Below are 60,948 nucleotides of genomic sequence, written 5' to 3' on the forward strand. Positions count from 1 at the left end.
AACACTGAATACCCTTGAATATTCAACTCCCAAACCTGTTCTCCCTGTAACCACGTCTCAGTAATCACCACCAAATCATATCTATTTATCTTTATTTGAGCTGTTAACTCATTAGTTTTATTCTGAATGCTACATGCATTCAGATACAAAGCTTTGAAGTTTGCCCTATTGTCAATTTTCCCTACTCTTATATGATTCTTTGGTGCAATTTGGCATTCACACACTCTGTCCCTTCCTTTCACTTTTTGCTAACTATCAGCCTCGTCACTAACCTGCACTCTTACCCTCTCCTTAAACTTTGATTTTTTATATTTCCATGCAATCCCCACTATTTAGTTTAAAGCCCTATCTACAACCCTAGTTATGCGATTCGCCAGGACACTGATCCCAGCCTGATTCAAGTGCAGCCCATCCAAATGCAATAGCTCCCTCTTTCCCCAGTACTGGTGCCAATGTCCCATGAATTCGAACCCATTTCTCCCACACCAACCTTTGAGCCACACATTTCCCTCTTTAATCTTATTGACCCTGGGCTAATTAGTTTGTGGCTCAGGTAGTAATCAGGAGATTATTATCTTTTTGGTTCTCTTTTTTAATTTAGCCCCTAGCTGCTTGTATTTCTGAGTATCACAAATGTTCTACATCATGAAGATTAAAGACCCAACAAATGCAGGTTTACTGGCATGCCGTGACTTTGCCTAAGTGTCAATCCATGGAATCAGTCAGACCTCATAAGGCAGATCAACCTCAAAGTACTCCTATCACCTCAGTTCATGACCTAACATTGAAATATCCAAAATGTTTCGACAAAATTGGCAGTTTCAAGGGAGCTGCAACGTTACACTTGCAGGAGGAAGCAAGTCCATCAATTGATCCACCATGTAAGTGCAGCATCCATTTACAAGACAAATTAAAGGTCAAACTAGACAAAATTGAGAAAGGCAGTATCATAAGAAGAGCAGAAGAGCAGAAAGGTTGATGCAGCTCAATCACAAGAGTCACAAACAAAGGTGGCTCATCAAGAGTGTACCTTGAGCCATGACATGAACACAGCTTTGAAACGTTGTCCTTACAGAATACCCACATTAGAAGAGCTAAATCTGAGATTAGCAGGTACAAGATTCTTCTTGGAGTTCAATGTCAAGCATGGCTACTGGTCAGTACATTCTAGGGAGAAGTCCCAAGAGCTTACTATATTTCATACCCCATTTGGACAGTTTTCAATGACTTCCTTTCGGGCTGTTAGCCAGGATCTGTTTCAAGCTCACATGGACCGCATTACATGCACTGTGGCAGGTTGCATCTGAATCACCAGTGATATTGCCATTGTGGGAAGAACACAGCAAGAACATGACCATAACGTGCACTTATTGAAACAGGCAGCATGTAATGGAGGATTGGTGTTCAACAGTCTGAAATATGACATCAACGTGAAGCCAATCAATTTATTCAGTTCAATTCATTCCAATGCTGGAATACAAGTAAAATAGAGGACATTAAGGCCATGCCAACTCTTCAGGATACGGACAATATTTGAAGATGTCTAAGTCTTTTTAGTTCCTTGTATCCATAAATTCCCAATTTTGCTTAAAAATCTTCATCACTAAGGGAATTGCTGAGAAATGATGTGCCTTTCCAGTGGCATAAAGACCACCAATACCTCTTTGAAGCACTGAACCAATCATTATCAGAAGTATTGACATTGTAATTTTACGATCTTATGGAGACAACTACTCTGGAGATAGATGCCCCACAGAAAGGTCTTATTCTTTATTCATTCATGGGATGTGGGGTTAACCCTAATTGGCCTTGAGAAGGTGGTGGTGGGCTGCCTTCTTGAATCACTGTAGTCCATGTGGTGTAGGTACACTCACAGTGCTGTTAGGGAGGGAGTTCCAGGATTTTGACCCAGCGACAGTGAAGGAACGGCGATATATTTCCAAGTCAGGATGGTGAGTGGCTTGGTGGGGAACTTCCATGTGGTGGTGTTCCCTTGTCCTTCTAATTGGTAGCGATCGTGGGTTTGGAAATTGCTGTCAAAGGAGTATTGGTGGGTTTTTGTAGTGCATCTTGTAGATGGTACACACTGCTGCTACTGTGCGTCGGTGGTGGAGGGAGTGAATGTTTGTGGATGGGATACCAATCAAGTGGGCTGCTTTGTCCTGGATGGTGTCAAGCTTCTTGAATGTTGTTGGAGCTGCAGCTGTCCAGGCAAGTGGAGAGTATTCTATCACACACTCATGACCTGTGCCTTGTAGATGGTGGACAGGCTTTGGGGAGTCAGGAGGTGAGTTACTTGTCACAGGATTCCTAGCCTCTGACCTGCTCTTATAGCCACAGTATTTATATGGCTAGTCCAGATCAGTTTCTGGACAATGGTACCCCCCAGAATGGTGAAAGTGGGGGATTCAGTGATGGTAATGCCATTGAATGTCAAAGGGCGATGATTAGATTCTCTTTTGTTGGAGATGGTCATTGCCTGGCACTTGTGTGGTGCAAATGTTACTAGCCACGTTCCAGCCTGAGCCTGGATGTTGTCCAGGTCTTGCTGCATTTGGACATGGACTGCTTCAATATCTGAGGGGTCACAAATAATGCTGGACATTGTGCAATCATCAGCGACCATCCCCACTTCTGACCTTATGATGGAAGGACGGTAATTGATGAAGCAGCTGAAGATAGTTGGACCTAGGGCACAACCCTGAGGAACTCCTGCAGTGATGCTCTGGAACAGCGATGATTGACCTTCAACAACCACAACCATCTTCCTTTGTGTTAGGTATGACTCCAACCAGTGGAGAGTTTTCCCCCTGATTCCCATTGACTCCAGTTTTTCTAGGGCTCTCTGATGCCAAACTTGGTCAAATGCTGCCTTGATGTCAAGGGCAGTCACTCTCTACTCACCTCTGGAGTTCAGCTCTTTTGTCCATGTTTGAATCAAGGCTGTGATGAGGTCTAGGAGCATGCATACTACAAAAAGGTAAACCAATTGCAATTGCTTCAAAATGTCTGTCTGTAATGCAATCCAACTACTCCAACATTGAACGGGAAACAATAGCTTTGATATTTAAAATTGTGCGTGTTCATACCTATTTGGCAAAAGATTTGTGGTACTGACTGACCACAAGTCATTGGAGATGATTTGGAGAAAACTACTGACCAGTACACCACCAAGATTGCAAAGTGTCTTGATAAAAGTTCAAGGTTACGACTGTGACATTAGGTACAAGCCAGGTAACTTAATGGTCACATCAGATACAGTCAGCAGATTTGCCTAACCCAGTGAAAATGTAAGATATATCCTTGTATCCGCAAGTTGACTTCACTGACATCAAACAGGAAGATGTTCTCCATCTTGATCTGGTACATGTTACGCAAGAGGAAACAGCATAAGATTCTACACTACAGAAACTGCGGACAACCATATTGAAGGATGGCCTGATTCAATGCAGCATGTCCACGAACAGGTGAGACCATTTTGGCCTGACTGGGATGAGAAAGGCATCTCCCGGGGAGTCATTTTTAAAAACAGGCAGGTCATCATACCAGAACCTTTGCAACCTGGTATTCGTAAACAATTTCATCACTCACACGTGGTCAGAGGTCGGATGAGAAGACTCACAAGAGAGACAGTCTATTGGCCAGTTATGAACAATGACATTGAAGTCGTCACCAAAAAGTGTGAGGCATGCCAAGAGCATATGCCAAGTCAGCACAGGAACCTCTGATTGAACAACCCTGGTCCAAAATTGCATCTAACCTCTTTCATGTCCGTTGCACTGACTTCATCGTTGTCAACTACTTTACCAAGTATCCCATTATTTGACAGTTGCACAATACGTCAAGCATAACTGTCGCGCATACTCAAAGTGCTATTTTCAGTTTATTTGGTGCACCTAGAGAGATCATTACAGATAACGGTCTGCAATTTATTGGTAAGCTATTTCAGGATATGTGTGAGAAGTGGAATATCGATCACACTACTTCTTCTCCTTGTTACCCTAGATCTAACAGCCTGGCTGAATGAATGATTTGCACGGTGAAATTCTCAAATGTAGACAGACCAAGCAAGATCTACAAATTGCAATGTTACGTCTGAGAGCAACAACTTGAAGCGCAATTATTCCATTACCAGCAGGGCTCATCTTTGGCAGACCAGTGCATACCAATCTACCTACTCTTAACCATTCTAATCTCTCAGAAGCTAAAGAGCAACTTTTAAAACTGCAAGAGAAGATGACCAACATGCATGATAAAAATGCAGGCATAGAATTGTCAAGTTTACAGTTGTGGCAACATGTTTGCATCCCACAGAAGGTATGTGGCAACCAGCTGAGGTGACAAGGATTTGTTTGGAACCAAGGCCCTATGAAGTCATTACACATATAGACGCAATGGTGAGGCATAACCGAGGACAAATCAGATCCATTCCAACTCTGCAACCACTGTAGAGTCTTATTGCATCTAGGACTTGATTGCAAATGAAACCAGGAACAACATCCAAGAATGACAATCACACAGATCACTGTGAGCAATTAAAGAAACCTCCAGATAAGGTTACCATTATAAGATTTGGGCATACCAACAGATTACCTCTACAATTCAGAGACTCATAGATTCATCAGTTATGTAATGGCGTAACTAAACATGAACATGTACTGTAAATAGTTATACTTCTTGGAAGAGAGAAAATATCTTTAAAAACAAAGGGAGGATTTTGTAACATGCCTTTAAGGGATTGCAGCATGACATCACTAGAAGGGCAGCATGTCATGTGATCCTGTTTTCATTTCACTTTTACCTGTGAGCAGAACACAGCACAGACTTGATGTCTTCAAGCTTTCTACCTAGGTTTAAATGTTCCCATGAGCCGAGGATGTCCTGCATCATTGTTGTTTGCTGCATTCCACACAACCTAGCAGAAGGGAGATGTTTTACCACAAGGAGACATGGAGGAGCTAGACATCTCCTCGTATGAGGAGGACATTGAAGGGGATGAATCTGAAGAGGGCAAAGATTCAGACAAGCCAGGAGGAGGCAATTGCACAGGCATGATATGGAAGATATGCCTGTGACAACCTCTTGTAAATTCCAGGAGAAATAAGGTGAAGACCAGTTGTTATGAGCACAGTATCCTTCATGCTTCGCTGCAGGGGAGACAACACCTTTACTGTCATCTTCAACATGCCTCACAAGTTCATCAATCTCATAATGGTCACAGAGGAAACATAAGTCATCATCAACCCTAACGATGGGCTCATCCTTGGAAGGCACAGTAGCCTAGGGAACATGTGGGCATTTTGGAATGTGATCAGCACTCCACTAGCACACATCCTTAAGCAACTACACATAGTGCAGCTCTTCCTACCATGGCACAAGCAAGTCAGTGACCATGGCATCTTTTAAGAAGCTGAAACACTATTGCTCATATGGATGCACTCATACCAGTGTGACAGCTGCTTAGTAAGGCAGCTCTAAGAGGAACAACATTTGTCAGTGGTTAGCACTTGACCGTCTCAATAGGAAGCTACATCCAGACAGCACCATTTCTCCAAACACCAGCTCTCATGCATGATTAATGCAGAGGACGCATCTTGATACTGAGCTCCAAGATGCCATAGAACATCAGGACGCAATGATTTGTTACATGACAGTTGGATACAAAACTGCAAGTTATGTTAACATTGTCCTCACAGAGCATGGTTCAGCAGGACCATCATTTGATTATTGACAAGCATTCATTACCCTACATTCATTGGAAGACTGCCAAGTTTACCTCCTGCATTGCCTTGGTATCTGGGAGAGATGTGGCCCGGTCATCTTTGACACAGCAGTCAATGATAACTTATTCTCTTCATAGATACTGCTGAGCATTAAGGAGATGTGCTAGAGCATTGCTTTCATAGCATTACAGCCCTCGATATTGTCCATGTCACAAAGGCCAATCCTTTCTATGAACCCCAAGTCATTAAGTGCACAGTAATGCATAAATTCCATATTAATTGGCATTCTGTGACTTCACAGAGGGATTCCATGAAGAAACACAAGGCAGCTATTCAGGAGCAAAGTAAGATCCTCACAGGTAAGCAGGGGGCATCATCAGGATGTGCACACCCTCTGACATCACACTGTCATTCCCATCTAGCAGACGTTTCCAATGTCATCGAGTAGAACCAACTTCCATCACTCAGCATCATGCATAGGAAGAGTGGGAACTAATAAAGAAATAAAGTTCAACCTTAAAAGCGGAGATGAAATAATGCTGCAGGGAGGTATTAAAGGCTATGGTGCTCGCTGATGATTAATACTTTTACCAAAACCTCATAATCATAAATAAAGTCCAATGCAAAGTACTATTGAGTGAAAAGACTCCAACGTTAGTCACAACAAATACTTACAACTTCCACAAACTACAGACTTCTGTGTGACAGCATCAGGATATTCACTATTGCATTTATTAGTGACTGTCTTATATTTATGACCTCTTGTTTTGGACACCCCCACAAGTGGAATCATTTTCTGTACATCTACCCTTTTAAACCCTTTCATAGTCTTTAAGACTTTTATCAGGTCACCCCCCCCCCAACCTTCTCAGTCCCAGCCTGTTCAGCCTTTCACAATAAGTTCTCAGTTCTGTTGTCATCCTTTGTCAACCTTTTCTGCACCTTCTCCAATGCCTCTATATTTTTGTAATGTGGAGATCAGAGCTATTCACAGCACTTCACGAGTGGCCTAACCACGGTTAGATACAAATTTAACATTTTTCAACTCTGCCCCTCTAGAAATGAACCACTGTATTTAGTTTGGAGATTGTCTTGCGTGCTTGTGTGTGCTGATTTGATTAATGTTAATTCTTTCATACTCCCTTTTAGTTTCTCTTCTATATTTCTCAGTTTTCTCCGCATCATCCCTTTATATTTATTGTACAGGTCTCTTAAAACCTCACAAAAACTTCACTGTACCTTCACCTCACTAATCATCCGTGGAATCCCAGCCTTTCATTAACTTAAGGAGTGTGATCTACTCCTGCTCCTATTTCTTGTGTTACCCTGTTAAAATGGTAAGTGTGGCAGGAAAAAAAGCAAGAAACCAGATAGTTCAATATCAACCATGCATGGATGCACTGTGAATGGTTTTAAAAATGGAACTTATGTTGGATACTGATGGCTTGCAGAAAACAGCATTTATCATAGACAAGATCAAGATCGGGCGTCAGAGGTTTCATTTTGTTTATATAAACCCTCTACGTAATCTCAAATGACAGGTAATTCATCTTTAATCTGTGGCGAAAATCACAGACATCAAGGTAAATTTAGTTACTTGACTGGCTTGTCACTGTGATGGACTGGCGTCCTGCCCTGGGTGTACCCTGAGTGCCCATTAGCTGTTGGGGTAGGTTCCGACTCCCCGTGACCCTGAATTGGATGAAGCAATTCTGGAAAAGTGAGTGAGTGACTGTCTTGTTTCCATAGCGCCTGGCAGATTGGGTGGCAATTCAGAGCGTCTCGGCATGGCCAGAGAAGAGAGACGAAACCAAAAGAATGATGGAATTTGTCGGCAAAGAGATAGAACGACTGGGTGGATCCGTGGAACTGGCTGATATTGGACAACAAACCGTGAGAGTTAATAGATCATTGATCAATTTTATAAGTATGTCTCTTCCAAATTTTCTTTTCCTTTTCTCTTTTCTCCTCTTCAAAATGTTGAATCTTGGGACATGGTTGCCTGGGGCTTGACAGCTCATTTCACACCTTTTAGAAATTTGATAGTTTTATTCATGTAATCAGTTCTTTGGAATTGCACATCTGAAATTATACAGAACACTCTCTGCAATAAAGTTTTACAATCTTCTTTAAATCATAAATTTCATCATATGCAATGTACTATATTTAATTTTAAATTAGCTGCCTGATGGATCAAAGATTCCTCTTCCACCAATCCTATTGGCCACACTAGGCAATGATCCAAAAAAGAAGACTCTATGTATCTATGGTCATCTGGATGTTCAACCTGCCCAAATTGAGGATGGATGAGACACTGAGCCCTTCACATTGGTAGAAAAAGATGGTAAGAAGGTTTTTTTTTGTCTTTTATAGTTAATAGAATTCTATTTCTAGCTTGAGTTCTGGAACAGACTTGAAGAGTGGGGAGAAGAAGAACAGAAGGCAGTAATCACCATCTAGAAGACAGAAGGGCCAAAAAAAAGTGCAGGAAGCAGCAAGAATTTGGGAAACACAGTGACCAGCGGAGAGAGTTTAGAGGGCAGAGAGACCAGTGGCGAGAGTTCAGAGAGCAGATGGACCAGCAGCAAGAGTTCAGAGAGCAGATGGACCAGCGGCGAGAGTTCAGAGAGCAGATGGACCAGCAGCAAGAGTTCAGAGAGCAGATGGACCAGCAGCAAGAGTTCAGAGAGCAGATGGACCAGCGGCAAGAGTTCCGGGAGCAGAGGGACCAACAAAGAGAGTTCAGAGGGACCAGAGCGAGAGTTCAGGGAGCAGAGGGACCAATGGCCAGAGTTCAGGGAGCAGAGGGACCAGCGGAGAGAGTTCAAAGAAGAGAGGGACTAGAGGAGAGAGTTCACAGAGCAGAGGGACCAGCGGTAAGAGCTCTGGGAGCAGACAGACCAGCAGCGAGAATTCAGAGAGCAAAGGGACCAGCGGCAAGAGTTCTGGGAGCAGAGGGACCAGTGGCAAGAGTTCAGAGAGCAGAGGGACCAGCAGCGAGGGCTCTGGGAGCAGACGGACCAGCAGCGAGAGTTTTGAGAGCAGAGAGATCAGCAGCAAGAGCTCTGGGAGCAGACGGACCAGCAGCGAGAGTTCAGAGAGCAGACAGACCAGCAGCGAGAGCTCTGGGAGCAGACGGACCAACAGCGAGAGTTCAGATAGCAGACAGACCAGCAGCGAGAGTTCAGAAAGCAGACGGACCAGCAGCGAGAACTCTGGGAGCAGACGGACCAGCAGCGAGAGTTCAGAGAGCAGACAGACCAGCAGCGAGAATCCAGAGAGCAGACGGACCAGCAGCAAGAGTTCAGAGAGCAGACAGACCAGCAGCGAGAATTCAGAGAGCAGACGGACCAGCAGCGAGAATTCAGAGAGCAGACGGACCAGCAGCGAGAATTCAGAGAGCAGACGGACCAGCAGCGAGAATTCAGAGAGCAGACGGACCAGCAGTGAGAATTCAGAGAGCAGAGGGACCAGCAGTGAGAGCTCTGGGAGCAGACGGACCAGCAGCGAGAGTTCAGATAGCAGACAGACCAGCAGCAAGAGCTCTGGGAGCAGACGGACCAGCAGCGAGAGTTCAGAGAGCAGACGGACCAGCAGCGAGAGCTCTGGGAGCAGACGGACCAACAGCGAGAGCTCTGGGAGCAGATGGACCAACAGCGAGAGTTCAGATAGCAGACAGACCAGCAGTGAGAGCTCTGGGAGCAGATGGACCAGCAGTGACGGCTCTGGGAGCAGACGGACCAGCAGTGAGAGCTCTGGGAGCAGACGGACCAGCAGCGAGAGTTCAGAGAGCAGAGGGACCAGAGCGAGAGTTCAGAGAGCAGAGGGACCAGAGCGAGAGTTCAGAGAGCAGAGGGACCAGAGCGAGAGTTCAGAGAGCAGAGGGACCAGAGCGAGAGTTCAGAGAGCAGAGGGACCAGAGCGACAGTTCAGAGAGCAGAGGGGCCAGAGCGAGAGTTCAGAGAGCAGAGGGGCCAGAGCGAGAGTTCAGAGAGCAGAGGGGCCAGAGCGAGAGTTCAGAGAGCAGAGGGACAAGCAGTGAGAGTTCAGCGAGCAGACCGAATGTCCACTGAGAAGAGTCAGAGCCACATTAAGAAACAGAAATCAAGGTGTGACATCAGAGGAAACTCATGAGTTGATTGGATGGTGAATATTGCTACTTAGGGACTGAGTATCAGCAACTGGAAGTTTAAAAATTATTTAAAAAAATATTAAGTAATAAGAAGAAGTAAGTGAGTAGTCAATGAGTATTTTCTTATCCTTTTTTTTAAGTAAGGTTTGTTACATCTAGTAACGTGTGTTAATTATTAGCAGTATTGTCAGCACTAATAAGATGTAGTAGTACCTGTAAGGTTTTGTAGCAGAAGTAAGGTTAACTAATAAATAAAGGAATGGCAGGGCTGCTCCACCTTGAGAGTGCAAATCGTGTGCAATTTGGGAAGTCCAGGACACCTCCCATGTTCTGGACAGCCACTTGTGCAGGAAGTGTCGTCAGTTGCCGCAGCTTGAGTTCCGGATTTCAGAACTTGAGCAGCATCTGGTGTCACTGCGATGTATCCATGTGGCTGAGAGGTACATGGAGAACATGTTTATAGATGTGGTCACCCCATAGTTCTTCACCCTTGCCGCCCTCAGTGCTTCCTCCAAGTGGTGTTCAACATGGAGGAACACTGATTCATCAGCTGAGGGAGGGTGATACATGGTAATCAACAGGAGGTTCCTTTGCCCATGTTTGATCTGATGCCATGAGACTTCATGGGATCCGGTGTCGATGTTGAGGACTCCCAGGGCAACTCCATCTTGACTCTATACCACTGTGCCACCACCTCTGCTGGGCCTGTCCTGCCGGTGGGACAGGACATGCCCAGGAATGGTGATGGTGGTGTCTAGGACATTATCTGTAAGGTATGATTCCATGAGGATGACTATATCAGGCTGTAGTTGACTAGTCTGTGAGTCAGCTCTCCCAATTTTGGCACTAGCCCCCAGATGTTAGTAAAGAGGACTTTGCAGGCTCGACAGGGCTGAGATTGCGGTGCTTAGGTCTTTGCCAGGAGGTCCGTCTGGTTTCATACCTTTTTAGAGACTTTGTAGCAGTTTGATACAACTGAGTGGCTTGCTGTGCCATTTCAGAGGGCATTTAAGAGTCAACCACATTGCTGTGGGTCTGTCAATTCAATGAATGGGACTGTGCGATGAAAGGACCAGCACCGGGTTAGCTTAGTCGGAAAAGGAGAATGACCAGGGTGTGGGCCAGATCGATATTGAGAAATGGAGAGTCAACCAAAAAAAAACAAACAAAACCGTTGTTAAAATCGGACCAGAGAAGTTTGCGATTATATTAAGTTTGAGAAGAACTGTGGAAAAGCAGCTACAGCGACACTCATCTCGGGTGCTATAGGAGAAGAAACGTCAAAAGGAACTTGTGAAAATGTCCACAAAATTCCCCATTTTATGAACATGTTAGGATTGATAGCAGAAAAGCTAATGGATCCCTTAAAGATATGGATCACATTGGAAGGCCAGTTCAGAATCAAGTTAAACTTCCGTATTCATCGGATAGAGTTCATGTCAATTCGACAGCAGTCTGCAGAATCTATAGACTACTTTGAAGGCAGATGCAGAGAAAAGTGTAAGTACTGTGATTTCTTTTAAACAGAGAGCTAGCAGACAGAATTGTTGAGTTGGTCATCACATCCGCTCTCATGGAAGAATTCCAGAAAGCTCTACTAGACAAGCCCAAAGAGCTGCTCAAGGATGGATGTAAGTACAAAGCAATCCTTGCAGGTTCACAAAGCTTACAGGTCCTAAGTACAACCCCCAATTGTTGACACACTTACTTGTATGCCTAAACTTAGCAAGAGGTGTGGAAGGTGTGGCCTTCTACATGCACCAAGGAAATGTCCATCTTCCCAGAAATTCTGCGAGGCATGTGCTAGAAAGAGAAATTGGCAGTGGCAGTGCACTAGAGCAAAGGCTGATGCAACTACTAAGAGCCGTGCACTGATCTGAACAGACTGTACCCAACGGGTACCATCAAGTAATAAGAACAAACATCCGGTGTCCCAACAGAAACATATACATGAGGTGATTGACAAACCAGAAAATGACGATGATGTGCACGAGATGAAGAGCGGTGAACACGTTTCACACTGTCATTCTCGTGGAAAACATGGATGCCGTCTCACCATCCAAAGTGCTTGCCAAGATTCAAATTATCTTCCCTAAGAAAGTTGGCAACTATTTGTTATTGGCCAAGATTGACACATGAGCAAGCGCCAACATCCTATCCCATGACTTCACAGACATGGATGGCCATGGTGGAATCTACTGCTGTGAAAATGTCAGCGTACAACGGTTCACTAATTCCACGCACAAGATTCATAATCCTGGAGTTCACGGGCAATCAGTCCTCTTGGGTGGCACGGATGTTCTACGTCAGTGATGGTCAACCTAGGCTAGTGACTGGGCTGCATGAGTGGCCTTCCTTCACCTCAGTGGGCTGCAAGATTGAAATCAGGTATGTGCACTAACCATGACCCCATGAATAAAATTAAATACATTTAATACATGCCGAATAATTCATAATGGGTTACAGAAAATGCTTAATCATTCATATATTGATAGAACTGTCACCACATAGTAAACACAAAACAAATATTTGCGCTTGCCTTACCTATATTATACTCAGTGCAACTTCTGGTTGGATCTGTCCTCCACAAGCTTTCAATAGATCAAGACTCAGGGATGTGCAGACACTTTGCAATTCAGCACTGAGGTTTCCATCTGTTAGCCTGTTGAGCTTTTTGCATTTGATATGTCCCATAGCAGGAAAAGTCTGCTCGCATGTGTATGTTGATCCAAAAAAATACATCAGCTTTGCAATGCAACGCCAGAGAACTGGACCAGGATATTCAACCAAGGTTCTTGTATACCTTTCCTCTTTAGCTGGTTAATTTCATCTTCATCCAGTGCATGAACCATAGCAGGCCAACCCTATGCATGGGTAACAGTTGACAAAATGTCTTGTGGGCCACACTCAGAATCCTGATGGGCCGCATACAGCCCACTGACCGTAGGTTGACCACCACTGTTCTACATTGTGGAGGCAAAAGGCCCAGCAATTGCAGACCTACCAGCCCTGAACCTAATCACCTGAAACTAATAACAAGACATGGAATTATTCAAACTTTGCAAGGTAGATCAACCTCACAAACAACTCCTATCACCTTAGTTCATGATTTAACATAGAAATACCCAGAGCTTTTCAAGAAAACTGACAGTTTCAAGGGAGCTGCAACATTAAAATTGCAGGAGAATGCAAATCGGTCAATGGACCTGGTAGCAAGTACCAGAAGCTCTAAGACGAAACTTCAAAAATTTATACCATATAGAAACTGTGGAAAACCATTATTGAAGGATGGCCTGATTTAATTCAAAATGTCCAGAAACGCATGAGACCATTTTAGCCTTACCAGGATGAACTTAGCATCTCTTGAGTTGTCATTTTTAAAGGCAGGCAGGTCATCATGTTGGAATTGATGTGACCTAATATTCATCAACAACTTCATCACTGGCAACGGGCATAGATCAAATGAGAAGGCTCACTAGAGGGACAGTCTATTGGCCGGTTACGAACAATGACATTGTGGTCGTCGTCAAGAAGGCATGTCAGTGCATATGCCAAGTCAGCATAAGGAACCATTGATTCCACATGAAATTCCTATCCATCCTTTATCCAAAATCACAACCAACTATTTCCATGTCCATGGCACTGAATTCATTGTTATCGTCGACTATTTTACCAATTATCCCATTATTCGACAATTGCACAATATGCCAAGCAGCACTGTCATGCGCACTCTAAGTGCTATTTTGTGTTTCCCGAGAGATCATTACGGATAATGGTCCACAATTAATTGGTAAACCATTTCAGGATCTGTGTGCAAAGTGGAATATCAATTGCACAACTTCTTCTCCTCATTATCCTAGATCTAGTGGCCAGGCTGAACGAATGATTCACATGGTGAAATCCCTAATTCTCAAATGGAGCCAGACCAAGCAAAATCTACACATTGCTATGTTACATCTGACAGCGACACCTTAAAGTGCAACTTCACCGGCAGAGCTCATGTTTGGCAGACCAGGGCATACCAATTTACTTGCTCTTACCCATTCTACTCTCTCAGACACTAGAGAGCAACTTTTAAAACCGCAAGGGAAAATAACCAACAGGCAAGATAAAAAGGCAGGTGCAGAACTGCCAAGTTTAGAGTTGGGACAACAAGTTCACATCCAGGATTCCACACAAGGTACATGACAACCAGCCGAGGCGACAAGGATTTGTTCGGAACCAAGATCTTATAGAGTGATTACACAGATAGGTACAACAGTGAGGTATGACCGAGGATAAATCCAATCCATTCCACCTCCTCAACTAGTATCCAGTCCTATTGCATCTAGGACAAGACCCTGAATGAAAGCAGAAACAACATCTAAGAATGACAGTCCCACAGATCACTGTAAGAAGCCTCCAGACAAGGTTACCAACAAAAGATCTGGGCATACCAGAGATTATCTCTACACTTTAAAGACTCATACATTCATCAGTTCTATACACTTATGTAATGGTAACTAAACATGAAAATGTACTGTAAATAGTTATACCTCTTTGGAAGGGGGAAAAGTAACTTTAAAAGAAATAAGGATGCTGTAACATGCTTTTAAGGGGTTGCAGCATGACATCGCTAGAAAGGAAGTGTGTCGTGCCATCAAGTTTTAGTTTCATTTTTTCTTTCAACAGAGCACACACACACACAGTTCTGCAGCTCTGACATGTCTTCGAGCTTTATATCTTTGTATAGCTGTTCCCATTTGCCTAGTCTTAATAAATGAACCCACAATGTGTTACCAAATCTCTTATGAATGATTGGTGCTCTTATATCATTTTAAATCATGACATAGGGTTACGGGAAGAAGGCAGGAGAATGGCATTAGGTGAGGTGTTCATTTGGAAAGCTGGTGCAGACACGATTGGCTGACTGGCCTACTTCTGCACTGTAGCAATTCTGTGATTCATTGAATGCACTCCTGGTTTGATCACTTGGTCTCTGGTCTTTCACTTCATTTCTGGGCTATGAACTTTGCCAGTCTGGGGAACATTGACTGTTCCAAAAGAAAGTTCACTTGCTCAAGTTTGCATTGCTCCTGTTTGACAAACAAAAATGCAGTGTATTTCATGGGGAACACAACTGTCTTTCTCTCTTTCATTTCCTAATACATTGAGGTCAACCCTGAGCATTCAGCAAAATTATTAGCATTCATTAGTGGTTGGAACAGGTTTGCCTTTGAATGCTTTGACAAAGATGAAAGATAAATTATACTTCAGTGATTCAAATGGATCAGTTGGTAATTACATTGGACAGTGTAGTGTTGAGCCACACAGACCTGGAGAGTTTATACTCAAACCTTTCTGATCTGAACTGCAGCATCCCAGAAATATGTAGGTTTAAATTGGCTATAGTTTTGATCACTGTTCTTGTTGGAATTGCAAGGTAGTGAGCAAGGTTTTAATTGTAATGAACCTACTGGTTAACAGCCTGTTGCCAAGCATAAATGAAGATCAGTTACTTTAGTGAGGTGCCAGAGGCTTAGCTGCTGCTGTTTCCAACATGAACTGACATTTCAGGAATAAGAGTGGTTGGAATTTTTTTTCAGCTAACATTTTATTTAAAAAATGCAGGCACTCAATCACCTTGGCTCTGTTAGTCGTACTCACTGCTAAGTTTGGCTATACACCTTACTCCAAAGGTTTGAGCATATAATCCAGGCTAACATTTCAGAGCCTAAATTTCAGTTTAACTGAGGCTGTTTCTCCACTCTGAGGTGGATGTAAAAGATCCTACGGTACCATCTGAAGAACAAAGGAGTTCTCCTTGTGTTTTAGCCAAACTTTAAATCTGACCAACATCACTGAAAGCCAGTTATATCTGGTCATCTATCTCATTGCTATTTGTGGGATCATACTGTGTGCAAATTGGCTGCAGCGCTTGCCTACAAAAGAAGGGTGACTGCATTTTAAACGTAATTAATTTGTTTTCAGCGCTTTGGGACATCCTAAGGATGTGAAAGGCCTTATATCAATGCAAGTTTTCTCTACAAAAATGAAGTATCAGATGCTCGAAAGCAGAAAGTGCTGGAGATATTCAGAATGTCTGGCAGCATCTGTGGAGAGAGAAAAAGTTAACATCCCAGGCTGATGAAAGGTCGCAACATGAGTCGTTAACTATTTTGCTCTCCACAGATGCTGCCAGATCTGCTGAGTATTTGCAGCATTTCAAGATTCTTTTATTTGTTCTTCCAATGTAGGTGTCATTGGCAATGCAGTGTTTATTGCCCACCTCTGCCTGAGGGCACTAAATTCAAGCATAGAGTTAGGGACTGGAATCATGTATTGGATACTTTCCTGAAGCACATTGGTGAAACCAGTTGGAGTTTTCTGACAAAACTTGTATCTTTTATGGGCTAGCTCACAAATTAGTCTATTTACTGAACTCAATTTTACAACTTATAGCAAAATTTGCACTCTCGACTTTCAGATTGTGAGACCACAGGGCGTTGGTGAGACCACACTGTGTACACTTTTGGTCTCCTTACTTAAGAAAGAATATAAATACATTAGAAACCTGGGTTGTGGGGGGATGGGAGGTTATCTTATGAAGAAAGGTTGGACAATTACCTTTGGAGTTTAGAAGGTTGAGAGGTGATCTTATTGAAACATATCAGATCCTGAGGGGACTTGACGGAGTGGATGCTGAAAGGACGTTTCCAGTTGTGGGAGAGACTAGAACTAGGGGACACTGTTTAAAAATAAAAGTGTTATTTAAGACTGAAATAAGAAGAAATTTTTTATGAGGGTCGTGAATCTTTGGAACTCTCTTCTCCAGAGAGTGGTGGAGGCAGAGTCATTGAATATTTTTAAGGCAGAGGTAGATAGATTCTTGACTGACAAGGGAGTCAAAGGTTATTGGGGGATCGTTCTCTCTCCCACAGTCATGAAAGATTAATTAAAAGAGAGTGTATGTGATAATTGGTCTTTTCTGCTAACTCTTTCATATGCAGCAATATTCATTTCCCTAGTTGCCCTTGAAAGAGTAATTGTGACATTAGATTTTGATCTGAGAAAATGTTTTAATATTTTAACACCGGCCCACTTCCTTCTAATTTTGTATCCAGATCCTGTTCCCAATAATTATAATTTTTAAAAATCCTGTCAATAGTTTAAAAATATGAGAAAGAAAAATATGAAGTCATCTGGAACTGAAAACATTAAAATGTCATGTGAAGATTTGTCATTGGTGGGTTGTGGTTACTTGAAAAAAAATCAGCAAATTGTCAAAGAATGAGTTCAGCAAAGATCTGAAAAACTGTTAGTCACCAACTTTATCCCTGTTTCCTTTACATGAATTTCCTGAATCTTCTCTGCCCACATTTTTGTATGGTCTTATTACCCACCTTTTTGGATGATAGTAATACACCTGCCAATGTAGTATTTTCAGTTTTGAAGTAGGATATGCACCCAAAATGGTAAATTGTCTGTTCTTTCCACATATGTCTGATTGCTCAGTGTTTCTGTAATTTTCTGTTTTAGCTTCTATTGTTGGAATCTGTTCTTGCTTTTCAATTTCTGCCCCTATTAGACCCACCAACACAATTTCTACTGCTCTTGGAGGCAACCCTCTTGACTGTATTGGTCCAGGTCAGACAATGGAACAGTGCAGTTGGGAGATTTCCCTCATTATTTATTACAGGTCATCCTGGATAGAGAAGACATGTCAAATATAAAGAGGCTATTCAGATTACCATTCTAACTTCTGTCTAGGGCATCAGCCAAATAAATTGCTCTTCCCCTTCAGCCCAGAAAATGTGTTCATTGATATCGATATTGATGGACCTTTGCTTGGACTGGAAAATACAATTAATTAAAATTGAGATTTTCCTATTTAATTTTTGAGAAATCAGATAGTCAGATAATGCCTTTGACTTATCTGTGCACAGTTTTCCTAATTACTTCATAAGTGTCTTATTGTAGTGATTTGATTTATTTCTACTGATTTTGATTTTGACCCTGTGCTGTGTTCTTGACTGGATTAATCGATTATGCAACTAGAATAAATTGCATTGCTGGCAACAATCATGAAACAGTTCCTTCTAATTGAATATTACACACAAAGGAAAAAGGATGGTCAGAATACTAAAACTTTACTTCATGTATTATTTAGAGGGGGAGAGTTTAGTTGAAAGTTTATATATTTCTTTGCTTGTCCATCACGCAGATTTTTCTGGTGTCTGCCAATGTCACTCTCAAGTTAGCTGTAAGTAGGTAGTTCATGAGAACATAAGAAACAGCAGCAGTAGTAGGCCATTCAGCTCTTCGAACCATTCAATGAGGTCATGCCTGATCTTCTACTTCAACACCATTTTCCTGCACTATCCCTGTATCCCTTGATCTTTTTAATATGTAGAAATCTATTGATCTCAGTCTTGAACATACTCAACGACTGAGCATCCACAGCCCTCTGGGGCAGAGGATTCCAAAGGTTTACTACTCCCTGAGTGAAGAAATTTTTCCTTATCTCAATCCTAAATGGCCTGCCCCTTACCCAGAGACTGTGTCCCCTGGTTCCAGATGCCCCAGCCAGGGGGAATATCCTTCCTGCATCTACTCTGTCATGACCTGTAAGAATTTTCTATGTTTGAATGAGATCACCTCTCATACTTATAAATGCCAGAGAATAAAGGCCCAGTCTATTTAACCTTCCCTCATAGGACAATCCCTCTATTCCAGGAATTAGTTTGGTGAACCTTCATTGCACTCCCTCAAAGGCAAGTATATCTTTCCTTTGGTAAAGAGACCAAAATTGCACACAATACTCCAGGTATGGTCTCAACAAGGCTCTATATAATTGTAGTAAGACATCTTTACTCCTATACTCAAACCTTCTTCGAATAAAGGCCAACATTCCATTTGGCTTCTCAATTGCTTGCTTTACCTACAGGTTAGCTTTCTGTGACTCGTGAACAGGCCCGCAGGTCCTTTTGAAATTCAACACTTCCCAGCCTCTCACCATTTAAGAAATGCTCTGTATTTCTGTTCTTCCTACCAAAGTGGATAACCTCATATTTCTCCACATTGCATTCCACCTACCACATTTTTGACCACGCAGCCTCTCCAAATTTCCTTGAAGCATCTTTGCATCCTCCTCACAACTCACACTTCCATCTAGTTTTGTTTCATCTGCAAACTTGGAAATATTACATTTAATCCCAACATTCAAATCATTGACATAGATTGTGAGCTCAAGCACTGTTCCTTGCAGTACCCAACCCATCACAGCCTTCCAAGCTGAAATTGACCCATTATTCCTCCTCTCAGTTTTCTGTTCGTTAAACAGTTCTCCGTCCAAGCCACTATATTTCCCCCAATCCCATGTCCTCTAATTTTGTTAGCTAGCCTTTTCTATGGGAGCTTATCAAAAGCTTTCTGAAAATCTAACTATACCGCATCCATCTGTTCCACCTTATCTATTCTGCCAGTTACATCCTCCAAAAACTCCAACACATTTGTTAAACATGATTTCTGTTTCATAAATCCATGTTGACACTGCCCTTATTTTCTATGTATCCTGTTATCACATCCTTTATTATAGATTCTAGTACTTTCCCTATGACTGATGTTAGGCTAACAGGTCTATAGTTTCCCATTTTCTGTCTCCCTCCTTTCTTAAGTAGTGGAGTTACATTTTGCCACCTTTCAATCTGCAGGAACCATTCCAGAGTCAATAGAATTTTGAAAGATGACCACCAAATGCATCTACTATCTCTGCAGCCACCTCTTTCAATTCTCTGGGATGTAGATTATCAGGTTTTGGGGATTTATCTACTTTAAGTCCCATTAATTTCTCTAGTGCCATTTTTTATTAATATTAATATCTTACAGTTCCTCATTTACATTCGTCCCTTGATTCTCCATTACTTCTGAGAGGTTTTTAATATTTTCCTCCATGAAGATAGACACAATGTATGTGTTTAGTTTTTCTGCAATTTCCTTATTCCCCATTTCAAGCAGAGTCTGGGGAATTTATAATGCATACATATGTTTTTATTAATCTTTTCCTTTTTGCAAACCTATAGGAGCTTTTACAGGCCATTTTCTCCTCTTGCTAGTTTATTCTCATGTTCTATTTTCCCTTTCTTAATCTTTTTCTTCGTCCTCCTTTGCATAACTCTAGAATGCTCCAAATCCTGAGGCTTACTTTTTGACAACGTTATATGCTTCTTCCTTTGATCTAATACAATCCTTGATTCCTTTTGTTAGCCATGGTTGGAACGCTTTCCTTGCTAGGTTTTTGCCTGCACTGTAGTGCTACATTAGGCTGCATTAGAGTGCTTAAGTTGAAGTTTGGTGAGTGAAGGAGTTTTAAGGGTTAATTTCTATCTAAAGTCTAGTCTTTAATTTAGCAATTAACTACAAGTTGCTCTCTGGGTTGAGAGAAGTTGAGTTTTATTCCAGCTTTAAAACAGGAGCTATACAGGCACTCTGAGCAGCTGCAGCTAGTTAATTAGATAACTGGCTTAAACTGGCTTTCCGAAACTTGAATTAGGGAGCATAAAAACAGGCCATCTTCAGTGTTGTCTTGTCTACACTAGATTGCTGCTTAAGTTGGAGTTTGGTGAGCAAGGGAGTAAGTGATTGATCTCAATCACTTTTTCTGTCCTTCTTCAGCCTCCAGTAGTTGGCTCTAGCTTTGCTACAGGGAAATAAGCTGATTGGTGAGTAACTGGTAAGTTATTCTACTTATTCTAATTGTAATAATAGTTTTTAGAGTTATGGTATGGCAGGGTAGCTGGGCTGAGAGGGATGTGCATCCTGCACTATGTGGGAAGTCATGGACTCACCTAGATGAACACATCTGCAGGAAATATCACCAGCTGAAGAGGTTTGAGCTCTTGGTTTCAGAACTTGAGCAGTGGCTGGAGTCACTATTGTGCATCCATGAGGCAGAGAACTAACTTGGTAGCACATTTAGGGAGGTGGTCACATCACAAGTTAAGAGTGGGCAGGCAGAGAGGGAATGGGTGACTGCCAGGCAGTCTAAGAGATCCAGGCAGGTGGTTCAGGAGTCCCCTGAGTCTATTTAGCTTGCTAACTGGTTTCCCATTTTGGGTACCAGTGAGCATGATGGTTCCTCAGGAGAGTGCAGCCAGAGCCAAGTCCGTGGCACCATGGGTGGCTCAGCTGCACAGGAGGAGAGGAAGAAAAGTGGGAGATCAATAGTGATAGGGGATTCTGTAGTCAGTGGATCAGACAGGCATTTCTGCAGCATTAAACGTGACTCCAGGATGGTGTGTTCCCTCCTTGGTTCCAGGGTCAAGGATCTCACAGAATGGCTGCAGGACATCATTCTGGGGAAGGGTGAACAGCTGGAAGTCATGGTCCATGTTGGTACCAATGACATGGATAGGAAGAGGGATGAGGTTCTGAAAGCAGATTTTAGGGAATTAGGAAGAAAATTAAAAAGCAGGACCTCCAGTGCAGTAATTTCAGGATTACTCCCAGTGCCACATGCTAGTGAGCATAGGAATAAGAGGATTGAGCAATTGAACATGTGGCTGGAGAATTGGTTTAGGAGGGAGGGCATCTGATTTGAGGTATTGGGACCAGTTCTGGGTAAGGTGGGACCTGTACAAGATGGATAGATTACACTTAATGGGACCGGGACTAATATCCTCACAGGGAGATTTGTTAGTGCTATTGGGGGCAGTTTAAAGTAGCTTGTCAGGGAGGGTGTGGGTATGGAACCAGAGGTAGCTCAAATTGTAAGGAAGTAGGAGATGTTAATAGGCCACCAAACAGTAGTCGTAGTATGGGGCATGGTATTAATCAGTAGATTAGAGAAGCATGTAGCATGGGTAATACAGTAATCATGGGTGACTTCAATCAGCATATAGACTGGGTAAACCTAATAAGTAATAATGCTGTGGAAGACAAGTTTCAGGACGGTGTTAGGGATGTTTATCTAGAGCAGTATGTCGAGGAGCCAACTAGACAACAGGCCATTTTAGATCTAGTATCATGTAACAAAAAAAGGGCTAATTAATAACCTTGTTGTAAAAGAACCTTTAGGGGTGACTAGCCATAATATGATAAAATTTTCCATTATGTTTGAAAGCGAGGTAATTCAATCTGAAGCCAGGGTGTTAAATTTGAACAAAGTAAGTTTATGAAGGTATGAGGGGCAAATTGGTTGAGGTGGATTGGGAAAATACATTAAAAAATATGACTGTGCATATGCAATGGACAGTCTTTAAAGAATCGTTACATAGTTTACAGCAATTCTACAGTCCTTCGAGGCACAAAAACTCAAAGAAAAGTCAGTCAACTGTGGCTAACAAAGGAAGTTAAGGATTCTATAATATTAAAGGAAAAGGCCTATAAAGTTACCTGAAATATTTGTAAACCTGAGGATTGGGAGGATTTTACAATACAGCAAAGGAGGACCAACAAGAAAGGGAGAATAGAATATGAATGTGAATTAGCAAAGAACATAAAAGCTTCTATAGGTGCACTAAAAAGGAAATGTTTGGTTAAGTCAAATGTGGGTCCATTACAGGCAGAGTCAGGATAATTTATAATAGGTAATAGAGAATGGCAGAGAAGCTAAATAATCACTTTGTGTCTGTCTTCACTGAGGAAGATACAAGAAATCTCCCAGAATTTGAGATCCAAAGGACTAGGGAGAATGAGGAATTGAAAGAAATTTGTATTAGTAAGAAGGTTGTATTGGAGAAATTAATGGGACTGAAGGTTAATAAATCCCCAGGACCTAATGACCAACATCCCAGAATGTTGAAAGAAATAGTGAATGCATTCATGTTCATCTTCCAAAATCCTATAGATTCTGAAATGGTTCCAGAAGATTGGAAAGTAGCAAATGTTGCTCCACTATTTAAGAAAGGAGGGAGGGAAAACAGGGAGCTACAGACTTGGTAACCTTACATCAGTAGTAGGGAAAATGCTGGAATCTATTATAAATGGGTATGATATAATTGCCATTATGGAAACATGGTTGCATGGTGACCAAGACTGGGAACTGAATGTTCAAGGGTATTCGACATTTGGAAGTACAGACAAGAAGGGAAAGGAGGTGAAGTTGCGCTGATGATAAGGGATGGGATCAGTGCATTAGTAAGGGAGGATCTCAGATCGGAAGAACAATGTGTGGAATCAGTTTGGGTGGAGCTAAAACAGCAAAAGGCAGCAGACATTGGTTGGAGTTGTTTATAGGCCAGCAAATAATAATGGTAATGTGGGGCATGGTATTAGTCAGAAGATGAGAGAAGCATGTAGCATAGGCAATACAGTAATCATGGTGACTTCAATCTGCATATAGACTGGGTAAACCAATTGAGCACTATTGCTGTTGAAGCTGAGTTTCTGGACTGTGTTAAGGATGGTTTTCTAGAGCAGTATATTGAGGAGCCGACTAGAGGAAAGGCTATTTTAGATCTAGTATTATGTAATGAAAAAGGGCTAATTAATAAACTTGTTGTAAAAGAATCTTTAGGGATGAGTGACCACAATATGAAAGAACTTTACATTATGCTTGAGAGTGAGGGAGTTGTCTCTGTTAAAGTTGAATAAAGGAAATTATGAAGGCATGAGGAACAAATTGGCTGAGGTGGATTGGGAAGATACACTAAAAGGTATGACTGTACATAGACGATGGATAGTCTTCAAAGAACTATTACATAGCTTACAGCACCTATACATTCCTTCAAGGTGCAAAAAACCCCCAAAAAAGTCAGTCAACTGTGGCTGACAAAGGAAGTTAAGGATTGTATAAGATCAAAAGAAAAGGCTTTTAAAGTTGCCAGAAGTAGTAGAAAATCTGAAGATTGGAAGGTTTTTATAATACAGCAAAGGAAAACCAAGAAGCTGGTAAAGGAAAGGGAGAATGGAATTTGAATGCAAACAACAAAATACATATAAACAGACTGCTAAAGCTTCTATAGGTATGTGAAAAGGAAGCGTTTGGGTAAGACAAATGTGGGTCCATTACAGACAGAGTCAGGATTCATAATGGGGAACAGAGAAATGGCAGAGAAGCTAAATGATTACTTTGTGTCTGTTTTCACTCACGAAGATACAGGAAATCTCCCAGATTTAGAGATCCAAGGGACAAGGGAGAATGAGGAATAGAAGGAAATTAGTATAAGTAAGAAGGTTGTATTGGAGAAATTAAAGTTAAGTCCCTGGGACCTGATATTCTGCATCTGAGTGTTGAAAAAGGTTGCTATATAGTGGATGTATTGGTGATCATTTTCTGAAATTCCATAGATTCTGAAATGGTTCCTGAAGATTGGAAGGTTGCAAATGTCACCCTGCTATTTAAGAAGGGAGGGAGAAAGAAAACAGGAAACTACAAACCTGGTACTGTACCTCAGTAGCAGGAAAAATGCTAGAATTTATTATAAAGGATGTGATAAATGGATAATCATGATCTGATTGGGCAAAGTCAGCATGGATTCGCGAATGGGAAATCATGTTTGAAGAACTTGTTGGAGTTTTCTGAGGATGTTACTAACAAAATTAATAAAGGAGTCGATAGATGTAGTATACTTGGATTTTCAGAAGGCTTTTGATAAAGTCCCCACAGAAGGTTGATTAGCAAAATAAAAGCACATAGGATAAGAGGCAATATACTGGCATGGATTAAGGATTAGCTAACAGACAAAAAACTTGTTAAGATAAGATAAGACTATTTTAAAATGACTGTTTTAATAGTGGCACAGTAGCCTTTTATTGCGCTTTGTTTATTGTTTTAATATAAATTTATTTTTAAATTGCCCTTTTCCTGTTCCATCCAATTCCCACTATCATTTGCAGTTCTTTTGTGGTCCAGCATGGTCTTCAGCAAATTTAGTTTCAATCCGTGGCCCCCATTTGCTAACTCCTGCGTTCAAGATTCCTTTTGAGTGTTGGGTTCTATTGACTGGTATTCATAACAATCATTTGTGCTGTTGTTTGATGTTCAGGATTCAACTGCACAAGGTATGCCTGTCTTGCAAATGTCCATTATTAATACAGAATTGATATGTAATTAGATGTCTACCTGTTGGCCAGCTGATTGTTGGTTAGGTAGGAAGGCTGATGAAATGAAGCATAGTATCAGAATCTTTGTAGCGCAGAAGGAGGTCATTTGGCCCATCGAGTCTGCACTGGCTCTCTGAAAGAGTATTCTACCTAGTCTCATGTCCCTGCCTTATCCCTGTAACCTTGCACATTCTTTCTTTTCAGATGGCAATCCAATTTCTTTTTGAATACCTCAATCAAACCTGCCCCCACCACCCTCTCTGGAAGTTCATTCCAAACTCCAGCCACCCTCTGAGTGAAAACATTTTTTCTTACATCACTTTACACATTTTGCCAATTAATTTGAATCTGTACCGTCTAGTTCTTAATGCTATCTTGAGTGGGAACAGTTTCTCACTATTTACCCTGTCCATACCCCTTAGAATCTTGAATACCTCTATCAAGTCTCCTCTCAGCTTTCTTTTCTCTAAGGAAAACAGTCCCAACCTCTCCAATCTATCCTCACAGCTACAGTTCTTCATCATGGGAATCATTCTTGTGAATCTCCTCTGTACTCTCTCCAATGCCTTCACATCCTTCCTCAAGTATGACAACCAGAACTGGATGCAGTGCTCCAGATGAGGCCTAACTAGTAGCTGATACAAGTTCAACATGACCTCCTTATTCTTGTACTCAATGCCCCTATTAATAAAGCCTAAGATATTATATGCTTTATTGATTGCTTTCTCAACATTCTCTGCCATCTTCAGTGACTTATGTACATATACACTGAGGTCCTTCTGCTCCTGCACCTCCCTTGGAGTTTCTCCCTTTATTATATACTGTCGCTCCACATTCTTCCTGCCAAAATGATTCACTTCACACTTCCCTGCACTGAACATCTGCCACCACTCTGCCCAATCCACCAACAAGCCTATGTCTTTTTGTAGTTCAAGACTATCCTCATCACAGTTGACAACAGCCGGAATTCTCCCACCCCGCCCACAGCAGGTTTCGTGGTGGGTGGGAGTGGAAAATCCAGCGGCAGGCAAAAAGTCGCAAATTCACTACCATAAAAAGTCGCAATTTTCCCGAAAGTGTGTTCATGGTGGGTCGGTTATCCCATCAACTAGTGGCGCGAACACCATTTGCATTCATTAGCATGTCATGAATGCTCATTAAAACAGCTGCACACTGGAATCTTGCCATGCCTTCCAATCTTTAATCTTGCCAGCGGGAAATTACGCCGGCCTCAAATTCATTTATTAAAGAGTGAGGTGCACAAGTTGGACCCCAGTTCACTGGTAACTTCGAGGTGAGTGGAACATATCTGCCATGGCACTGCGCCGGTCTGTTGGGGCTGAAGGGTTGGACTGCTCCTTCTCTTTGCTTTCATTGCCCCGAGGGACACTGCTGTGCTGTGGTACTCATGCATGCCTCCACTTTCAGAGACTAGCACTTCAACCAGGGTGGGCTGTGAAGTGAGGGTCGGGTTGATGAACACGAGGGGGGCAACAGGGAGGAAAGGCTGTGGAATGGCAGTGGGGTAGAAGGGCAAGCACGATGGGAGCCTTTCTGGGGTCATCCACTAGCCTCTTGTTGCTACAGGAGTCTGCTTAGAAAAAAAGGCAGAATACCTCCTTGCAATGAAAGCTACTTAAAGCCAATGGCTTCATGAGCACTGTTAAAGGGCTACTCAGAACTCAGTGGCTTCACATCAGTCACTGCATCTCAAGAGTAACACATAGGAATGTAGAATTTGGGAATGTGGGCAATCGTGAAGGAAGCACAGCTGTATCATATATGGCATTCCATCAATGAAAGCCTGTCACATGTTTACCAGATGTGACACTCCTAATGAGACAAAGGGCATCCACTCATTGACCATGAGCAACTGATTGGTCATTAATATACCACATCAGAGATTGGGGCACGGAGCTAGGTTGGGTCACTCATCTCACTGAAACTTTAGCTTCCCACACAGGGCTCAAGATGTTACATATCTGTGATGCCACCTTGGTCACCTCTGTGTGCTAGTGTCTCAGGAGCAAGGCAGCGTCAGCCACCATGCAAGTAGGACAGGAAAAGCTATGGATCCTTAGTCTCCAAACATGTCATCTTCTGAGCTTTGCTTTCTTGCCCATTGAATCATTAATGTCTTCAATGTTTCTTGTCAGAGAGAAGGCAAAATCAGATATGGATCCAGGGCTCAATGCTGCTTTTGTCAGGGTCCTATTGCAATGGAAGAGGCAAAGGAGGGAGAGGTGATTCTGTGCACAGCTCCAGCAGGAGGGACATGATCAAATGGAGCCAGAGCATGAACAGGAGGGCCAGGAGGAGAGACCCAGACAACAGAGGCGACTTGCCAGACAAAGTTTATCATCCAAGAGTCTCCTATTTACAAATGAATGAGAGGCAATGCCATGCACCTCTGTTCTTATGCTGAGCTTTGGTACATCACATATGCCACATTCTTTGTGAAGGCCTGACCACATGGAGTTGGAGGGCATCCCCTGCCAGTGGCTTTGAAGGTGGCCGCAGCACTCAATTTCTTAGTCCCTGGTTCTTTCAAAGGAATAACAGGCGACCTGTGTGGCATCTCTCAGTCCACAACACATTGATGCATAAAGGAGGTCACAGGTGCCCTTTATAGGAAGGCCTGTTATTATGCCAGGTTTGCTCTGGAAGGAGATAGCCAGGCTGTGAGATTCACTGGTTTTGCCTGCCTCTCAGGCTTCCAAAGAATGGAGGATGCAATAGGCTGTGGGTGTACAGGCTCCATGGCAGCATGCCCTAAAGTTTATAAACTGCAAGGACTATCATTCCATCAATGTACAACTGGTGTGTGATCACTGGAAGCACATACTGCATGTTTGTGCACGGTACCCTGGGAGTTGCCATGACTCCTACATCCTGAGTTACTCCCAGGTACCTGAGATTTTTGAGGGGCTATTACACCTGCAGGGATGGCTGCTTGGGCAGCCACTGAAACACTGGCTGATGACACCAGTGAATCGTCCTCAGTCGTTCTGAGGAGAGGTACAACGATGCTCACATCTCCGCACGTTCCCCTATAGAGCAGACCATAGGGCTTCTGAAGATGCATTTCAGATGCTTGGACCGCTCAGGTGGCTCACTCCAATACACTCCCGATAGGGTTTCCCGCATCGTCACATCGGAGGATGAGGATCCAGAGGCCCAAGAATCTCAGGAGGCTGCTGAGTGCAATCATGCCATGGATAAGAGAGATGTGCCTGTGATACGTTAATTGCTGACAGTTTCCAGGAAGAGTAAAGTCAAGTGAAGGAATATGGCCACATCTCTCCTAGCCCTCAATGTCATTTTCTTTCAACTCAGGGGATGTCCACCCACTTGCAGCAAGAACGAGTCCCACATTCACACTTGCCTCATGAATCGCCAGGCCATGATGTTTGCTTTGGTCTGTGGGACCCTGTGAGTGAGCTCACTCTGGGAACTGAGGGCCCACTTAGGAACAAGAGCGATGCGAGGGAAGACTTGAAGCCTTTGCCACCATCTAATGATGCAAACACTGCTGCGACTGAGACGTGGACATTCCTAGGGATTTCCTCCTCCCGTGCATGTCTTTTCTTCTGCCGCTACCACTGAGGAGATACAAATGCTGCTAGATTATCAATGCTGATGAGCTGCCCTCACTCAATAGTATTCCTTGAGGAAGAAGGGTTGGAAACATTTATATCGCACGCTTGCAATAAAGATTTAAACACATCTCCCTGACATCACACAAGGGGTGCAGATACTAGTTCGATTGTGGTTGCCATCACAGGAATGTGAATCTCACAGTGAGATACTATCACCGAGTGGGAGGCATGCTAAACCTTGAAGTAAGAGGATTCCAAAGTACAAAATCACAACTTCAGCTGACAGGAACATTCAAATAACCATCAAATGTATTAACAAAAGTGCAATTTATTTACATGTCTAGCACACCTGTGACCCAAAGGTGACAACAATTTTTCTTAACTTTCCTAACTCTATTGCTACACCTGGGTGTAGCACCAATATCTGCAGCAGAGGTGGAGGCAGCCTGCTGACTGCCACATCCTGATGTCTGTGATGACCTTGGCAGGTCTCCTCTGGTGGCCTGGAGAGCCCAGGACTGATAACGGTCACCTGCTCACGGGCAGAAGTGCCCTCGGCAGCCTGAGAAGCTGGAGTGGATCGGGCCTCAGGCAAAGGAGGCTGTAGGTGTCTGCACACCCATGGAGTGTCCTGAGAGGAGGCCCCCAGGGCATCCGGCTGATGCTCAGCCTCCCTGTGGCTACCCGAGGGCCCCGTCCTGAATACTGCAGGAGATGGTGCACCTGATGGGGTCAAGGTGCCTCGTCCCCATGTCACCTACATCTTGGTGGTACCCATCAGGGTGCATGGCTATGTAGTGCAGGGCCAACCGCAAATCCAGCAAGACCTGCTGGACCCACGTCTCCATGGAGGTTGCAGCCTCCCCACGGTGACCTTGCATGTCGGAGCCATGACGTCAGTCAGAAAGCGGATGGACTTCTCCATTGTTCGCTCCAGTCTGCTGAGTGACTGCCGAATCTCTGCCTGATGTTCCGCCGCTTGTTGTTGCATCTCCAGCTTAGATTCGATGGTCATTTCCAGAGGCTCATCTGGCTCAGACAGAGTGAATGGCTGGTCTCCAGCAGCCCTCTGAGTGCTGGAACCTGGGTTGTCCTGGCCTGACTGCTGTGGAGATGTGCTATTGAGGTGTTCCCCAGAAAGTGAGCCCAAGCCTAGTCTACATCTGTGCCCCACCATGTGTCTCTCTGACCTGGTGGAGGGTGTGTGTGAGAACCGTGATGGTTGTCCTGGAGCTTCCTCCTCAGATGAAGTCTGGGAGCTCGCACTGGTGCTAGACTAGCTTGAGGGTCTTGATCTGCTGGTGCCTAGAAAATAGAGCTTCAGTTAATGAGCATGAGCTGTGTAAGACTGCACGTGACTCACTGTGATTGTCAGGATTTGATAAAGCGATGAAGCTGTGATCCGTACTGGGTTGGTGGGAGAGGCCGATCTCCCCTTCCCCACAGGACAGATCCCCATCCTCCCCAGCCAGTTTGGCTGCAGCCTCCTCAAACTCAGTGAGGGCAATGATGTTGGCCGTCCCTCGTCCGGTCTGTGGTCTCTTGTGGCTGTTGTGCACCAGCTTGGCCTGTATGAAGACGAAAGAAAGGCATGTGATGGGAAGGGATGGAGCAGAGGTTGGGTGAGGTGCATGTCCCCTGTGTGTGGTGAGCCCTCCCCAGAAAGGCCAGAGAATGGAGCGTGAGCAACATGAATATGGGATGGTGGTGATGTGAAAGTCTCAGTAAGAGAATGAATGTTGAGATGTGTCCCCTACTAATGGTTGTGTGAGATCACTGAAGAGAGTAGCCGTTTGAGCTCATGGTGCTCTGAATTGAGTTTGATATTGGAGGAAGTTGAAGGATGATTTACCCTGGCACAGCAAATGAGATAATTTATCCTCTCCCTGCACTGGGTTGCATTTCGGGCGGGGGTGCCAGCTGTGCTGACCTGCTCCCCAACAGCCTCCCAGGGCGGAGAAGTGAGGCTGCTGTGCCTGTGCGCCTGCACCGCTCTGATCAAGGCCTGGAGGGCCTGGTGCGTGAAGCGGGTGCTGCCTTGTTCTTCAGGCTCTCGGCCTTCCTCTTCTGGCTGCCAGACATCTCTGGTGGGCTGGAGACAGTGAGATTGTGTGTTGAACTGGCCTTTAAAAATGGCGCCCAGACCTGTGAACCCGCCAGCTGACGGCGGCCATGTTAACCAACTCCAGATCCACCAGGTGATTCGGACTGATACAAGCTTTTGCATAATTAATGAGGCTCCAAGCGCAGAATCGTGCATGAGTACCCGCCATTCCAGACAGCAGGGTGGGCACTGCCAAAACCACCCGCCACCACACTTAATCTCATTTATGGAAAATTCCTCTCAAAGATTCCAGTCATAGTATCATCTGCAAATTTTGAAATCATGCCCTGCACACCACAATCTACGTCATTAATATACATCAGGAAGAGCAAAGGTCCCAGCACTGACCCCTGGGGAACTTCACTACAAACCTTCCTCCAATCTGAAAAGCAGCCATTTATCACTGCTCTCTGTTCCCTGTCACTCAGCCAATTTCTTATCCAAGTGTCTACTTTCCCTCTTATTCCATGAGCTAGAATTTTGCTCGCAAGTCTGTTGTGTGGCACTGTGTCAAATACCTTTTGTAAACCCTTATACACCACATCAAAAGTGTTTCCCTTATCAACCTTCCCTGCTACTCCTCAAAACTCCAGCAAGTTAGTTAAATATGATTGTTCCTTAATGAATCCATGCTGTCTTTCCATAATTATCCTACACTTGTCTAAGTGACTACTAATTTTGTCTCGAAATATAGTTTCCAGAAGTTTCCCTACCATAGAAGTCAAACTGACTAGTCTGTAGTTGCCAACTTTATCCTTGCACCCCTTTTTGAACAAGAGTGCAACATTCGCAATCCTCCTGTTCTCTGGCACCTCCCCTTTGTCTAAGGAAGACCTGGAAGATTATCACTAGTGCCTCTGCAATTTCCACTCTCACTTCCCTCAGTACCCTTGGATGCATCTCATCCCGCCCTGGTATCTTATTTAAGTAAAGATAGCCTTTCTAACTCCTCCTCCTTCTCAATTGTAAATTCATCTAGTGAAGCAGCTATCTCCTCTTTCACCTCAGCCTGGGTAGTATCTTTTTCCTTTGTAAAGACAGAAAAAAAATATATTCGTTCAATATCTCTATTTCTCCTTCCTGCACATGCAAGTTCTCTTTTTATCCCTAATCAGCCCTACTCTTTCTTTTACTTTTTATTATTTATATGCTTAAAGAAGACCTTGGGATTTCCTTTTTATATTAGCTGCCAGTCTCTCCTCATGCTCTCTCCTTAACCTAAATCTTATGACACAATGGTCAGTGTCCTCCAAATGCGCTCCTCCTGATATTTGATCCACTTGGGTCAACTCATTTCCCAGAACCAGGTCCAGCAGCGCCTGCCCTCTCATTGGACCAAAAACATACTGCTGCAGAAAATTATCTTGACCATATTCCAGGAATTCTCACCCCTCTTGTCCCTTTGCACAATTCCTATCCCAGTTTATATTTGAATAATTGAAGTTCCCCATTTTAATTATTCTATAATTCTTGCATCTCTCTGTAATTTATTTGCAAATTTGTATCCCTCCATCCCTTCCACTAGTTGGTGGTCTATACACTACAACGATCAATGTTATTGGACCTTCTTCATTCCTTACCTCCAGCCAGAGAGATTCCATCCTTGATCAGTCTGGAACATCCTGTACTGTACTGCCATCTTTAATCAATACTGCCACTCCCCTCTCAGAACAATTTTATTTAATTTGCTTCTGAACCTTGCAAATTTCAGTAAAGCAATAGTTCTATATGTGAGTTTTGTTGAAAGTGTTTAGTGTCAGTCACATGGCTTCTAATTGTACTTATTTAAATAACATTATTTTTGGGAAATTTCCCCTCCCTGTTGTCTCAGACCACAAGCCATGGCAGTCGTCTGTGTATGTGTTTATTTTATCCCTCTTAATATCTCATCCCTCCCTTCTTAATTCCAACCTAGTCTTGGCACAAATGTTTAGAGCTTGAATGCAATAAGATTGCTCGAAAGTGATTAGGTAGTCAGTTTTTATGAAAGGGTCTCTCATTGTTAGACCAGTTGATTATTTATAGCAGTTTCTTCATAACTGGGTTATATTCAGACTTCTTTATGCATTAATTCTCTCCCCACAAAGTGCTCTTCAAATCTTTTGCTTTGTAATAATGAGAAATCATTGTTTATGCAATAAGACTTGAAAAATCAATGGATGTGGGTTGTAATTGTAGGGTTTTAAAATGTAGATACTGATGAGATTGTGTTTTTTTTCTATTCTGTTACTTGTTTTTATATCCCTTTGTCACTCTACTATTAGCACTAAGCCAGGACTTCAATGAAGAGTGCAGGAGAGCATGCCAAGAGCAACACCAGGCATACCTAAAATGAGGTGCCAATCTGGTGATGCTATAACACGGGACTACGTACATGCCAAACAGTGGCAAAAGAGCTAAGGGATCCCATAACCAATTAATCAGATTAAAGCTCTGCAGCCCTCCCCCATCCAGTTGTGGATGGTGGTGGACAATTAAATGATAAGGGGAGGAGAAGGCTGCATGAACAACTCCATCTTGAATGATGGCAGAGCCCAGCAGATCTGTGCAGGAGACAAGGTTGAAAGGTATGCAATTATCTTCAGCCAGAAATGTCAAGTGTATGATCAATCTCGACCCTGCTCCCGAGGTGCCCAGCATCACAGATGCCAGTCTTCAATAAAATTTACTCACTCCACGTGATATCAGTAAAGGCTATGTAACTTGCCAATGTCCAAGCTGTAGTGATGAAGGCATGTGTTCTTGAACTATACATGCCTCTAGCCAAGTTATTACATTATAGCAACTGTGGCATCAACTCAACAATGTGAAAAATTGCCCAGGTATGCTCTGTACATAAAAAACAAGACAAAACCAATCCAACCAATTCCTGCCCCATCAGCCTGTTGTCAATCATCAGCATTGAAGCAACCATTGACAGCGCTATCAAGCAGCACTTACCAATAACCTGCTCTGTTTGACTTCTTGGTTCCAGACCTCATTACAGCTGTCCAAACATCATGTTATTTAAATAACATGGACAAAAAAGCTGATTTCTTGAGGTAAGCTAAGAGTAAATGAGTATGGCATCAAGGAGCCCCAGTAAAATTTCTGTCAGTGACAATCAAGGGGAAAATTCTCCATTGGCTGGGATCATACCTAGCACAAAGTAAGATGGTTGTGGTTGTTGGAGGCCAATCATCTCAGCCCCAGGACATCACTTCAGGAGCTCCTCAGGGCAGTGACCTAGGGCCAACCATCTTCAGCTGCTTCATCAATGATCTTCCTTTCATCGTGGGTCAGAAGTGGCAATGTTTGCTGATGATTGCACAATTCATAACTCCTTACAGAATGAAGTGACCCACGGCTGCATGCAGCAAGACCTGAACAATGTTCAGATTTAGACTGATAAGTGGCAAGTAATATACACACCACACAAATTCCATTGAATGATCATGTGCGAAAAGAGAGTCTAACCGCCTCCCCTTGGCATTCAAGGAGATTACCATCATTGCATTCCCCCAGCATCAAAATCCAGGGGTTGCCACCACTTTCCCGAGGACAGTTAGGGATGGGCAATAAATGTCAACTTTGCCAATGTCCCCACATTCCTGTGAATAAATTTTTTTAAAAACTACCCCCTTGCTCTATAAAAAAAAATTCTAATGTTTAAAACTTTTGTAGGAAAACTATATGGGAGAGGTTCCACCGATGACAAAGGACCAGTACTGGCATGGCTGAACTGTATTGAAGCTCTTCAAAAACTAAAGGAGGTAATAAACTTTATCTTTAGTGCTAGATTTTTATCTCTGGAAGGCAAAGAACAGTTCAAAGATTTATGCTAACCACAGTCTTTATTTGTCAATTGTTAAACTTACATTCCTGAAATTGGTGCAAAATTTAATGATGGGTCTTTGACATCGCAATTGCTGTGCAGGCACACCTTGGAATATGAACTTTGAATGGGCATTTCATTACATAAGAAGTGTGACTTCTGTCCCTTTCTCAATGTTGCATTTTTGAGAGTTTGAGAGATTAAAATTGGTATTTTCATTGAATAAAGACTTGAACTATTTAAATATTTTACAGATTAAGGTGTGAGCATATATTCAGAATTAACTAAGCCTTGAAACATTGTTGGTCAGGAACATTTTCTGAAATACAAAAATGATCCCCTCCAGTTCAGTTTTGGAATGTGTGTTCAACTCTTAGATTCAGAGTACAAACAATGCAACACTTTTTTTTTCTCCCCTTTCCCCAAACCCTTCAATTTTCCTTGCTTCTTCCTCGAATCCTGCTGGGATGCGGTTTCACAGGACTTGCCTCGGGAGAAAGACCTGCATTCCAGCATTAGGGAACTAAGTTTAATCCTGCAGCAGCCAGTGTGCCTATGCTTCCAGTAGGAAGCCCCTTGAGAGCAGCCATGAACTGGAACACTGGCCAGCTTTCATTTCTCCCAGCCCACGGATATTGAAACTAACTGACAGCATCCCTAATGCTGTCCTGATGACACAGATAGGGCAACATAGACTGTAGCTGAAGCCTGGGAACTTTATAGTTTGTTTGAGGAATCCATGGTTTACAATGAAATAAATAAGATGAGGAAAGCTCCTGAAGAGGATTCAGTCTGGGTATGCTTGGTGCTACAACTCTGAATACAGAATGAATCTGGTGAAGATAACCCTGGGGATTCCACCACTGCTCCATAAACCTTCAATGAAGCCATATGGGTTATCAGCTATGTTGAAGAGTTCAATGTCCCAATTATGTTTTAACTTCTTAATGACAACAAAAATGATCCAAGTAATTTTTTTTTGCACCTTTCTGCAGCAGTAGAAGGCAGCTGGGTGAAAATGGTACGGTTACTGTACACTATATTAGTGCTTCAGCACATTGTGCGCTGGAGTCCAAAGCTCTGGCTAGTTTATTTATTTATTCAGTTATTTATAGTTATTTATTTATTAAGTTATTGATATATGGATCAATAAATCTTGCTGACCAATAAATTTTACCTACTAAATGCAAGTATTAGTGAACACAAAATACTGTGTGGTATTTAATTAAGCATGGTTGATCAGTCATGTTTGATTATATGAAACGTTTGTTTCTTTCGATATGTGAATTTAATAATTTTTGCTTTCTTTCTGTACCACTGGGCCAGTAAATAACCAATCCTAACAAATTCTGTGACAGTTTTTCTGGTGGTTCATATTTTTTTATTCATTCATGGGATGTGGATGTTGCTAGCTAAGCCAGCATTTATTGCCCATCCATAAGAAGGTGGCAGTGAGCTGCTTTCTTGAGCTGCTGCAGTCCATGTACTGTAGGTAAACCCACAGTGCTGTTCGGGAGGATGTTCCAGGATTTTGACCCAGTGGCGGTGAAGGAACAACAATATATTTCCAAGTCAGTATTGTGAGTGGCTTGGAGAGGAGCTTGCAGGTGGTGGTGTTCCCATCTATCTGCTGCCCTTGCCCTTCTAGATGGTAGTGGCCATGGGTTTGGAAGGTGCTGTCGAAGGAGGTTTGGTGAATTCCTGCAATGCATCTTGTAGATGGTACATACTGCTGCTACTGTGAGTCGGTGGTGGAGGGAGTGAATGTTTGTGGATGGGACAAGCGGGCTGCTCTATCCTGGATGGTGTCAAGTTTCTTGAGTGTTGTGGGAGCTGCACTCATCCAGGCAACTGGAGAGTATTCCGTCACACTCCTGACTTGTGCTTTGCAGATAGTGGACAGGATTTGGGGAGTTAGGGGTTGGGTTACTCGCCACAGGATTCCTAGCCTCTGACCTATTCTTGTAGCTACAGTATTTATATGGCTAGTCCAATTTAGTTTCTGGTCAATGGTAGTCTCCAGGATGTTGCTAGTGGGGGATTTATTGATGGTAATGCCATTAAATGTCAAGGAGTGATGGCTAGATTCTCTCTTGTTGGAAATGCCTGGCACTTGGGTGGCTCGAATGCTTTTTGCCACTTGTCAGCCCGAGCCTGGATATTGTCCAGGTCTTGTTGCATTTGGACATGGACTGCTTCAGTATCTGAGGAGCCGCAAATGGTGCTGAACATTGTGCAATCATCAGCGAATATCTGCACTTCTGACCTTATGATAGAAAGGAAGTCATTGATGAAGAGGTTGGGCCTAGGACATTATCCTGAGGAACTCCTGCAGCAATGTCCTGGAACTGAGATGATGAACCATCTTCCTTCGTGCTAGGTATGACTCCAACCAGCAGAGAGTTTTCCATCTGATTTCAATTAACTCCAGTTTTGCTAGGGCTCCTTGATGCCACACTCAGTCAAATGCTGCCTTGATGTCCAGGACAGCCACTCTTACCTCGCCTCTGGAGTTCAGCTCTTCTGTCCATGTTTGAACCAAGGCTGTAATGAGGGCAGGAGTTGAGAGGCCCTGGCAGAATCCAAACTGAGCGTCAATAAGTAGATTATTACTAAGAAAGTGTTGTTTAGCATTGTAGATGACACCTTCCATCACTTTACTGATGATTGAGAGTAGTGGCAGTAATGGGGCAGTAATTGGCCTGGTTGGATTTGTCCTGCTTTTTGTGTACAGGACATACCTGGGCAATTTTCCACGTTGCTGGGTAGATTCCAGTGTTGTAGCTGTACTAGAACAGCTTGGTTAGAGGCGCAGCAAGTTCTGGAGCACAAGTCTTCAGTACTATTGCCGGAATATTGTCAGGGCCCATAGCCTTTGCAGTATCCAGAGCCTTCAGCCACTTCTTTATATTACAGGAATTGAATTGGCTGAAGACTGGCATCTGTGATGCTGGGGTCCTCCTGTGGAGGCCAAGATGGATCATCCACTCGGCACTTCTGACTGAAGATTGTTGCAAATAATTCAGCCTTATCTTTTGCACTGATGTGCTTGGCTCCCCATTTATTGAAGATGGGGATATTTGTGGAGCCTCGTCCTCCAGTGAGTTGTTTAATTGTCGACCACCATTCACAAATGGCTGTGGCATGGCTGCAGAGCTTAGTTCTGATCTATTTGTTGTGGAATCGCTGAGCTCTATCGCTTGCTGCTTATGCTGGTTGGCACGCAAGTAGACCTGTGTTGTAGCTTCACCAGGTTGATACTTCATTTTTAGGTATGCCTGGTGCTGCTCCTGACATGCCCTCCTGGACTCTTCATTGAACCAGGGTTGATCCCCTGGCTTGGTGGGAATGGTAGATTGGGGGATACGCCAGGCCATGAGGTTACAGATTGTGGTTGAGTACAATTCTGCTGCTGCTGTTGGTCCACAGTGCCTCATGGCTGCCCAGACTTTAGTTGCTAGATCTGGTTGGAACCTATTCCACTTAGCACAGTGGTAGTGTCACACAATGTGATGGAGTATATCCTCAATGTGAAGGCGGGACTTCGTCCCCACAAGTACTGTGCAGTAGTCTACTCCTGCCGAAACTGTCATGGATAGATGCATCTGCAGCAGGCAGGTTGTTGAGGATGAGGTTAACTTAATTTTTCCCTCTTGTTGGTTCCCTCACCACCTGCCTCAGACCCAGACTAGCAGCTATATCCTTTAGGGCTCAGTCTGTAGCAGTACTACTGAGCCACTCTTGATGATGGACATTGAAGTCCCCCAACCAAAGTGCATTCTGTGCCCTTGCCACCCTCAGTGCTTCCTCCAAGTGGAGTTCAACATTGAGTCGTACTGATTTATCAGCTGAGGGAGGGCGGTACGTGGTAATCAGCAGGAGATTTCCTTGCCTATGTTTGACCTGATACCATGAGACTTCATGGGGTCCAGAGTTGATGTTGAGGACTCCCAGGGCAACTCCCTTCCAACTGTATACCACTGTGCCGCCATGTCTCCTGCTGGTAGGATGGTGCTGATGGTGGGGGACATTTTCTGTAAGGTATAGCTAGTCTGTGAGACAGCTCTCCCAATTTTAGCACTAGCCACGAGATGTTAAGTAAAGAGGACTTTGCTGGGTTGACAGGGCTGAATTTGCTGTTTCCAGTGCCTAAGATCATGCTGGGTCGTCCGTCTGGTTTCATTCCTTTTAGACTTTTTAGTTGCTTGTTACAACTGAGTGCCTTGCTAGGCCATTGCAGAGGGCAGTTAAGAGTCAACCACATTACCTTGGGTCTGGAGTCACGAGTAGGCCAGACCAAGTAAGGATGGCAGATTTCCTTCCATTGGTGAACCAGATGGGTTTTTACGATAATCGACAATAGTTTCATGGTCATCATTAGACTTTAAATCCCAGATTTTTATTGAGTTCAAATTCCACCACCTGCTGTAGTGGGGGATTCAAGCCTGGGTCCCCAGACATTACCCTGGATCTCTGGATTTCTAGTCCATTGACAGTACCACTACACCATCAGGTTTGTCCTGGATTTCCATTCAACACATTTTGTTAGGAACAATGCATAGCTTTAAGTTTAATTTATATTTTATGTTTTAGTTTTATTTAGAGGTTTTTGTGAGCTGGGTGCCCGGGAGACTGGGGTCCTGTTTGTACACATGCATTTTTAATGAGGTTTTACAACTTTTGAGGTGAGGAGAGATGTGCAACCAAGGGGTTAGTAGTTTAGTGAAGTTAAAAAGGAAAACATTGAACAGAAAAAACTGTGCTGTTGCCTAGCGAAAGATGTCCAGAGGCACACACAGAAACAGGGAAACAAAGAAGGACAGTTAGTGTGTATACCAGAGAATGCAGGCAGAAAGCCTAATCTCTCTAATAAGAAATCCTGCAAGCCTGCTGGGGAACTGAGTTTAGTGAACTCATGGGGAGAATTTTCGGCTCGGCGAGCGGGGGCAAGGTCCACTCACCAAGGCGTAAAATGGTGCAGGGTGTCGTCGGGCATTCGTCCTGACATCACCACACGTCATTTAGATTTTCAGTTCGGCAGGCGCGCAGCCGAGTCGACTGCACACCCGCCGAACTGTCAAAGGCCTGTTAAGGCCATTAATTAACTAATTAAGCCTATTGAGAAAGCTGAATTACCTGGAAAAACTCAGCAAGTCTGGCAGCATCGGCGGAGAAGAAATCAGTCAACGTTTCGAAAACGTTGACTGATTTCTTCTCCGCCGATGCTGCCAGACTTGCTGAGTTTTTCCAGGTAATTCTGTTTTTATTTTGTTTTGGATTTCCAGCATCCGCAGTAGCTTTTAGCTTTTTGTTTTTATCTATTGAGAAAGCTGCCCGTCGAACCTTAAGGTTGGCGGGCAGACGAAGAGCCCAGGCGGCCTTCGCATTTTTCATGGAACCTCATCCACAGGCGAGATGAGGTTTCATGAAGGGTTTATAAATTAAATACATTTTTTCATTGAAGTTCATTGACATGTCCCAGCTCATGTGACACATGCGCGAAAGAGCGCACTCCCAACTCAGGGAAGCCCCCCCACCGCACAGGGAGCACACAGCGCTTCCAGGCACGCGTCACGCTGGGTGGGCCTTAATTAGCCCGCCCATGTAAAATGGCGGTGTGGACCCAATCGGCGTTGCCTGCCCCCACGCAACTGCCCCGACGGGGGGAATATTCTCTCCCATGTGTTTGCTCTGAGACCACACCTGGAATTCTATGTGCAGTTTTGGTCTCCTTATCTGAGGAAGGATGCCTCTTGCTATAGAGGGAGTGCAGCGAAGGTTTACCAGACCGATTCCTGGGATGGCCAGACTGACATATGAGGAGAGATTGAGTCGGTTAGGATTTTATTTGCTGGAGTTCAGAAGAATGAGGGAGGATCTCATAGAAATCTATAAAATTCTAACAGGACTAGACAGGGTAGGTGCAGGAAGGATGTTCCCAATGGTGGGGGAGTCCAGAACCAGGGGTCACAGTCTGAGGATACGGGGTAGGCCATTTAGGACTGAGATGAGGAGAAATTTCTTCACCCAGAGAATGGTGAGCCTGTGGAATTCGCTGCCACAGAAAATAGTTGAGGCCAAAACATTGTATGTTTTCAAGAAGGAGTTAGATATAGCTCTTGGGGCGAAAGGGATCAAAGGATATGGGGAGAAAGTGGGAGCAGGCTATTGAGTTGGATGATCAGCCATGATCATAATGAATGATGGAGCAGGCTCGAAGGGCCGAATGGCCTACTCCTATCTTCTATGTTTCTATGTAAGTTGAAGTAATAGTGAGTTTAGATTGTGGTTTTTGGGTGTCTTAGGGAGAGATACCAGCAGAAGGAAAACATTTAGTGAATGTTCAGGAGTCCGCTGGAAGAAAACTATTTGAAACTGAGCTAACTCAAGCAAGAAGCCTTGGTGCTGAGACATTCATAAATCTTCACTGGGTTTTTATGTCTGTAAGTGTTGCTGGGATAAAAGGAATAATGAGAGTCTGAATCATTTTCTGGTATCTGTATTGAAATCTTTCCAACCCTTGGTCTAGTATAATATAGTTTTTTTTTGTTCAGTAGACGTTTTATTCTTTGTATAAACAGTGTACTGGCAGAGTGTTCTGAATGTGTTCAGGAGTTGACCTCTAAAGTTTCTAAAAAAAGACAAAGTTAGGATGTCCCAAGCCAGGTTTTACTCTGGGATCTGACTTATCCAGTATTAATATCAGTTGGGATTAGAACAATTTGAAGTGTCAGATTTTGTAAATAAAATCAGTAAATTCTAATGTTCGAGAGCTGTGACTGATTCCTTGTGGCCTTTTCTGTAGGATATCCCGGTTAATATCAAGTTCTGCTTTGAAGGAATGGAGGAGTCTGGATCAGAAGGTCTCGATGACCTAGTGTATGCTCGCAAAGACATCTTTTTCAAGGGTGTGGATCTTGTCTGCATTTCCTATAATTACTGGCTTGGCAAGAGGAGACCCTGTTTAACGTATGTTCTCCGAGGTATCTGCTACTTCTATGTGGAGGTACATCTTGTAGTTTCTTTTATTTTGCATTTTATATGGTCCTAGCGGCTTTCTTTCATTATTTAAATGTTTAAAGATGAATTGTATGCAGGTTAAATTCAGTGTTGCTTCATATACTTGCAATGTTTAAATACCAGGTTCAATATACAGTAGAGTCTTTGTTAAGTTTTAGAAACAGAAAATTCTGGAAATACTCAGCAGGTTCAGGTAGAATCTGTAGAGATAGAAACAAATAACATTTCAGATCAATGACCTTGCATCAGAACTGGAAGCTAGCAAGTTAACAGCTCCTAAGCAAGTACAGAGGCAGGAAGAAATAAGGTTATGGGAGGAAAGGACTAAAGGGTAGGGTGGAGGGCAGGATTGATTAAATGAAAAAAGTGATAATAGTGCAAGGCAAAAAGAAACTTGTGATGGAATAAGTAAAGAAACAAAAGTTGGGTCCAGAGAAGGTGTAAAAATGCGTTATTTCAGATTTCCTGCATTTGGAGTATTTTGCCTCATGTTTTTTGATTCTGGATCAGTGTGGTGAATGCTTTAGTGGGAGATCTCTGCTGGATGTAACTGCTTTAGTACACCTTGTACTCGAAGGACTGCATTGGAGCCTGATACACAATTGTGCTCCATTGCTGCAGTAACCCAACAGTAGGGAATGGAAATATGCTGTATAAATATGAAGTATCAAATGATAACAATTCATGGTTTCAATGTTCAGGTTGAATGCTCTGATAAGGATCTGCACTCTGGAGTCTTTGGCGGTACAATACATGAAGCAATGACAGACCTGATATATTTACTGGGTAAGAACTCATGAATTGCTGACGCCTGGATTAGTATAAGTGGGCTGACAGGAATCAACCCAGTTTTATAATTTGAAATTAAAGGGGCCTGTATATTCTAATGTTGAATAAAGAATTCATGACATGAGGGGAGAAAATGAAAAATGTATGGAATCCCGTCAACTGTGGGCCAAAGAGCTTATTTCCTGAAATACATTGGTCATTTGGAGACATATTCTCTTTATGTACCAGATCAGGTTTTTTAAAGTCCTTATTTATTCAGTTTTTACACACAAGTAGGATGTTGACATCCTTTCATTGTGAGGAAGGGAACATTAGGGACACTGTTCCTTTAAGAAATTGGTATGGTCAGCTTATATGCAAGACCTCATCCTGGGTTGTGTTTTCTTTTCCCCCTGACATTGGACACAGCACAGATCTGTTGCCAACAACAGGAAAGTTTGCAACACCATTTGTTGTTTTATTGCTTAATTTAAAAATATTTACATAGAAGAGAGTTTGCTGCACTTTTTAAAATTAAAATTATTGTGTGCTTCCATTTTCAGCACCGATCCATCGCAGTCTGCTGAGCAAATGCAATAAAAGTGTGGTTGGTTATAAGTAACTAGTTCTCTGTAGTGGTGTTTTCCGACAAAATTATACAACCTCTGAGTTGAGGCAAGGAACTTGTAAAAGCCCTCACAAGCTTGGCTCAGGTGGGGCCAAAGACATGGAACATTTCCCATTTTGCACTTCGTGCTGGTTTGCTGGCACTGCCACCTGTTGGAGAGAATTAGGATTGAAGTGTGGGCTTTAATTCATAGCAGTGACCAATAATAACATATTTCAGTCACAAACATGCATCCCACATTTACTGTGTGAATTACTTGGATCTAAAAAAAGTTTGTTTTTGGGTGTGAGAGACACCAGGAATTTTCCATATTTAAAATTTTCAAGAAAAGAATATATTTTTGTGGGAAATATAGATTCTCTGTTGTGCTCAAAGCCTAGTTACAGAGCAAGCCAGCTTTGTTATGAATTCCAAAGGATCTTCGGGCCCAGTTTTAGACCATTTGCTTACTTAACTTTGTGCTGATTTGCATGCTATTTGATGCAGAGGTACCAGCACTTGTAGGCATGTCACGCCAACTGTCTAACCAAAATTCCAATTTGACTAGGCAAGTTGGTGGACAGAAAGGGAAAAATTCTCATTCCTGGTGTCGATGAATCAGTGGCACCACTCACGGAGGAGGAATAGACATTGTATGATGAAATAGACTTCGATATAGAAGATTACTGTAAAGATGTAGGTGCCTGTAAGCTGCTGTATGACACTAAGGTACGTTTATATGTGATTAAACTTTGTGATCAGAGTTTTAATGTAGGTATAAAACACTTTTTCTGGCAATCTTTCTGAATTGCATATTTCTCTTCTTTTGAGTACACTTGATGTGAATTTGGAGAGCGGGAATCTGAAGGGAACTGAAACTGCAATCATTAAACAGTTGTACGTGTCTAAATTAGAATCATTAAAATTGTTCATACTGACCTGGATTTTTCAGTCAGTGGGAAATGAATGGCAGTCTCTATGGCACTTACACTTTTCCATAGAATTTCTGTGATCTTTTGCGCTGGAACTTACTATTTCATCATAACGCCCTCTACAGGAGACCTAGAACATTGTGAGAAGGGTTAGCAACTGAGTGTTTCCTTAACCAATCAGATTGAAGAACCCTTATTGAGGCATATAAAGTCTAAACAAGGAATTCAATGTAAAATCATGTACAGAAAGCAAATTACAGAGAAGGAAATGTTACAGACAAAGGAGAGAGGAAAACCAAACTCCTTTATTTTTCCTGCCATATGTCTGTAAGCAGAGGTGTTTTACTTTTTTGAAAAAGGCTGTGGCATGTTTCCCCAAACCCTATGTTTGTAAGGTCAATTTTTAAAGTGCCTCTCAGTAAACTCTCTTTAGGGTTGAATCAATAGCATAGTTTATTCACACATTCAAACCTGGGGAATGGTCACAACTCATACACACACATAAGCACACAATAAGAAGATAGGAAAGAGGAGTTTTTACAACTATGAATAACTTATTTAAAAGAAAAAGCACTACAAATATGGATATCAGTTTATGTGATTGACAGAGCCCAGAATATCAGAGTCCAGTGAGGGTTCCTTCATAGAGGAGCTGCAGTTCAGGAGGGTTCAACTAGATGAAGCAGAAATTTGTAGAGTTCTTTTAGAGTTGATGGTGATGCAGTGAGATGAGGTTGGTATACAGACACTTGGTGTGCTTGGCAACAATGGTAGGAATGTTCCAGAGGAAACAGACTCTGAGGACTTAGACTTGATGCAGGCTGTTGGTCAACCTGGAGTCCTGCCTTAATGTTTGCAGGATGGAGTGTGAACAGCAGACTGATTTGCAAATCTAGAAATGTAATATTAAAGCTTTCCAAAGGCCAGAAGATTAGGTCATGTGATGCTGCCCACTAATGAGTCAGTTGCAGCAGCTTCTATGCCAATGATCAAAATCCATTGTTCACCTCAAGAGATAGATTGTGACTTTTACTGCCTCTGCAGGTATAACAAGTTTCAATGGCTCTCTTTGTTATAGTCCAGGCTGGGAAGGCAAGATGTTTGCTGATCCCTGATTTCATTTCGATTATACTATGACCTCACAATGAGAGGTGTGAGATTCCACAAGGATGAGGGCTGAGCTTTTGTTTTGTAAATTTCCAACAGCAGTTACGGAAACTGTAGCCTACTTGTGAATCATTTGACATTTGTCAGCCCTCTTTTGGTTCAACAAGGTCCACTTATTAAGGAAAAAGATAAGGTTTGATTTAAGCAGTTTATGATCCCTTTCATGTCTTTGGGACATGACGGAAAGAAAAATGGGATTAAGCGAGAGATAGATAAGAAACAAACACAAGTAAAGATCAAGTTTATTTTAATTTTTTTTATATATAATACAATAATTAAAATCTTAAAGTAATGAAACTCCACATTTGAAATAGTAAATTTTCAGTGTCACAATGGTTCTTTGGCAGTAATTAAGTTTCAAAATTCCCTTACACTTCAATGGACAACTTTTTCTGGTACATTTAGTGGGTATATAATGTTTAAGCACTACAACTTGACAGCCTTCTCGACAAGGTGCCCATATAGCAAAACCTGTGGAGGAGAGTAACTGTGTCTGGGGGGGCACCAGAAGTTGCTGATTTATTCCTGAGTGATGGCGAGCACTGATAGCCTCACCATTACTCTTCCCAGTCCATTAATTTTTGACTCTTGCATCATGGAGATCTGTGTACTTACCAATTAGTAAGTGGAAGTGTTTAAGATGACATCAGCCCAGGTGATCCTCTTGGAGTAATAGTATATTCTTAACTACAGATACTTCCGAAAAAGTTTTAACATTCAGAAAGGTTGACTTTTTAAAAGTAAAGAAAACTATTTGCTGCATTTAAATTGATGCTGATATTGAGTTTAAAAATTGCTGTTACATGATATGTAATTCAGTAGAATTGTTTCCAAAGAGGTTAGCATGAACTCCTATCAGAACCACCTTAGACAGTATTGAAAATGGTTTGAGGCTGGAGATTATTGTGACTACTATCTTTGGGTTTAAACCTACAAAACAAAATGCTCATTTTAAAGATGTTGAAAATTAATGCTGAATTGTAAAAGTTACAATACTGGTTGATTTCTGACATTGGGTTTTGTTGGAAGCATTAAGAAGGTTTTTTGAATCCTTTGGAATGAAATCAGATGTTGCAACTTGGCACAACATCAAGATATGCTGAAATCCAGGACAAACATGCCATTTAATCTTAAATATGTCTGATCTGTTGACATCAATGTCCATGAGGGGTATTTTACACTTGTTGAACATCTTGTATGCTTTGCTGCTCACTTCTGTCTGATTATTGTTTACAGCAACAAATTCTGATGCACAGATGGAGATACCCTTCCTTATCTTTACATGGAATCGAGGGGGCTTTTGCTGGTTCAGGAGCTAAAATAGTCATTCCTAGGAAAGTTATCGGGAAGTTTTCTATTCGGTTGGTGCCGAACATGGATCCAGAGGTGGTTGGGAAGCAGGTAAGGAACTTTTACTGTGGAAACAAGAGCCATTTGTTTTAGTCTTCTCAGTCACCCTCCTTAGACCCTGTACACTTTGCAGAATCTCCCTTATTCATTTGTACATCCTGCTAAGACCCTGTGCGCCCTTACACAAAAGACCTGGTACTTTAAACCCTTGATCTGCTTGAATATATTTGATCAAGTTACCCAGTGATGAATGCAAGAGTGCGTAATTTTAGCATTTCTATCAGCTTGATCTCAATGTAAAATTAACTGCTCGGTAATGGGTGTATTACTGGAACCTGGGTGACCTGAAATGTGTTAGCAATATGTCCTTTGACCTCAGGTACCCTGGTTCAAAACCAACCAAGACTGATTAGGAGGGGGTTTGATCCAATTTAAATGAGGTTGTGTAGCCTGTACTTATTTCCAGATAGAAATGCGAAATATAATAATAAATAGTCAGCATGGATTTCAAAAGGAAAATCTGGCTTGACCAACCTTAATGAATCGTTTGAAGAGGTAGCAGAGAGAATAGACAATAGTCATGAAATTTATAGTAGATATAATTTATCTGGATTTTCAAAAGGCCTTTAATAAGGTGTCCCATAAAAGACTAATGAATAAGGTCAAAGAATGATGCATCAGGGGGCTAAGTGGCAGAATGAATTGCTATCTGGCTTCAAGGCAGAAGGACAGCAAGGACAGGTAATAAACCATCCTTTGCTGGAGAAATCACAAACAAGGGGGCATAATCTTATAATTGAGGCAGGCCATTTTGGAATTCAATCAAGAAGCATGTCTTTACGCACTGAGTAATGGTAATCTAGAACTATCTTCCCCAAATGGCTGCAGATGATGAATCAATTAAAATTTTCAAGACTAATGTCAATAGATTTTTATTAGGTTAGGTATCAAGGGATATGAATCAGCCATGATCTCATTGAATGGTGGAACAGACTGGAATGGATTAAGGGCCTACTCCTGTCTCTGTGTTCCCATATGGAGAGCAGGCAAGTAAATGGAGCTCAAGCACTGATCAGCCATGATCTACTTGAATAGAGCAACAAGTACTTGAATAGAGCAACAAGGGAATTAGGTGCTTGGGAACACCATCACCTCAGAGTTCCTCTCCCTCTAAGTCATTCACCATCCTCACTTGGACATATATGTGTCTTTCAGCATAGCTGGGTCAAAATTCTGGAACGCCCTCCACAAAAGCACTGTGGCAGTATCTGCACCATGTGCACCACATGAACAGTGTGCACCATCTATACCAGGCTTGTCCAATCATTTTCAAGCGGGGGACTACATTTCAATTTTTCTCACACTTGAGGGGGAGGGGGGGTGGGGGGTGGGAATGAGCAAATTTTGGAAAGATAAGGTTTGGCAAACATTAAGCATGAACTTCAAGATAAAGCTGATGTATGATGAGGAGCAAATTGCTGAGCAAAAAAGCTCTCAACAATAAATTAATAATTAAAAAATGAGTAATAAAGATGACCATTAGAGTGTGAAAGGGTGAGAGTGTGTGTCCAGCTCACTCCCAGACTCAGGTTGCTCACTCACTCATCCTCACCCACTGTGAGAGTGCCTGTTGGTATGTAGGGGTGAGGGTGAGTGAAAACCCTGAGACTGGGAGTGAGCCACACACTCCACACATGGACACGCTCAGCCTCTCTCACACGTGACCGTGCACGCACCCACCCACCTTCACACACACACACACACTCACTCTCATACCCTCATGCCTGCTCACTCACTCAGTCACTCACCCATCCTCATACCCCCACACACACACCCTCATGCCTGCGCACTCCATAAGACGCAGGAGCAGAAGTAGGCCCATCGAGCCTGCTCCGCCATTCAATGAGATCATGGCTGATCTAATAATCCTCAACTCCACCTTCCTGCCTTTTCCCCATAACCCTTGATTCCCTTACTGATTCCCTTATTCACTCACTCACCTACCCACCCATCCTCTCTCCCACTCACTCACTCCCCATTAACCTGCCCTCTCACTCACACACACCCTCACCCACCCATCCTCAGACCAGCTCATTCACTCACCCTCACACCCGCTCACCCACCCTCACACCCGCTCACCCACCCTCACACTCGCTCACCCGCCCTCGCACTCGCTCACCCGCCCTCGCACTCGCTCACCCGCCCTCACACTCGCTCACCCGCCCTCACACTCGCTCACCCGCCCTCACACTCGCTCACCCGCCCTCACACTCGCTCACCCGCCCTCACACTCGCTCACCCGCCCTCACACCCGCTCACCCGCCCTCACACCCGCTCACCCGCCCTCACACCCGCTCACCCGCCCTCACACCCGCTCACCCGCCCTCACACCCGCTCACCCACCCTCACTCGCTCACCCACCCTCACACTCGCTCACCCGCCCTCACACCCGCTCACCCGCCCTCGCACCCGCTCACCCGCCCTCACACCCGCTCACCCGCCCTCACACCCGCTCACCCGCCCTCACACCCGCTCACCCGCCCTCACACCCGCTCACCCGCCCTCACACCCGCTCACCCGCCCTCACACCCGCTCACCCGCCCTCACACCCTCTCACCCGCCCTCACACCCTCTCACCCGCCCTCACACTCGCTCACCCACCCTCACACTCGCTCACCCACCCTCACTCACTCACCCACCCTCACTCACTCACCCACCCTATTACCCACCATCACACCTGCTCACCCACCCTCACACTCGCTCACCCACCCTCACACTCGCTCACCCACCCTCACACCCACCCTCTCATCCGAAATTGGCTTGAGGATGAGCTGCGATGAGAGCTGGAGTGAGGCCTGAGGCCTAGCAGCACCCAAACACGGGTGCCCACTGAAGGGAGGGCCGGGAGCTGGGGGAATGCAGCCGGGGAAATGCAGCCGCGGCTGGGCCAGAACACTGGCAGCCGGGGAAAGTGGTTGCAGCTGGGAACTGCAACTGCAGCTGGGCCAGAGCACCAGAAGCCTGGGAAAGTGACCACAGCCTGGCCAGAGCACCGGCAGCCATGGGAATGCATGGTGAATGTGCGCCCCAGAACCCCTCTACCTTCAAATACACGCAGTTGCTGATGTTCGTTGCTCCTCCAATCATAGCCGGCTTCTCTTCCATGTTTGATGCTGATAGGCCCAATATTGAGCCTATCAGCAGGAAATGTGGGAGGAAAATGGGCTGTGATTGGAGGAACAGGTCCCTGAAGAAATCTTCAAACTCAATAATATGTCTTACCAGCGTTTTCAACTATCGTGCCGGGGGCCACATGGAGGGAATTTGCAGGCCATGGGCTGGACAAGCCTGATCTATACAATGTACTGCAGCAACTCACTAAGGCTCCTCCAACAGCACATTCCAAGCCCGTGACCTTTACCACCTAGAAGGACAAGGGCAGCAGATGCATGGGAACACCTCCAAACCACAGTGTCGTGATTTGGAAATACATCACCGTTCCTTCACTGTCACTGGGTCAAAAACCTGAAACTCCCTCCCTAACAGCACTGTGGGTGTACCTACACCACATGGACTGCAGCGGTTCAAGAAGGCAGCTCACCACCACCTTCTCAAAGACAATTAGGATGGGCAATAAAAATATTGGCCCAGTCAACGACACTCACGTCCTGTGAAAGAATGAAAAAAAAGGCAATTGGGGCTGGTTAATAAACGCCAACCTTGTCAGTGACATTTGCATGTCATGGACAAATAAAAGAAAACAATGTCCTAAATTACATTACAGCCAATTAATTACTTTTGAGCTGTGTCATTGTTTCTTGTAGGCAAATGAGAAAAACAATTTATGCACAGATATGTTACGCAAACAGTAGTGAGGTGAATGGCCTTTTCTTTTAATAGTGTATTTGTTGAAATATCTTTTGGCAGAAGTGTTGTTACATTGGTCATATGCTTTCCTCTTTCTCCCCTTGTTAAACCCATGCTGACTGATAATTTGTAATCCGGTTCCACTTTATTTTGGACCAAAAATCACAGAGCGATTGGATACTTTCTGTATAACATAAGAGATTGCAGATTTCCAGCTTTTTCTCCTCCTCCCATTTCCCCTCCCCCTTTTATTCATTTGATTTTTTTTTAATTTGTTATATAGGTAGTGGATTACATCAAAAAAATCTTTGCTGAATTTGGGAGTCCCAACACATTGAAGGTATACATGGGTTTTGGTTCAAAGGCCTGGCTAGCAGACTATATAACCATTCTCATTACAGAGCTGGCAGGAATGCAATGAAAACAGGTTGGTGAAGGAATCTGACTTGAATACTCATTCTGCATGCTGTAAAGCAACCTTAACATGTTAATACCTGCACAAGCATCCATATCCTATTGTTAAAGTTGTACTGAAAGTTCTTTTTCCTGGTATAGTGGGAGGAGCAGATCTAACAATTTGGGCAACTTGTATCTGAAAGATAAAAACAAAAAGCTAAAAGCTACTGCGGATGCTGGAAATCCAAAACAAAAACAGAATTACCTGGAAAAACTCAGCAGGTCTGGCAGCATCGGTGGAGAAGAAATCAGTTAACGTTTCGAGTCTTCATGACCCTTCGGCAGAACTGAGTATAGTTAGGAAAAAGGTGAAATAAAACCAAGACTCGAAACGTTAACTGATTTCTTCTCCACCGTTGCTGCCAGACCTGCTGAGTTTTTCCAGGTAATTCTGTTTTTGTTTCGTATCTGAAAGATGCAGTTTCAGGTTACAGTGTTAGTGCTTTTACATGAATACTTTCTTTGTGAGCCTGTGTGCATTGTAGTTGCATTGAATTACTGAAGTTCACAACCAAGTGTTACCTGCAAATAATTTTAAAAACAGCTTTAAGTTTTGCTAATCTGTGCTCCATCTATATGGATTGTTATCTTTACCATTTGCAATGTGAACGGAAAGGGTTACAAAACAACTCTGCATGCATTGGATCATCGTACTAACAGAAATGACTTGAAAGGAAACGAGTGTATTTTCTTATTCCGCATTAGCTCCAAAGTTTAAACAAATCTTTGGTGTGAATATAAGCCTATCCCTGACTTTGCTGCCAGATACCAGCTCCACAACTCAACTTCACTAATATCCCAGAAAAAAATTAACCAAAGTAATGCTACAAAACAATATGAAACCTGTGACAGTGCGGCTGACTTATTGTGATTAGCTGTATAACTGTAAAACTTCATATTCTAAAAAAACATGAAGTGCTCCAAGCCATGTGTTTAATTAGCTTCCCCTTAAATGTATCTGTGCTCTTTGCCTCATTATCTCTTGTCAAAGCGCATTGATCATTCTTATCACTCTTTAGATAAAGAAGTTCCTCCTGAATTTTCTTTTGAATTTGTTAATGATTATCTTATCTTTAGAGACTCTCGTTTTGACTGCCTCGATAAGTGGAAACATTTTCTCCACATCTACCCAATTAAACTTTTACAAGCGCTTTCATTATTTAAAAGCCTGGATAAAAAGCCCCAGCCTGTTCAGTCTTTCATAATGCTTATAACCTCTTATTCTGGTAACATTCTGGTGAATCTTTTTGGACCTTCTCCAATGCCTCTATGCCCCTCTATAATATAAACACTAGAACTCTGCATAGTACTCTGAAGTGTGGCCTGACCCAAAGTTCTTTACAAGTTTAACACACCTTCCCTACTTTTCCATCTGTTTCTCTGGAAATGAACTCCAATACTTGGTTTTGTTGTTGTGTTTTTTTTTGGTTTTATTAACATGCACCATTACTTTTAGTGATTTGTGAATCTGTGCCCCCAGATCACTTTGTTTTTCTACTCTATTTGGTCTCTTTTCCCAGGTGTATGCGACTTATTTTTCCTATCAAAATGCATCATCTCACACTTACATTAATTTTCTTTAGCCAATTAAACATCCATTCTTTAATTTTATTGATGTATTCCTGTATTTTGTCATATTCATCCTTTGTATTAATCACCACACCCCACCCACTCACCCTGCCCCACCCCAGGCAATTTGGTGTTGTCTACAAAATTAGAAATCGGACTTCTGATTCCCAAATCCAAATCATTGTAAATTGTGAACAACAGTGGTCCCAGCACCAATCGCTATGGAACATCACTTCCCACCTTTTGCCAGTCCGTGTAGCTAACCTTGACCCTGACTCTGTTTTCTGTTTTGTAACCTGTTTGCTAACCATTCTGCTATGTGTCCTGACTCCCAAGTTCTGACTTTAGTCATGAATCTAGTATGTTGTACCTTATGAAAGACCTTCTGAACATTCAAATATATTACTTTGACTACATTATCCTTGTCTTTTGCTCCAAACAACTCAATGAGGTTGGTAAAAATGACCTTTTTGTTTTGAACTCCATTCTGACTACTCTATTATATTTTCAGTTTCTCAATGGTTTTTCTGTTACATCTTTGAATAAAGATTCTATTTTTTTTATCGTCCTAGTGGCATTAAGATAACTGGTCTATAGTTTTCTGGACTTACCCTGTCTCCCTTTTTAAGTAACAGTTGCCTGTCAATCATCTGGCACTTCTCTCTTTCCTAATGAATTATGTATGCGTAATGGTGTCTCAGACACCGCTTCCCTAACATTTTTTAATAAGTGTGGATGAAATCCATTGGACCAGAGTTTTATCCTTTCGAATACCAAGAGCAAAATACTGTGGATGCTGAAAAACTGAAATACAAGCAGGAGGAAAAACTGCAAATATTCAGCAAGTCTGACAGCATCGATGGATAGAGAAAGAGTTAACATTTCTGGTTGTCGACCTTTCATCAGAACTAAGAAAAGCTAGAAATGTGATAGGTTTTAAGGAAAGTTGGGGGGGTGCGTTGGGGAAGGTGGAAAGGAGTCAGGGAAGCCAGAAAACCAGACACGACTGGCATAGTCGCGAGAGGAATTTTACCATGGGTGAGCCGATATACGTGAAAAACTTCAGGGAAGGACCAAAGTGGTTACCAGGTGAAATAAGTGCAGTGACTGGATCTGTATCTCACCACGTGGAGGTAGAAGGCCGGACCATCCATAAACATGTGGACCACTTAAGGAAATGAGACACAAATCACCAAGATTTGGTTCCACCAGTGATCATGACCGGGTCTGCATTTCCTGTTGAGGATATTCAACCCAGGACTGACATGTCTGATGTTCCTGTAAGAGTTGAGGATACAGAACTGCAAGTGCCCACCGAAGCACCTGATGTTCAGGCAACTCTGGAAAAGGAGGCACCTGACAAAGAATCTGAAGTTGTGGAGCTGCACTTTTCCACATGTGCCACGAAACCACCCGAAAGACTGAACTTGTAAATTCCTTACCCAGTGTAATTATTATGTTATCTTGAAAAATATGTACTTGTAAATATAATATGTAGAGCCGAGTAAAAGGGAAAGGAATGTCATAATTATGGTTTTATTTAGTGCATAAAGTATCTTTAAGAATAATACTTGTTAGGAAAGATCATATGATCTGTAGTAGCCAATAGGAGAGTAGCGCAGGCTACCTCAGCGGTCAGTGTAGAATAGGGTTGGGGCTGAATTTTCCCCCCGTTGGAGGGGTTGTGCGGGGGCGGGTGGGAGCGAGCGCGAGCCCAATTGGCGCCTTTTTACATGGGTGGGCCAATTAAGGCCTGCCCAGCATTACGCTCTCTTGAATGCGCTGAGCAGGTGGGGGGGGGATTCCCCGAGTCGAGAGTGCATGCACGTGAAAGAGCACAGAAATCTCTGAGATGCAGAGGTGCCTCAGGGAGATTTGTTTAAGTTTAAAATTTCTAAATAAAGTATTTGAAAACTTTTAAAACATGCCCCCTCATGTGACACATACAGTGTCACATGAGCTGGGACATATCAATGATTTTTTTTTTTTAAATTTTTATTGAATTTTTAAACAGTTCATGAAACCTCATCATCCTGCCCGTGGATGAGGTTCCATGAAAAATGCGAAGGCCGCCTGGGCTCTTCGCCAGCCCGCCAACCTTAATTGTTTAAATTAATTTTTAACAGGCCTTTGGCAGTTCAGCGGGCGCGCAGCTGACTCAGCTACACACTCACCGAACTGAAAATCTAAATGATGCGTGGTGACGTCAGGATGCCTGCCCACGTCATTTTACCCGTTAGCAAGCGGGCCCCATCCCCGCTCACCAACCAGAGAATTCAGCCCTTGGAGCTGAAAACACACGTGTAGTTGCTGCTGAGTATTTTGTAAATAAACTTAATGTTACCACTTAAGTGTCTGCAGATCAACTCTATTACTAACAGTAAAACTTGGCTGCCCTACAACAAAGAGGAAGCTAGCTAGAAATATAAAAATGGATAGCAAGAGTCTCTACAGGTATTTAAAAAGGAAAAGAATAGGTAAGGTGAGTGTTGAGCCTCTAGAGAGTGAGAATGGGGAGTTAATAGATTATAAGGAAGTGACGGATGAAATGAACAAATGTTTTGCCTCTGCCTTCACTATAGAGGATACAAAAACATTTTAGTAATAGCTGTAAACCAGGAGATGGAAGGGAGAGAGAAACTTTGGTGAAAGTACAATCACTAGGAAAGCGATATTGAGCAAACAGATGGAGTTGCAGGCTGCCAAGTCTCCGGGTCCTAATGGATGTCATCCTAGGGTCTTAAAAGAGGTGGCTAATGAGGTGGTAGATGTGTTGCTGTAAGCCCCTGCTGGGGTTCTTTTTCAATTGCCTATCTGAGCTGACCTGCATCTCCACCCACACACTGATAGCACTCGTACGCAGTATGCATGCCTGTCCAACGTGAGGCTCCTCTCACTTTTGATTTCAGAAGCATGGTCATTGTGTAAGGTTTGTTTTCAGGTCCCCCATCCTTTCCCCTCCCCCAGTCACCTATGTCCTTTCCCCCATCACTGTTGACCCCACTGGCATCACCTTCCAACCCCCACAGTCATCTACCAACCAGAACCCTTTTTCTTTCCAGGATATCAAGGTGAATGTGCACATTCCATAACTTCCCGATAATCCCACCCCCATCCACATTGATCTCCACAACCTGTTTCTTCCACCACCAGATTCTGTGTCTACCTCTGAGTCCCCACCAACCATCTTGCTGTCCCTTCTACCACTACCATTGGACCCAACGGTTCACTCTGCCCTCTCTCATACTCACCATTCCCTCCGACCATGCCCACCCTCAGTTTGCTCACCAGGAGGCAGTCATTGATTCCACAGACACTTTCTCTGCATGTTCACCTGGATGTCCCCCTCCCCTTACTCCCTCCTCCACCCCGGACTCCCTCCTTCCCCCCCACTCCCCCATCCAACCGGTCTCCTTCCACCCCCTGGACTCCTTGCCCCTTTGAACTCCTTCTCCACTTCGAGCTCCTTACCTTACACCTTCCTCCCCCCCCTTGCACCTATCTCCCCAGTTTCTGCACTTTCCCCCATCTATTCCTTCTCCCCATCGTATTTCCTCCCCACCCCTTCCAACCCCCACCTCGATCTCTTCGCTCCCCATTTCCCAACCTCACCCTCCCACCCCCGGTACATCTTCCTCTCCCAGTCAAACCTAGGCTTTCCCCTCCCACCCCACCACTCCAGTACACCATCCTCTTCCGCTCACAGCTGGATCTTCCTCTCCACCCCCTCGACGATCATCCATAGCAGCCTATGGCCAAGACCTTGATGTCCCATAACAGACCCAAGACATCAGTTGAGGCCTCCCACCTTCCGTGAGCTGCTTCGCAGTGGAGCCATGTCCATGATAATCCACTCAACATGCGATGTGTACTTTCCTGCAGGGTCTGTTGGCTGTAGGACTCCAGTATCTTCTGCTCCTTGGATGTCTGCAATGTGAGCAAGGGCCTAACATTAAGTCCCGACCTCTGCACGTCACACTTGTCAAGGTGTGTTCTGGGCCGCCGTGTTTTCCTGCCCATGTAATTGGTAAATTTGACATGGGGAGATAATTCTGGCGAGCAGGAATTATAATTAGATGCAGATGTATTAAAATGATGTCACTGTTGTGCAGCAGCGGGAAACACGGCCCACCATTGACAGGTGAAGTAGACAGTCGCAAACTGGTTTCGTGACGTCATGAAACCTATTTTTGGCCTTCTCGCCATGTTGTTCTCTCACACCTGCCATGACGCCCGACGCCAATGGGGATGTAAAATTCAAGCCATTGTATTCTGTACAATAAATAAATAAATAGAATAGAAAGCCTGCAAATTACTTCTAACTTTTTGTAGTAATGCACAGTCCTGCTGTGCACCGAGATTCCAGCAGCTAAGAGCAGTACCATCTGCACCGGAAAGCGCGAGGGAATCTTGATCTAAGGGAAGCTTCATTCCTCCCAATATGTTTTCTTTTCTTTATTCTTTCATGGGATGTGGGTAAGGCTAGCATTCATTGCCCATCCCTAATTGCCCTTGCTTGGCCATTTTAGAGGGCATTTAGGAGTCAACCACATAAAAGACAATCAACGATAGTTTCATGGTCACCATTATCGAGACTATATTCTAAATTTACTATAATAAAAAACAGAAAATGCTAGAAAAACTAGTTGGGTCTGACAGCATCTGTGGAGAGAGAAACAAAGTTAACATTTTAAATCCATATGACTCTTCTTCAGATGCTGCCAGACCTGCTGAGTTTTTCCAGCATTTTTTGTTTTTATTTCAGATTTCCAGCATCCGCAGCATTTTGCTTTCGTTCCAGATTTATTAACTGAATTCAAATTCCACCTGCTGCCATGGTGAAATTTGAACCCATATCACACAGACCATTAGCCTAGGGCCCTGGATTACTCATCCCAGCAACAGTACCACTACGCCACCATCTCCCCACGCACAGGTGGAATCCAATTGTTCAAAATCCCGTGTTAATCTGCCAGTTCTCACCAAGGCACAATAGCACAATTGCATCTTTTAAAATTGAGACTGTTTTGCCTCCACCCAATCTAGGTTAGCCCAATATATGGTGTAATGATATCACATGCCTCTTGCTCATATTTTTCCCTTTACACTCTGCTAACTTCAGTAACATTTTTTTATGAGCACCTGAGAAAACTGCATCTACAACAAAACGAGTGTAATTGGATTGAAAAGTGATCTTTTAAGCGGGGGCCTTGCAGATTCGTTCCCATCTGCCTACAAAAATCCCGCTGTACCATCTGAACGCTGCACCTATGCTCCTAGTGGGTGATGCTCTGCACCAGGAGGGGAAAGTACAAAATACATCCTTTAGTGTTTGCTGAAGACAAGCCGCTGCAAAATACAACTGAAGTTAGAAAAAGGTAGCAAATTAGACAAGTGCTGTAGGTTCTGATGAAAGGTCACAGACCTGAAATGTCAACTCTGTTTCTCTCTCCACAGTTGCTGCCATAACCTGCTCATCATTCCCTGTTTTTATTTCCGATTTCCACCATCTGCAGTATTCTACTTTTCGATTGCTGTAGGGTAATTGTGCAACAGTGGGCTTTTTATTTGCCATGATGGAGAAGGCTTCTAGGTGGATAATGGAAACTAACAGATGATCAGGAATGTAACATTTTTTGTATTGTAGCAACACAGAAATTGAGGGAGAGGACAAAACAAATATGTTGAATTTGCCTTTTTTTAGGCTTGAAGTTGGAGGTGTTGATCTGAGCAATGAAGCAACATCTCATGCAAAGCTTTATTCTAGTCAAATTTCAAGTAGATGATTGGAGCATGAATAATGGATGCTGCAGTTTGTATATATCACATTGTATTTTTAGTCTGGTTTTCAATGTAAAATGTATAAACTTTCCTTGTTTAGTATTTGGAGTTGAGTCAGATATGACCAGAGAAGGTGGAAGCATTCCAGTTACCCTGACATTCCAGGAAGCTACAGGAAAAAGTGTTATGTTACTGCCAATTGGAGCTTCAGATGATGGCGCACATTCACAGAATGAGAAAATCAACCGGTAAGAGACAAAATTCTGGTTAGACGTTGTCCTCATGAGTCTGTTGGTCAAGTAGTCCTGATAATGTGAATCGATATAATTACATTCCTGTGAAATAATTTTAAGTCCTACCTGCTCATAGTTTTCTTCCTAAAAGCACTCTCGTGTTGGACTGAGGTCCATGGGTTGTTACTACCCTCTTTTGGGAGGAGAGAACAGGAGGAAGCCTAACCCTGCCTTTATATGATGTTCCCATAGGCCTGCAGGATAAGTAGGAATCTTAGATGGGGTTTTGTATTCTTTTCTCTTAACACCCACACTCTGCCACCTCCCCACCCTGGCCACAACAGCCCAGGACACTGATGCAAATCACAGAGTTTGCATTGTTGCCCCATTAGTCCATTATCCTTTTAGTTATGCACATGCACACCATTCCCTTAATGTTTTTAATTCCCTCTCACCTCTCCTGATAATCCATCTACCATCACTGGGGGCATATAGACAGTTTCCCTCTTTTGAGGGATCAATTCACATTTTGCAGCTCTCTACATTGAGTGCACCTGTGACGCCTCTGCTGTACTCTGCAGACAGTCAAAATACTTAGTTAGAAGAGCTAAGTGAGTCCAGATGGATATCAGGCTGAAATCTCTGTCCTCAAAATGAGAATCCTGTGCTTTAAGCTGAAGCAGGGAATATATCTGTATACTAAAAGTATAACATAGAAATTACAGCACAAAAACAGGCCATTCAGCCCAACTGGTTAGTGCTGGTGTTTTTGCTCCTGAGCTTCCACCCATCCTTCTTCACCAAAACCTGTCAGTGTGCCCTTCCATTCCTTCCCCCATGTACTCATCTAGCTTCACCTTATAAACACAACAATGTAACCAAGCACAAACCATCAAAATGCAGCTTGATAAAATAACTATTGGTGTGTATTTGCATTTTATTCTATTTTTAAATGTGCCCATTCAGATTTTTTAACCTGTTCCAGCACGTCCACTGATATTTGGCATAATACTCGACAGTCATACAACAACCATTTAGATTTATGTAGCACCTTTTTAATGTGTAAAAATGTCACAGCATTTGACTAAGCAACAATCAAAAAGTGAGCACTGAGCCAAATTAGGGGTGACCAAAAGTTTGGTCAAAGAGGTTGGTTTTAAGGAAGAAGAGGGTCTTAAAGAGAGAATTGGAGCATGGGGGCTAGGCGCAGAAGGCACTGCTGCCAATGATGAGACACAGACAGGCAGAATCCATTAGAGGAACACAGCGTTTGAGGGGTGGTTTTCAAGCTGGAGAATATGACTAGGGATAGGGAGGAATGATGCCATGATGGAGACTTCAATTCATAGATTTTTTTTTAAAACTTATTGTTGTTTCTCCAGTAGGACCAACTATATTCAGGGAATCAAGGTGCTTGGTGCCTACTTCCATGAAATATCTTCTTTGAAGTGAAAATTGCACTGGATTGATAAAATTGCTGAAGTGATTTCTAAAACTGTACATCCCACTGAATTCCTTTAATTATCCAGTGATAATGTCTTCATACAGTATGTAATGTGTTCTGAAGTAGATACAGTATTGTGAAATCAAGGTCTAAATATTAGAGATCTTGGCTTGTTCTCTTTACTGCTTAACTGTAATTTTGAATGTGCTGAATAATCACTCGTCTTGCTCAAGTATTATGAATTATTATACCAGTTACATTTGGCTTCCATGCTGTAAATGCTGTGGTAAAATGGCTGCAGTTAAAAGCTTAAACCTCCAAATATGGAATTTCTGTTTGAAAATAATAGGTATGCAAGTTTTTGATCCATTAGATATAAATTTCTCAGCCTTTTATTAAAATACCTCAATTACAATGTTCTTAGTCCATACAGCTTTGCTGATATAGTCCGGTACTAAGCTTACAAGAACAACCAGTGGTTAATGACAAGCTGAATTTTATGATTTCACACCTGCCCCACTTCCTATGTGCAATACTTTGCATTTGTTTGCATTAGCCCACTCATTTTATTTGATCATATTCTGTAATTTCTGGACTACTTCCTTTAATAACTTTGTCCCATCTCAATATGGTATCAACTGCAAATCTAACCAATTTTGCATTGAGTTTCTAACTCCAAATTGTTAATGTGAATTAGAAGTAGTTGTGGTTCCAACACACGGGTACTGGAGCCAACTCAGTCTTAAGATGTGCACCACAGGAAGGATATTGAGGACATAGAGAGATACTCTTGCAGATCCACAAGGATGGTGCCTGGTATGAATTATAGAAATTTATGGCACAGAAGAAGACCATTTAGCCTATCATTTCTGTGCTGGCTGAGAAAGAGCAATACAGCCTACTCCCAGTTTCCAGCTCTTGGTTTGTAGCCCTGTAGAGTTCGGCACTTGAAGTGTCTTCCAAGTACTTTTAAATGTGGCGAGAGTTGCTGCCTACACCATTGTTTCAAACAGTGAGCTCTGGTCCCCAACTACCCTTTGGGAGAAAAGAAGTTCTCAACTCTCTAACCCTTTTACCAATCACTTTAAATTTATGCAAAATGATTATTGACATCTCTCAATTGACATTGACAGAAATAGGCCATTCCTATCCACTCTGCGTAAGCCCCTCATAATATATTACATCTAAATTACACCTCTTTTCCAAAAGAAAATAAGCCTCGCCTATCCAAATTTTTCTCAAAGTTAAAATTCTCCATTCCTGGAAGCATTCTAGTAAATCTCCTCTCTACCCTCTCTCGTGCAATCACATCTTTCCTGTAATATGGCGACCAGAACTGAATGCATTACTGGAGCTGC

The 60,948-nt window shown here is 43.0% G+C and overlaps 1 pseudogene across 1 annotated transcript; it reads left to right on the top strand.

Moving 5' to 3' along the window:
• The first annotated feature begins 7,475 nt into the window (after positions 1-7,475).
• Positions 7,476-60,005, top strand: LOC144679558 (cytosolic non-specific dipeptidase-like; annotated as a pseudogene). The gene is made up of 10 exons (XR_013576368.1): positions 7,476-7,616; positions 7,905-8,067; positions 34,246-34,334; positions 41,202-41,402; positions 42,118-42,202; positions 43,360-43,520; positions 46,127-46,291; positions 50,391-50,534; positions 58,014-58,161; positions 59,532-60,005. The product of XR_013576368.1 is annotated as a cytosolic non-specific dipeptidase-like (transcript).
• Positions 60,006-60,948: the final 943 nt, after the last annotated feature.

Source organism: Cetorhinus maximus, chromosome 4 (genome assembly GCF_964194155.1).
Source record: "Cetorhinus maximus chromosome 4, sCetMax3.hap1.1, whole genome shotgun sequence".
Taxonomy (NCBI): Eukaryota; Metazoa; Chordata; class Chondrichthyes; order Lamniformes; family Cetorhinidae; genus Cetorhinus; species Cetorhinus maximus.